The sequence below is a fragment of the Engystomops pustulosus genome, chromosome 10 (genome assembly GCF_040894005.1).
Source record: "Engystomops pustulosus chromosome 10, aEngPut4.maternal, whole genome shotgun sequence".
Classification (NCBI taxonomy): domain Eukaryota; kingdom Metazoa; phylum Chordata; class Amphibia; order Anura; family Leptodactylidae; genus Engystomops; species Engystomops pustulosus.
Genome location: NC_092420.1, coordinates 2387230 through 2459318, shown reverse-complemented (window position 1 = coordinate 2459318; position 72089 = coordinate 2387230). Strand labels below are relative to the sequence as shown.

The following is a 72089-nucleotide window of genomic DNA, read 5'->3' as shown; positions in this document are numbered from 1 at the left end:
GGAGTGTAGCTCTGCGGCGTTCCCCTGCTCCCTTATCAGCAGGTGGTGTCTCACCCTGCCCAGGACCACGGCCTTTGACCCCTGCAGTAATTGGATGCCCACGCCCTCGTCCTCTACCCCTTTTTGTGTTTTTATTTTTTTATAGAACAAAACGTGCAGAAGAAATCAGACAGCAACCACAGAAGATGATTGCTATGGCTAGTTTCTAACCTACACTGACAGCACACAAAAGGATTTGTGTGTCACTTTAACTTTTGAAAAACGCTAATGTAGCCCTAACAAGGGCTGTTGGGTTCACTCCTGCCTAACCGTAAGTTTCTTGGAGAATCACTCCTGCCTAACAGTAATCTACTAGAACACCCTAACGCTTTCCCTGAGCAGCAGCAGCTCTAACGGCATCCAGAGAGAGAATGATACGAGCAGCGCGGGCAGGGGCTAGTCTATTCCAGGGTCACCTGATCAGGCCAGCCAACCACTGCTATCGACGTGTAAGGGTACCACGTGATGCTGGGTGGAGTGCAGAGTCTCCTGGCTTGTGATTGGCTCTGTTTCTGGCCGCCAAAAATCACAACGGCGGGAGATGCTATTTTCTCGAGCGGGCGAAATACTCATCCGAGCACCGAGCAGTTGCGAGTACGCTATTGTTCGAAAGAGTATGTTTGGTCATCTCTAATAATAACATAATCCCAGCAGCATAAAGATAGAACAATGCAATCATTTTGTGTAAAATAATAACAAACATAGACCAGATTTAACGTGATAAATATGGCCCACGATCTCTGCAGGATGAGAATTTAGGGTTAAACCCATAGTAACAAAAGAATGTCAAAACCTTCATTGAGGAATTTACTATTTTGTTCAAAGATATTTCTGGAGTTGGGAGAAAGCATCTCCATTCCTCCTGATCATCAGAGACAAGGGGCTGTTATCGATCAGGGCTTCTGCACCATGTTAGTGCCGCTTGCAGTTATTTTCCCCAACCCGCCACCTTCTGGCTAGGGGGGCGTGAAGGGGCGTGGAGGGGGGCGTGGCTGGCAGGGAGTGGGTTGGCACGGGGCGCTCCTTTCCCCTTGCCTGCGCACCTGCTGCAGCTGGCAAATTTTCATACGCTGCGTCACGATCCCATGCACAGAAAGGGGCGTTCCGGTGAAGTGGATCTCAGTCTTCATGAATGTGTCGTCCGCCGTGCGATATTAAGGCAAACTGCGCATAGTGCTCACTGCATCACTAATAGTAAATGTGGGCCAGTATTTTCAGGTATACCATGAAGATGAAGGGGGTGGTGTATAAACAAGGAAGCTAATAGTTGAGCGCTAGGAAGTTTCTTTAAAGTTATCAAGTAACAGATTTTAGAAAATCTATATCACAACAACCAAACAACAGTTTCTCCCTTAATATTTGAGTCCAGGGCTTTGTTAGTAGAGAGGGGAGGAGCCCTCTGCTAATCTTCAGGGACCTATAAACCTGGCGCACACCTCACAAGTTGCCACAAAGTCTTGGACAGAATGGGGCACATTTACTTACCCAGTCCAGTCGCGATCCAGCTGCGGGTTCTCCGACGCTGATTCGGGTTCTGCTGGGATTCACTAAGGTCCGTGCGCCGATATTCACCAGGTGTCGCTGCTGCGCCGAGGTCCGCTGGAGTTCACCTGCTTTTTTCTGGTGTATGTGAGTGCTTGATCTTGCGACACAAATGGCTTTTTAAATTCTGCGTTTTTTCCGAATCCTTCGGGTTGTCCGGTGGCCACGCCCCCCCATTTCTGTCGCGCGAAAGTCGGCGCGATTGCGCCAAAAATCGATCGCGTGCGACACAATTCCGTGAACTACAGCGCAAAGAGGAAATATTCGGGAAAAACCCGATGGATTCGCGGCTGCGGACTAGAGATGAGCGAACACTAAAATGCTCGGGTACTCGTTATTCGAGACGAACTTTTCCCGATGCTCGAGTGCTCGTCTCGAATAACGAACCCCATTGAAGTCAATGGGAGACTCGAGCATTTTTCAAGGGGACCAAGGCTCTGCACAGGGAAGCTTGGCCAAACACCTGGGAACCTCAGAAAAGGATGGAAACACCACGGAAATGGACAGGAAACAGCAGGGGCAGCATGCATGGATGCCTCTGAGGCTGCATAATCGCACCATTATGCCAAAATTATGGGCAACAGCATGGCCATGACAGAGTGACAGAATGAAGCTAGATAGCATCTAAAACATCCAATAATTGACCCTGACACTATAGGGGACGGCATGCAGAGGCAGCGGCAGCAGGCTAGAGAGTGGCATGGCGACATACCCTAAATGGACTCAGGCTTCAAACCAATGGGTGGCAGAGAGGAACCAAAGGAGGTGAGCAAGAAGCGCTCAAATAATATCGGTACATGATAAAAGTTTGCCAGTATATTTTGTGGATTACACAGCAGGGTGGCGACAAAGTTAACATGGAAGCCATGAAAACAACCCAAAATTCTGCCTGACACAGCTCGTTTGATAAGGGGACCATGTATGGAGGCAGTGAACTAGTAGTAGATTAAAGGTGCTGCAGTTAAAACTATGTTAGTTGTATCTTGGCATGGAGCTGGCGCTCCGCTGCCAGGCGAGCTTTCGCCAATCCAAGCCCCTGTCTCTAGGCTACTCCCCAAACAGCACTTCTAAGAACCTTTTGTATAAGATCAAGTGTAGTAGCGTTCTTATAAGTTTAGGATATGGCGGGTGAGGGGAATGTAAACAGATGCGCAAGAAGCGCTGAAATAATATCCCTAAATGGTAAAAGTTTGCAAGTATATTTTGGGGATTACACAGCAGGGTGGCGACAAAGTTAACAACTTTGATGTGGAATGCCCTGTAATAGCTCTTGGGCGGTGTGCCTTTTATCGCCTAGGCTCAGCAGTTTCAGCACCGCCTGCTGTCGCTTAGCGACGGCACTGCTGCTGTGCCTAGAGCTACCGACTGATGGCGCCATGCCCACGGATGGTAATTCGGAGGAGGAGGAGGTGGAGGAGGGGTGGGAGGAGGTATAGTAGGCCTTTGAGACCTGGACCGAGGTAGGCCCCGCAATTCTCTGCGTCGGCAGTATATGACCAGCCCCAGGGTCAGACTCGGTCCCAGCCTGCACCAAGTTAAGTGTAGTAGCGTTCTTATAAGTTTGGGATATGGCGGGTGAGGGGAATGTAAACAGATGCGCAAGATGCGCATGGAGCTGGCGTTCCGCTGCCAGGCGAGCTTTCGCCAATCCAAGCCCCTGTCTCTAGGCTACTCCCCAAACAGCACTTCTAAGAACCTTTTGTATAAGATCAAGTGTAGTAGCGTTCTTATAAGTTTAGGATATGCCGGGTGAGGGGAATGTAAACAGATGCGCAAGAAGCGCTGAAATAATATCCCTAAATGGTAAAAGTTTGCCAGTATATTTTGGGGATTACACAGCAGGGTGGTGACAAAGTTAACAACTTTGATGTGGAATCCATGAAAACAACCCAAATTTCTGCCTGACACACCTCGTTTGATAAAGGGACGATGTATGGAGGCAGCTATATGGACGACTTTTGGAGGTAGCAATGGAGACAACGTGTGGAGGCTGCTATGGAGACAATTTAATTTGGATAGTGCCTGTATGTGGCAGTCCCAAACATTTTTCAAACCAGAGGAGCAGGTAGGTGGCCCTCCAGTAAAATGGGATAGATTGAGTGCCTGTATGTGGCAGTCCCAAAAATGCTTCAAACCAGAGGAGCAGGTAGGTGGCCCTCCAGTAAAATGGAATAGATTGAGTGCCTGTATGTGGCAGTCCCAAAAATTGTTCAAACCAGAGGAGCAGGTAGGTGGCCCTGCAGTAAAATGGAATAGATTGAGTGCCTGTATGTGGCAGTCCCAAAAATTGTTCAAACCAGAGGAGCAGGTAGGTGGCCCTGCAGTAAAATGGAATAGATTGAGTGCCTGTATGTGGCAGTCCCAAAAATTGTTCAAACCAGAGGAGCAGGTAGGTGGCCCTGCAGTAAAATGGAATAGATTGAGTGCCTGTATGTGGCAGTCCCAAAAATTGTTCAAACCAGAGGAGCAGGTAGGTGGCCCTGCAGTAAAATGGAATAGATTGAGTGCCTGTATGTGGCAGTCCCAAAAATTGTTCAAACCAGAGGAGCAGGTAGGTGGCCCTGCAGTAAAATGGAATAGATTGAGTGCCTGTATGTGGCAGTCCCAAAAATGTTTCAAACCAGAGGAGCAGGTAGGTGGCCCTCCAGTAAAATGGAATAGATTGAGTGCCTGTATGTGGCAGTCCCAAAAATTGTTCAAACCAGAGGAGCAGGTAGGTGGCCCTGCAGTAAAATGGAATAGATTGAGTGCCTGTATGTGGCAGTCCCAAAAATGTTTCAAACCAGAGGAGCAGGTAGGTGGCCCTCCAGTAAAATGGAATAGATTGAGTGCCTGTATGTGGCAGTCCCAAAAATTGTTCAAACCAGAGGAGCAGGTAGGTGGCCCTGCAGTAAAATGGAATAGATTGAGTGCCTGTATGTGGCAGTCCCAAAAATGTTTCAAACCAGAGGAGCAGGTAGGTGGCCCTCCAGTAAAATGGAATAGATTGAGTGCCTGTATGTGGCAGTCCCAAAAATTGTTCAAACCAGAGGAGCAGGTAGGTGGCCCTGCAGTAAAATGGAATAGATTGAGTGCCTGTATGTGGCAGTCCCAAAAATTTTTTAAAACAGAGGACCGGGTAGGTGGCCCTCCAGAAAAATGGAATAGATTGAGTGCCTGTATGTGGCACTCACAAAAATTGTTTCAAACAGAGGACCGGGTAGGTGGCCCTCCAGAAAAATTAAATGCATGAAGTACTATAGCAAGAGCCAGTGGGCCCTGTCAAAAAATAGCCATTTTCCTCTGCTTTACTGTACAAAGAGGAGGAGAAGGAGGAAAATGAGGAGGAGGAGGAGGAGTGGATCAATTATTCAGGTTGAGCTTCCTTCACCTGGTGGAGATTGGAAATTCTGAGAAATCCAGCCTTTATTCATTTTAATAAGCGTCAGCCTGTCAGCGCTGTCAGTCGACAGGCGTGTACGCTTATCGGTGATGATGCCACCAGCTGCACTGAAAACCCGCTCGGACAAGACGCTAGCGGCAGGGCAGGCAAGAACCTCCAAGGCGTACAGCGCCAGTTCGTGCCACATGTCCAGCTTTGAAACCCAGTAGTTGTAGGGAGCTGTGTGATCATTTAGGACGATGGTATGGTCAGCTACGTACTCCCTCACCATCTTTCTGTAAAGATCAGCCCTACTCTGCCGAGACTGGGGACAGGTGACATTGCTGGGGTGACATAAAGCTGGCAAAAGCCTTGTAAAGCGTACCCTTGCCAGTGCTGGACAAGCTGCCTGCTCGCCTACTCTCCCTCGCTACTTGTCCCGCAGAACTACGCACTCTGCCGCTAGCGCTGTCAGAAGGGAAATACTGTTTCAGCTTGTGCACCAGGGCCTGCTGGTATTCATGCATTCTCACACTCCTTTCCTCTCCAGGGATGAGAGTGGGAAGATTTTGCTTGTACCGTGGGTCCAGGAGAGTGAACACCCAGTAATCGGTGCTGGAATAAATTCTTTGAACGCGAGGGTCACGGGATAGGCAGCCTAGCATGAAATCTGCCATATGCGCCAGAGTACCAACGCGTAAGAATTCACTCCCCTCACTGGCCTGACTGTCCATTTCCTCCTCCTCCAACTCCTCCAACTCCTCTTCTTCTGCCCATACACGCTGAACAGTGAAGGACTCAACAATGGTCCCCTCTTGTGTCTCGCCAACATTCTCCTCCTCTTCCTCCTCATCCTCCTCCACCTCCACCTCCTCCGATATGCGCTGAGAAACAGACCTCAGGGTGCTTTGGCTATCAACAAGGGAATATTCTTCCCCCGTCTCTTGTGACGAGCGCAAAGCTTCCGACTTCATGCTGACCAGAGAGTTTTTCAACAGGCCAAGCAGCGGGATGGTGAGGCTGATGATGGCGGCATCGCCACTGACCATCTGTGTTGACTCCTCAAAGTTACTCAGCACCTGACAGATATCAGACATCCACGTCCACTCCTCATTGTAGACTTGAGGAAGCTGACTGACCTGACTACCAGTTCTGGTGGAAGTTGACATCTGGCAGTCTACAATCGCTCTGCGCTGCTGGTAAACTCTGGATAACATGGTCAGTGTTGAATTCCACCTCGTGGGCACGTCGCACAACAGTCGGTGAGTGGGCAGTTGGAGGCGGCGCTGCGCTGCCCTGAGAGTGGCAGCATCTGGGCTGGACTTCCTGAAATGCGCACAGATGCGGCGCACCTTCGTGAGCAAATCAGACAGATTGGGGTATGTCTTGAGGAAACGCTGCACTATCAGATTTAACACATGGGCCAGGCATGGCACATGTGTCAGTCTGCCGAGTTGCAGAGCCGCCACCAGGTTACGGCCGTTGTCACACACAACCATTCCCGGCTTGAGGTTCAGCGGTGCCAGCCACAGATCAGTCTGCGCCGTGATGCCCTGTAATAGCTCTTGGGCGGTGTGCCTTTTGTCGCCTAGGCTCAGCAGTTTGAGCACCGCCTGCTGTCGCTTAGCGACGGCACTGCTGCTGTGCCTAGAGCTACCGACTGATGGCGCCGTGCCCACGGATGGTAGTTCGGAGGAGGAGGTGGAGGAGGGGTGGGAGGAGGAGGAGGCATAGTAGGCCTGAAACACCTGGACCGAGGTAGGCCCCGCAATCCTCGGCGTCGGCAGTATATGAGCAGCCCCAGGGTCAGACTCGGTCCCAGCCTCCACCAAGTTAACCCAATGTGCCGTCAGCGATATATAGTGGCCCTGCCCGGCAGCACTCGTCCACGTGTCCGTGGTCAGGTGGACCTTGTCAGAAACGGCGTTGGTCAGGGCACGGATGATGTTGTCTGACACGTGCTGGTGCAGGGCTGGGACGGCACATCGGGAAAAGTAGTGGCGGCTGGGGACCGAATACCGAGGGGCGGCCGCCGCCATGAGGTTGCGAAAGGCCTCGGTCTCTACTAGCCTATAGGGCAGCATCTCCAGGCTAAGCAATCTGGAGATGTGCACATTAAGGGCTTGGGCGTGCGGGTGGGTTGCACTATATTTGCGTTTCCGCTCCAGCGTCTGGGGTATGGAGAGCTGAACGCTGGTGGATGCTGTGGAGGATCGTGGAGGCGACGATGGGGTTTTTGTGCCAGGGTCCTGGGCAGGGGGCTGACTAGCAGCTGACACAGGGGAAGGAGCAGTGGTGTGCACGGCCGGAGGTGAACGGGCTTGTTGCCACTGAGTGGGGTGCTTAGCATTCATATGCCTGCGCATACTGGTGGTAGTTAAGCTAGTAGTGGTGGAACCCCTGCTGAGCCTGGTTTGGCAAATGTTGCACACCACAGTCCGTCGGTCATCCGGTGTTTCCTTAAAGAACCTCCACACTTCTGAAGATCTAGCCCTCGCCGCAAGAGCCCTCACCACGGGAGCTTCACTAGTTGACAGTGGCGCTGATGCACCAGCTCTGGCCCTGCCTCTCCGTCTGGCCCCACCACTGCCTCTTCCAACCTGTTCAGGTCGAGGACTCTCCTCCGTCTCAGAAGCACTGTGTTCACCCGGCCTCTCAACCCAGCTTGGGTCTGTCACCTCATCATCCTCCGATCCCTCAGTCTGCTCCCCCCTCGGACTTCCTGCCCTGACAACAACTTCCCCACTGTCTGACAACCGTGTCTCCTCATCGTCGGACACCTCTTTACACACTTCCACTACGTCAAGAAGGTCATCATCACCCACAGACTGTGACTGGTGGAAAACCTGGGCATCGGAAAATTGCTCAGCAGCAACCGGACAAGTGGTTTGTGACTGTGGGAAGGGTCCAGAAAACAGTTCCTCAGAGTATGCCGGTTCAAATGCCAAATTTTCCTGGGAGGGGGCAGACTGGGGGGGAGGAGGCTGAGGTGCAGGAGCTGGAGGAGTGGCGATTTCGGTGACATGGGTGGACTGCGTGGAAGACTGACTGGTGGTGGACAAATTGCTCGAAGCATTGTCAGCAATCCACGACATCACCTGTTCGCACTGTTCTGGCCTCAACAGTGCTCTACCACGAGTCCCAGTAACTTCAGACATGAACCTAGGGAGTGTAGCTCTGCGGCGTTCCCCTGCTCCCTCATCAGCAGGTGGTGTCTCACCCCGCCCAGGACCACGGCCTCTGACCCCTGCAGTAGTTGGACGCCCACGTCCCCGCCCTCGTCCTCTACCCCTAGCCCTCGGGTTAAACATTTTTAAAATGAGAGTTATAACTTTATTTTTTTTTTACTTTTTTTTGTTTTTTTTTGTGTTTTTTTTTTTTTTTTTGTGTTTTTTGTTTTTTTTTGAGTTTTTAAAACCAAACAATGCTATCCTATTGCTATGGCTATTTTCTAGCCAAGTATCAAAGGAAGCACAGTACTATGCCAGATGAGATGACACTGAGTTATTGCCTAATAGAAATCCAACCCCTACTGAATTTTGCCACTTCAGCCTTTGCTATGGATATGTGCGCCACTAAGCGCAGAACACAGCGGTCGCAAGTCTCACTACAAATTGCTCAGAATTGGCAAGTACATGCACTGCAGAAACTACAGCCACCAGCAGATCAACCAGAAATCAAATATATAGAACGCTACTGTAGGCTTCAAGAAGCTGTTTGTATTCTCCTATGGCTATTTTCTAGCCAAGTATCAAAGGAAGCACAGTACTATGCCGGATGAGATGACACTGAGTTATTGCCTAATAGAAATCCAACCCCTACTGAATTTTGCCACTTCAGCCTTTGCTATGGATATGTGCGCCACTAAGCGCAGAACACAGCGGTCGCAAGTCTCACTACAAATTGCTCAGAATTGGCAAGTACATGCACTGCAGAAACTACAGCCACCAGCAGATCAACCAGAAATCAAATATATAGAACGCTACTGTAGGCTTCAAGAAGCTGTTTGTATTCTCCTATGGCTATTTTCTAGCCAAGTATCAAAGGAAGCACAGTACTATGCCAGATGAGATGACACTGAGTTATTGCCTAATAGAAATCCAACCCCTACTGAATTTTGCCACTTCAGCCTTTGCTATGGATATGTGCGCCACTAAGCGCAGAACACAGCGGTCGCAAGTCTCACTACAAATTGCTCAGAATTGGCAAGTACATGCACTGCAGAAACTACAGCCACCAGCAGATCAACCAGAAATCAAATATATAGAACGCTACTGTAGGCTTCAAGAAGCTGTTTGTATTCTCCTATGGCTATTTTCTAGCCAAGTATCAAAGGAAGCACAGTACTATGCCGGATGAGATGACACTGAGTTATTGCCTAATAGAAATCCAACCCCTACTGAATTTTGCCACTTCAGCCTTTGCTATGGATATGTGCGCCACTAAGCGCAGAACACAGCGGTCGCAAGTCTCACTACAAATTGCTCAGAATTGGCAAGTACATGCACTGCAGAAACTACAGCCACCAGCAGATCAACCAGAAATCAAATATATAGAACGCTACTGTAGGCTTCAAGAAGCTGTTTGTATTCTCCTATGGCTATTTTCTAGCCAAGTATCAAAGGAAGCACAGTACTATGCCAGATGAGATGACACTGAGTTATTGCCTAATAGAAATCCAACCCCTACTGAATTTTGCCACTTCAGCCTTTGCTATGGATATGTGCGCCACTAAGCGCAGAACACAGCGGTCGCAAGTCCCACTACAAATTGCTCAGAATTGGCAAGTACATGCACTGCAGAAACTACAGCCACCAGCAGATCAACCAGAAATCAAATATATAGAACGCTACTGTAGGCTTCAAGAAGCTGTTTGTATTCTCCTATGGCTATTTTCTAGCCAAGTATCAAAGGAAGCACAGTACTATGCCAGATGAGATGACACTGAGTTATTGCCTAATAGAAATCCAACCCCTACTGAATTTTGCCACTTCGGCCTTTGCTATGGATATGTGCGCCACTAAGCGCAGAACACAGCGGTCGCAAGTCTCACTACAAATTGCTCAGAATTGGCAAGTACATGCACTGCAGAAACTACAGCCACCAGCAGATCAACCAGAAATCAAATATATAGAACGCTACTGTAGGCTTCAAGAAGCTGTTTGTATTCTCCTATGGCTATTTTCTAGCCAAGTATCAAAGGAAGCACAGTACTATGCCAGATGAGATGACACTGAGTTATTGCCTAATAGAAATCCAACCCCTACTGAATTTTCCCACTTCGGTCTTTGCTATGGATATGTGTGCCACTAAGAGCTAAACACAACGGTAGCAAGTCCCCCTGCTAATTCCTCACAAAATGGTAAAATATGCAAATTAAAATAAAAAAAGTAGAACGTTATTGTAGCCCTAAGAAGGGCTGTTGGGTTCTTTGAGAATCACTCCTGCCTAACAGTAAGCTAATAGAACACCCTAACGCTTTCCCTGAGCAGCAGCAGCTCTCTCCCTAGCGGCATCCAGAGACAGAATGATCCGAGCAGCGCGGCCAGCGGCTAGTCTATCCCAGGGTCACCTGATCTGGCCAGCCAACCACTGCTATCGACGTGTAAGGGTACCACGTCATGCTGGGTGGAGTGCAGAGTCTCCTGGCTTGTGATTGGCTCTGTTTCTGGCCGCCAAAAAGCAAAACGGCGGGAGCTGCCATTTTCTCGAGCGGGCGAAGTATTCGTCCGAGTAACGAGCAGTTTCGAGTACCCTAATGCTCGACCGAGCATCAAGCTCGGACGAGCATGTTCGCTCATCTCTACTGCGGACCCTTAGTAAATGTGCCCCAATGAGACCACAATGGCGACCAGAGAGAGTCAACAGATATTTGGTCCCAGCCATCACGGGATGTTCCACTAGATTTGAATTTCCTCTAGCTCTCGTGGGAGTATAACTAGGTGCTAGATCTTAGGATTTATCAGTAGAAGTGTCATGAATAATGACAGTAACCACAACAAAATGGCGAGAGAGGGGATCAACTTTAATGTTTCTAGTTGCAGGATGGTAGTTATCAAAATTAAAACTCCAGTCCTAATGAATTCCCCCTGATAGGTTTTATGGTGGGTCATAACTGTCACTCATCATGATATCACCCACATCATAGCTGTGTTCAGAGGAGGACGACTTCCTTAAGAAGACGGCTGGAAAAGAGTAAGAGATTCTGGACCATAAGACAAAACCTACCGACCGCAGAATCGTCAACCTCCACTATAAATGGCGCATTTCTTAAGCCGTACAAACGCTAATATACTCGGTCACATCAGAACCTTTTTTTGTAAGATTCGTCAGTGGCTTTGGCTGCAACAACAAAAAATGTTGCAGCTACTTGCAGTCTGAAACCTGAAAAATGTCTTGGAAACTTGCATGTTGAAGGGCTTAGAAACTGGCCGGGCGTTACCAGTTCTGTGATTTTGTGGATTTATACAAAAAGATTCAAGGGATCTATGTGATCTGGGAAAGTGAATTTTTTTGGACTCCAAACAAACACAATTTAGCAAATTATAGATATTGATGTAGTTTTAATACTGCAGTCCTGGCATGTTCTATCCGGGTGGCCCAATCCAGGGAAAATAAAAGGATATCATCCAGATAAACCACAGTAGGAAGCAGCATTTCGGTGCACTATGGGTGTGGCCCCCTATTTCTTACCCAGGGCTTCTCACCCGGGGATGAAAGTTCCTTTCACCCCCTGAAAAAACTGTATATAAAAAAGTGCAATGGATCTCTTAGCCACACCCACAGTGCACCAAAAAGCATATAAATAACAAGAAGATCTACGGATTCAGGCTACGGATTAAAGAAGCAGGACGCCCCTCGCACAAGGATTTGGCTTCAGTTAACAATGTAACTGGGTTCCCTTAAAAAATAAGCATCACATTATAATGATGAGAGCTACAGCGCAGATGATGTTATCAAGGATATTCTGTTCTAGATATATAAACCATAACAATTGCTCAAAAAGCAAATTATTAATAATATGATAATAATATGATAATAAAAAGAATTGTTTTTGTTAAAATGTATATCAGCACAAACATCCGCACCTTTCAGATGAGGCTCCGGGGCTGAAGTCTGGAGGTGACTTTTTCTTCCTCTTCCTCCTCCAGAGTCTCCGGGAATCAGAGAGAATTCAGCGTCTTGTATATTCTCCTTATACAGAGGGAGGTGTATACAGGTAATTACTGACCCTCCATTACTAATACATTATATCCATCTCTGATACATTATATCCATCTCTGATACATTATATCCATTACTGATTGGACGCTCCCCGCTCAGGATGTGGACACAGATTTACTGAGAAACACTAAAAGTCCTAATTATCCCTCAGATTAATAATGTATATAACACAACAAATTGTTCTGGAAACTTAAAAGAGAAGAAGATTACACTCTCCAAGGTTACTAACTCCTACACCTACTAGTTTGGAACTAGAGGAAGCACAACAATAGGGTCGTAGTCGTGGCCTAGAACAATCAGACGGTGCTCACATGGTGCGTTTGCATTACAACCTGCAAACACATTGGGAAGAGCATATCACATGCATTGTGTAAGAAGCAACACATATTGCAAATGATTAACAATGGAAACCATATTTACAACTTAACCCTTTGCTGCAGCGCAGGTTTTGGCTGCATATGGCTACAGATGCAAATTTCACAAATGAATGATCAGCAGCTTCACCTTGAAAGAACAAACCATGAAGCATGGTCTATGATTAAGAGTCAGAAGACTTGACCCGCGTAACATCTCTCATGTTCCTGTTATCCTGTTGATGGTCATGTCATTTTAAAGAGAAGCCGAATAAAGAAGTTTTCGTTCTTTCACGGTGAAGTCTGCATGCCGGCTTTAAGATCATGCAATCCAAGGTGAGCTGGATGTTTTAATCTGGACTGTACACTCACCGGCCACTTTATTAGGTGCACCATGCTAGTAACGGGTTGGACCCCCTTGTGCCTTCAGAACTGCCTCAATTCTTCGTGGCATAGATACAACAAGGTGCTGGAAGCTCCTCAGAGATTTTGGTCCATAGTGACATGATGGCATCACACAGTTGCCGCAGATTTGTCGGCTGCACATCCATGATGCGAATCTCCCGTTCCACCACATCCCAAAGATGCTCTATTGGATTGAGATCTGGTGACTGTGGAGCCATTTGTGTCCAGTGACCTCATTGTCATGTTCAAGAAACCAGTCTGAGATGCTTCCAGCTTTATGACATGGCGCATTATCCTGCTGAAAGTAGCCATCAGATGTTACAGGGTACATTGTGCTCATAAAGGGATGGACATGGGCAGCAACAATACTCAGGTAGGCTGTGGCATTGTACCAAGGGGCCCAAAGACACCATGACACCACCACCACCAGCCTGACCCGCTGATACAAGGCAGGATGGATCCATGACACCACCACCACCAGCCTGAGCCGCTGATACAAGGCAGGATGGATCCATGACACCACCACTACCAGCCTGAGCCGCTGATACAAGGCAGGATGGATCCATGACACCACCACCACCAGCCTGAGCCGCTGATACAAGGCAGGATGGATCCATGACACCACCACCACCAGCCTGAGCCGCTGATACAAGGCAGGATGGATCCATGACACCACCACCACCAGCCTGACCCGCTGATACAAGGCAGGATGGATCCATGACACCACCACCACCAGCCTGAGCCGCTGATACAAGGCAGGATGGATCCATGACACCACCACCACCAGCCTGACCCGCTGATACAAGGCAGGATGGATCCATGACACCACCACCACCAGCCTGAGCCGCTGATACAAGGCAGGATGGATCCATGACACCACCACCACCAGCCTGAGCCGCTGATACAAGGCAGGATGGATCCATGACACCACCACCACCAGCCTGAGCCGCTGATACAAGGCAGGATGGATCCATGACACCAGCACCACCAGCCTGACCCGCTGATACAAGGCAGGATGGATCCATGACACCACCACCACCAGCCTGACCCGCTGATACAAGGCAGGATGGATCCATGACACCACCACCACCAGCCTGAACCGTTGATACAAGGCAGGATGGATCCATGCTTTCATGTTGTTGACGCAAAATTCTGACCCTACCATCCGAATGTCGCAGCAGAAATCGAGACTCATCAGACCAGGCAACGTTTTTCCAATCTTCTACTGTCCAATTTCGATGAGCTTGTGCAAATTGTAGCCTCAGTTTCCTGTTCTTAGCTGAAAGGAGTGGCACCCGGTGTGGTCTTCTGCTGCTGTAGCCCATCTGCCTCAAAGTTGGACGTACTGTGCGTTCAGAGATGCTCTTCTGCCTACCTTGGTTGTAACAGGTGGCGATTTGAGTCACTGTTGCCTTTCTATCAGCTCAAACCAGTCTGCCCATTCTCTTCTGACCTCTGGCATCAACAAGGCATTTCCGCCCACAGAACTGCCGCTCACTGGATGTTTTTTCTTTTTTGGACCATTCGCTGTAAACCCTAGAGATGGCTGTGCGTGAAAATCCCAGTAGATCTGCAGTTTCTGAAATACTCAGACCAGCCCTTCTGGCATCAACAACCATGCCACGTTCAAAGGCACCAAATCACCTTTCTTCCCCATACTGATGCTCGGGAGAACTGCAGGAGATTGTCTTGACCATGTCTACATGCCTAAATGCACTGAGTTGCTGCCATGTGATTGGCTGATTAGAAATTAAGTGTTAACGAGCAGTTGGACAGGTGTACCTAATAAAGTGGCCGGTGAGTGTATATTTCAATGAACGCCTATGTAAGTGATGATGGAAGGTGTTAACCTTTTAAATGTCACTACCAAAGCATGTGCTGTGCCATCTTGGAAAGGTTAATTGCCCTCCGCGATCCGACACTGATCACTAGCAAACTGCCCATATACTGCAATACAGAACAGTTGCAGTACATTGTATAAGTAACAACAGAAACAAAATAGCGTCCAGCTCACCCAAAGCTCTTGGTTTCCCAGTGCACGGAGATGTAATCAGAAGTCCCTCGGTTCAACAGCATACAAATGGAAAAAACTCCAGCACATCCATGGAATATATAATGTATGATTGATCAGACTCCTTAGGGTGAAATTAACATAGGGGGCCTGAAAAAATAAAAAATTTTTTTTAAAAAACCACCAAATTTCAAATCGCCCTCTATATTGGAAAAAATAATTCTAATCATAAACATGTTATATATTGCCCCATATTGTAAGTAACGATCTATCGAAATATCAAAACAATTTTTCAAGCAAGAAAACCCTGTAATGGGTAAAAAGCACCCAAATGTCTGAATCAACACTTTTTTGCCACTATGCAACGCATAAGAATTTGGTTAAAATACCATAGATGGTACCATAGAAATAGTGAAAAAATTTTTTACATTTTTTTAAAAAAATTAATACAATATTAAAAATTCAAATCACCCCCCCTTATCCTAGAACTGATATAAAACATAATAAACAGTAAAAATGACAGTAAACAGTAAAAACACATTAGGTATCACCGTGTCCCAAAATGCCAGATATATCAAAATATAAAAACGTTTTTTGTCAGCGATGGCCTCCATAACGAAAAATAGCGCCCAAATGTCCGAAATTCGACTTTTACACCATTTTACATGTCATAAAAAATGTAATAAAAAGTGATCAAAATGTTGCACAGTCTTTAAAATGGTAACAATGAAAATGACACCTAACACAGCTCCGTGCACCAAAGTATGAAAAAGTTATTAGCGTCAGAAGATTAGCGTCTTTTTCGTACATATTTGTTTAATTTTTGAAAATGTATTAAAATGCAATAAAACCTGTAGAAATTTGGTCTCGCCGCGATCGTACCAAACTATAGAATAAAGCGGAGGTGTTATTTGGAGCGCACGATGAACGTTGTAAAAACTGAGGCCACAAGAACGTCATGCACATGTGGGTTTTTTTAAATTTTTCCACATTTAAGAATTTTTTCCAACTAACCAGTACACGCCGTGGACTAATAAATAATGTCACGGAAAATTTCAATTTGTTACGCACAAAATAAGCCCTCACACCACTATATTCATGGGAAAAATGAAAAACGTATGGATTTTTGAAGGTGGAGAGCGAGAAATGAGCGAAAAAACCCTCTACCTTAAGGGGTTAATATCTTCCTAAATAATACATAATATTCATTTATTATACAGTCTGGGCCGGGAGATTTGGCTTTTTTCAATGCTTTTATCATGTCTTCTACTTCCTCTATGCTAATAGGTCCATTTAATTCTTGATTCATCTGTTTGTCCAGCGCTGAGGAGAGGAATTTCCTTATCTTTTCCACTGGCGGGTCCCTATATCCCACTGCTTCCTTCAAATTATATAATGACAAATAGTCATTTTTAAAGACCTCCAGTATCACTTGTGGATCAGGAAGCAGTTCCCCTCTTTCATTCAATATTTTCTCTATAACATTTACCTCTTTTCGTTGGTTTACTACATTGCTAAGAAGTTTGGAGCTTTATTACCCGGAGCGTATGTGCGAGCCTGAGTTTGCTTAAGTTGCTTTGCTTAGTCATTTATTAATATTGTATTTATTTCATATCTTGTATCTTCTATTTTATCATATAGGACATTGTCCAAATCTTTTTTGTGTCGATCTTCTAAACTTTTCAGTTGATGTCATAAAACTTGTAACTTCTTTACTTCTTTTCTTCGCGTTGCAATAATCTCCCAACATATTGCCATCTTGGTGGTGCATGATCCGACCATGTGATTGATAATATTTCTATATCCACCACATGGTCAACTAGCAACAAAATAATCGATTCTTTAATATGAACCATGTGGCCTGGAGAAAAAAAAATATATCCTCCTTTCGGAGCCGTGTTTATATCTCCAAACATCATGCAGATGAAATTTAAACATAATTTTTCTCACGGATCTCCGTTCTCTTTTATTTTCCCCAGATACATCTAATTCAGAAATAATAACCTCATTAATCCCCCCCCCACCCCCAATTATCAAGTTTTTCACAGATCGATCTAATAAATTTACACTGACCTACGTTTGGGGCATAGATGTTAGCAAAGGTACATTGACGCCCTTGCACCCTATCATTCACAACCAGGGCCGGATTATAGGCGGGGCTCCCGGGGCTCGAGCCCAGGGGCCCCCACCATCTTGCCCCCCCAGGGGGCCCCCACCATCTGACAAAGTTTGCCAACTCATACGTGCCGGAGATTCAAGTACGCGAGCGGAGCTGTGTCCGCTGGTGCTCTGTGCCCCTGGCAGCTCAGTTGTGCCACGCCCACTGTCAGTGCCCTGCCTGCGAGATGACTGTGGGAGTGATGAGCAGCGGCGCTTCTCTGCAGTGCATCGCTCCCACAGTCATCTCGGCAGTCCAACTCATGCTTAAGTTATGGCTGTCCGGGGGGAGGGGGTCGGAAGGGGTTGGGCCGCCTGCCGCGGCGTTCTGTATCGGAGAAGCTCCGACGCTGCTTAGAGCTGTGACAGAGTAGAAAGTGACACGCGCTGACACTTCCTGCTCTGTCACACTAATGACTGAAGCAGCGCACGGGACGGTAAGCGTCCCAGCGCTGGAAGCGTATTGACGTCTTTACGCTGGCAGCGCTGGGCGCGTTACACTGTGCGCAGAAGATAGAAGCCAGGAGGAACCCTCCCTCCCTCCCTGTGTGTGTGTGCGTGTGTATGTGCTGTGTGTGTGATTGTGTGTGCTGTGTGTATGTGCTTGCTGTGTGTGCGATTGTATGTGCTGTGTGTATGTGCGTGCTGTGTGTGTGATTGTGTGTGCTGTATGTGCTGTGTTTGTGTGCTGTATATGCTGTGTGTGTGTGCTGTATGTACTGCGTGTATGTGCTGTGTATGTGCTGTGTGTGTGCGATTGTATGTGTTGTGTGATTGTATGTGCCGTGTGAGTGTATGGTGTGTGCGGGTGCGCTGAATGTATGAATATGGTATGTGTGTATATGCTGTATATATTGTACATATGCATATATGTTTTATGTGTATGTATATGCAGCGTGTCTTTTATATACTGTATGTACGTGTGTACATAAATGTGTAGGTATAAGTGTATACATGCATGTATGTGTGTACAAGTATAGAATGTGTGTATATGAAAGTGTATAAATGTGTGTAAATGTATAAACGTCTCAAATATGTATGAATATATATTTTTAAGGCTACATTCACTGGGCCACTGGGGGACGTATATATACGCTCAGTGTTAGGTTGCTTCACAGATCACTTGGCCCGCCTTCTCCCCACACCGAGTGATCTGTGAGCTCACTAAAAGAGGAGAAGTGTCAGTGTGAAGTCCTTCTTTTAGTAACTGTACAAAAAAGAACTTTGAGTAAAAAGACACCCTACACATGGCCCTCCCCATGCCACCTATAACTGAAGGTCTCACCTCACCAAAATAAAGAAGGTGCTCAGTTATGGGTGGCCTTCGATAATAAGCCCCTTTTACACAAACATTATGGGGACGTATATTTGGCCGCACAATTTGCAGCAGGATATGTGTCCCCATAGACGCCTATGGCAATAATACAGTGAACACAAGGTGTGTCTCTGTCCCATAATGTTCACAGAAAAAGAGCTTACTCTGTCTTTTCCTGTAAGGGTGATGGCACACGTGGCGTTTTTGGCCTGTTTTTAAGAAGTCCTTTAAAAAAAACGCATGTGTTTTTGACAGGTTTGACCATTTAATTTAATTCAAACTGGTCAAAAACACATGCGTTTTTTGACGGACTACTTAAAACACGCATTCAAAACGCCACGTGTGCCATCACCCTAAGTATGGTCAGGTGTCCCTATGGAAAGGGGTGAGCACTGCTAATCCGTCCGCCTCTAAAGCCGAATGTGTGCTACACTTGGGCATGAACACATTGTATACAGTGATTGCTGGGAGAGCTGTATATAGTGATTGCTGGGGGAGCTGTATATAGTGATTGCTGGGGGAGCTGTATACAGTGATTGCTGGGGAGCTGTATACAGTGATTGCTGGGGGAGCTGTATATAGTGATTGCTGGGGGAGCTGTATATAGTGATAGCTGGGGGAGCTGTATATAGTGATTGCTGGGGGAGCTGTATATAGTGATTGCTGGGGGAGCTGTATATAGTGATTGCTGGGGGAGCTGTATATAGTGATTGCTGGGGGAGCTGTAAACAGTGATTGCTGGGGAGCTGTATATAGTGATTGCTGGGGGAGCTGTATACAGTGATTACTGGGGGAGCTGTATATAGTGATTGCTGGGGGAGCTGTATACAGTGATTGCTGGGGGAGCTGTATATAGTGATTGCTGGGGGAGCTGTATATAGTGATTGCTGGGGGAGCTGTATATAGTGATTGCTGGGGGAGCTGTAAACAGTGATTGCTGGGGGAGCTGTATATAGTGATTGCTGGGGGAGCTGTATACAGTGATTACTGGGGGAGCTGTATATAGTGATTGCTGGGGGAGCTGTATACAGTGATTGCTGGGGGAGCTGTATACAGTGATTACTGGGGGAGCTGTATATAGTGATTACTGGGGGAGCTGTATATAGTGATTGCTGGGGGAGCTGTATATAGTGATTGCTGGGGAGCTGTATATAGTGATTGCTGGGGAGCTGAATATAGTGATTGCTGGGGGCTGTATATAGTGATTGCTGGGGGGGCTGTATATAGTGATTGCTGGGGGAGCTGTATATAGTGATTGCTGGGGGTGCTGTATATAGTGATTACTGGGGGAGCTGTATACAGTGATTGCTGGGGGAGCTGTATATAGTGATTACTAGGGGAGCTGTATACAGTGATTGCAGGGGGCTGTATATAGTGATTGCTGGGGGAGCTGTATATAGTGATTACTGGGGGAGCTGTATACAGTGAATGCTGGGGGAGCTGTATATAGTGATTGCTGGGGGAGCTGTATACAGTGATTGCTGGGGGAGCTGTATACAGTGATTACTGGGGGAGCTGTATACAGTGATTGCTGGGGGAGCTGTATATAGTGATTGCTGGGGGAGCTGTATATAGTAATTGCTGGGGGAGCTGTATATAGTGATTGCTGGGGGAGCTGTAAACAGTGATTGCTGGGGAGCTGTATATAGTGATTGCTGGGGGAGCTGTATATAGTGATTGCTGGGGGAGCTGTATATAGTGATTGCTGGGGGAGCTGTATATAGTGATTGCTGGGGGAGCTGTATACAGTGATTACTGGGGGAGCTGTATATAGTGATTGCTGGGGGAGCTGTATATAGTGATTGCTGGGGGAGCTGTATACAGTGATTGCTGGGGGAGCTGTATATAGTGATTGCTGGGGGAGCTGTATATAGTGATTGCTGGGGAGCTGTATATAGTGATTGCTGGGGAGCTGAATATAGTGATTGCTGGGGGCTGTATATAGTGATTGCTGGGGGGGCTGTATATAGTGATTGCTGGGGGAGCTGTATATAGTGATTGCTGGGGGAGCTGTATATAGTGATTGCTGGGGAGCTGTATATAGTGATTGCTGGGGAGCTGAATATAGTGATTGCTGGGGGCTGTATATAGTGATTGCTGGGGGGGGGCTGTATATAGTGATTGCTGGGGGAGCTGTATATAGTGATTGCTGGGGGAGCTGTATATAGTGATTACTGGGGGAGCTGTATACAGTGATTGCTGGGGGAGCTGTATATAGTGATTGCTGGGGGAGCTGTATACAGTGATTGCTGGGGGAGCTGTATATAGTGATTGCTGGGGAGCTGCATATAGTGATTGCTGGGGGAGCTGTATATAGTGATTGCTGGGGGAGCTGTATATAGTGGTTGCTGGGGGAGCTGTATATAGTGGTTGCTGGGGGAGCTGTATATAGTGATTGCTGGGGAGCTGTATATAGTGATTGCTGGGGGAGCTGTATATAGTGATTGCTGGGGGAGCTGTATATAGTGATTGCTGGGGGAGCTGTATACAGTGTTTGCTGGGGGAGCTGTATATAGTGATTACTGGGGGCTGTATATAGTGTTTGCTGGGGGAGCTGTATATAGTGATAGCTGGGGGAGCTGTATACAGTGATTGCTGGGGGAGCTGTATACAGTGATTGCTGGGGGAGCTGTATACAGTGATTGCTGGGGGGCTGTATATAGTGATTGCTGTTGGAGCTGTATATAGTGTTTGCTGGGGGAGCTGTATATAGTGATTGCTGGGGGAGCTGTATATAGTGTTTGCTGGGGGAGCTGTATATAGTGTTTGCTGGGGGAGCTGTATATAGTGATAGCTGGGGGAGCTGTATATAGTGATTGCTGGGGGAGCTGTATATAGTGATAGCTGGGGGAGCTGTATATAGTGATTGCTGGGGGAGCTGTATATAGCGATTGCTGGGGGAGCTGTATATAGTGATTGCTAGCGGAGCTGTATATAGTGTTTGCTGGGGGAGCTGTATATAGTGATTGCTGGGGGAGCTGTATATAGTGTTTGCTGGGGGAGCTGTATATAGTGATAGCTGGGGGAGCTGTATATAGTGATAGCTGGGGGAGCTGTATATAGTGATTGCTGGGGGAGCTGTATATAGCGATTGCTGGGGGAGCTGTATATAGTGATTGCAAGCGGAGCTGTATATAGTGATTGCTGGGGGAGCTGTATACAGTGATTGCTGGGGGAGCTGTATATAGTGATAGCTGGGGAGCTGTATATAGTGATTGCTAGCGGAGCTGCATATAGTGGTTGCTGGGGGAGCTGTATATAGTGATTGCTGGGGGAGCTGTATATAGCGATTGCAGGGGGAGCTGTATATAGTGATTGCTAGCGGAGCTGCATATAGTGGTTGCTGGGGGAGCTGTATACAGTGATTGCTGGGGAGTCTGTATATAGTGATTGCTGGGGCAGCTGTATATAGTAGTTGCTGGGGGAGCTGTATATAGTGATTATTGGGGACGCTGTATATAGTTATTGCTGAGGAGCAGTATATAGTGATTGCTGGGGGGGCTGTATATAGTGATTATTGGGGACGCTGTATATAGTTATTGCTGAGGAGCAGTATATAGTGATTGCTGTTCCAAGGACTACATTCATTGGGGGGCCCCCACCATATTTTGCGCCCAGGGGCCCCCACCAACCTTAATCCGGCCCTGTTCACAACTATGTATCTTTTATAGCTATATATCTCAATAAGGAAATTTTGGATGGCTCATACGCCATGTGTCCCTTGCTAATAAATGAGTCTCCTGAAAAAACTACTTACTAAGGGCCCGAATCGCGTTTATCCGGCGGATTACTTGAATTTTTCTGATTTGCGCCAATTTTCCCTGAATTGCTCCAGGATTTTGGTGCACGCGATCGGATTGTGGCGCATCAGTGCCGGCATGCACGCAACGGAAATCGGGGGCGTGGCCGTAAGAAAACCCGACGGATTCGGAAAAACCGCCACATTTAAAAAAAAAATAAAAAGTGTCGCTTGACACACACTTACCTGCACCCAGGGTAGGACGGTGAACTTCAGTGAACTCCGACGGAATTCAGCGCAGTAGCGACACCTAGTGGACATCGGGCGCACTACCTTAGTGAATCGCCAGATGCCACTTTACCGGTGAGTTCAATCCTTTTACAGTAATAGATATATATATTTAAAGAGGACGTGTCACCCTCAAAAACTGCACTAGATGTTACTAAAGTAAGCAGCTCCTAGTGCTAAAACAAACGCAGCAGTGTTACAATGATAGCGTCATGCGAAACTTCCGATAAAACTAACTAACACTGCAGTCTCCAAAGTATTCCGGCGTATTCATGAGGGGGCGGGTTTAAGGGCAGCGATTTTAGCACTTTTCTTCAATTGGGGACACCAGCCCCACTCATGTAGCATTTTCCCCATTTCTTTTTTAAAAATTGCGAATTATTGTTTTGTTGTCTTTTTCAAAAATAATCTTAAAAGGGAAACCGCATTTATACCGAATGTTTTTATCACTTAAAATATCTGTATATTCTTTCAAATCTCTTCTCATAGATAGGCTGGGTGTAGACAGATCTTGCAATATCACTAGATCCTTACATTTTAGCTCTTTTGTTTGTTTTTTTTTATAGCTCTGATGAAAGCTTCCTTCTGTGTATATGCACGAGCACATCTCTTGGACTTTCTGAGCCTGTGAGCTCTATCAATCATCAGATCCATCTCTGATGATTCGGGTAGAAGAACTGAGAAATAATCCCATAAGAAATGTAGCAGGTCTGACACCGTTTCCGGGATTCCTCTTATGTGCAGATTATTGCGCCTCGATCTATCTTCCAGGTCCATTATTTTTACTGCCTTGTCTAGAAGTCCTTTGTTGACCTCTATCAGGGAGTCACATGTTTTAACAATGTCCGTAGTAACGTTCTCTACTTGACAAGTGCGAGCGGCAAACTGACACAATTCCGTTTGTATTTCATTTACCATTCATTTAATTTCACTCTGAATATTTCCTTGGAATTTATCAAACATCGCTTGAATACGTTTTTCGTCCAGTGACAGTGGTGCTTTATCTTCCATCCCGCTCATCCTCACTTTCACAGCAGGATTTATGCCTTTATCTTATTGATCTGGTGACTCTAGTGATGAAGGGGTTAGATTTGAATCCTTACCTATTACCTTTTAATTTTTTTCGCCTTTTTTTCCTGTGTTACTTCTTGTGGCAAAATAGTGGGGCAGATTTACTTACCCGATCCATTGCGCGTTCTCCGTCGAGGATTCGGGTCTTCCGGCGATTCACTAAGGTCGTGCGCCGATGTCCACTAGGTGTCGCTGCTGTGCTGAAGTCCGCCAGAGTTCGCTGGAGTTCACCGTCCTATCGTGGGTGCAGGTAAGCGCGTGTCAAGCGACACATTTTTAAAAGAAAAATCCATGGGTTATCCGAGGGCCACGCCCCCCAATTTCCGTCGCATGCATGCCGGCGCCGAAGCGCCACAATCCGATCGTGCGCGCCACAAACCTGGAGCAATTCAGCGCAAATCGGTAATTTTCGGGAAACCCGACGAAACATAGCGATTCGGGCCCTTAGTAAATGAGTGTGTTAGATAAGCTGGGTTTTGAACCTTTTTTTTGATTGTTCCATTTAGAGCCCTCCTCTCCTTTAGAAAAACTTTATAAATATAAATTATCAATATCCTTATGCTTGATTTTTAGGAGATTATGCAGCTACGGATTATCTGAAACAGGTGTCCCTCCTCCAACACAATTCACTAGCTTAGTGCATGAAATATATTTTACACCGCTGCTATCAGGGAGAGTTTGTTTTACTTAGCAGATTATATCAGTGATATTTGCTTTCAAATTCCCCCATTAGTGATTAGTAGCGATATTAACTGCTCAAAGCAGTGGGGCACATTTACTTACCCGGTCCTGTAGCCCTCCAGCAGCACGTTCTCTGTCGCGGATTCAGGTCTTCCAATGAAAAATAGCGATTCAGGCCCTTAGTAAATGACCCCCAGTATCTTACTTCTTCACTTGTTAATTAGTAGCAGTGTTGACAGTTTAATATATTGTCCGGAATTTTATTTGGAGACAGTTAGTAATTGGCAAATATCATTTGCTAATAATTAGTAGTTAGTAACAATGATATGAGTTTGATACAGTGTCCTATTCAGTTAGTAATTAGTATCAGTCTTAATAATATAATTAAAGATGGGTGAATGGATTCTAACAAAGTGGAATTTGTTTAGAATTTCAGGAAAACTTCGGGTTCTGCGCAAATTTAAAGTTTCCAGTGATTTATGGGAACAAATAATTTCCCCCCCATTATTAGCAAAATGGCCGCGAGTACAACGTGTTACATGGAGCACAGAACTCTGGGAAGAAGAAAGGAACACCCTCGATGACATGTGCAGAGCAGCAGGGGTAACTCTGTGAGGCCAGAACTGCCGGCAGTGTGTTGATCAACAACCCAAAGGTTCTCGATTGGTTGACTAGGTCATCCAATTCCTCCCAAATGACATCTGACAACCCCAGCCAAGACTCCATGGGTTCGTGAGATACAACCCTTAGTTGGCATGGCCCAGGAACAGGTCAGCGGCCCTCACCTGTCCTCAACCAGCCTCCGTCCTGTTCATTTCCCTCAGCCATAAATCTACTAAGTGGTCTGGGCTCAGCGTCACTATAGAGTTCCAAGCTGAAATTTCTTTTCCAAAAAGGCAGTGGCAGCCCTTCACAAATATGTAGAACAGAAGTTGGGCCAGTCCATATCAGTTTCTTCCAAGGTGCACGACGTGTGGATCTGTAACTATGGTCAGGGCCAGTACATGTCCTTTACGGCACACTGGGTGAATTTGCTTCACGCCCAGCCACACCAACAACTTGAACAGGAGACGCCGCTTTCTCCTCCACGTTGTCAAACTGCTGCTCCTGCGCCTATGTCCACCTCCTCTTTCTCCACCAGTACTTCAGCATCCGCAAATCTAAGTGCTGCTCCATCATACCACATGTGCAGGGCACAGCGGTGTCAGACAGTTCTATACCTGGTTTGCTTAGGTGAACCAAGTCACACAGGGGAGGAACTGCTTCACATCATGCAAGAAGAAATCAGGAGGAGGACATTAGAGCACAAGTAGAGTCTGGTGAAATTAGTGGTTTTTCTTCTCAGGTGACAGGAGAGGAGGAGCAGGAGCATCCTGAGGAGGTAGAAGACGAGGCAGATGACCCAGAAGCAACGTGGCAGGAGGGCAGTGGAGATGGAGGGCGGGAGTCCCTCAGAGTCACTTGCGCAGATGGCCCGCAGCATGCTGCTTTGCCAAACTAGTGACAGCCAAATAGTGAACATCCAGCAAAGGGATGACTTTTGGCTCTCCACCCTCTTGGACCCTCGCTACTGGTCCAAAAGGGGTGCCTTTTTTCCAGCTGCCAAGATGGAGGAACAACTGGCGTAGAGAAATACTGAAAAGACAGTTGGCCACTGCGCCATTGTCCATCCTCTGTCAGTTCTGACCAGGGGATTCCTGGCATCATAGCTCACGTACTACTGCGACGGCTGCTGTGGGGAGATGGGTGAGGGGGGGGGTAGGAGCAATAGCAGCTCCATCAGCATCAGCTTAAGTCTGAGTCCTTAATGAGCAGTTTCCTTCACCCGCCTAGTGAGGAGGGTAGCCACCACCTGCAGCAGAAGGACATGGAGCTGACCCTGCACCAGGTGGTGGCCTACTTGGACAGCACTCTACCACTCCAGGTAGAGGATCCCCTGGACTACTGGGCAGCCAAACTTGATGTATGGCTGAACTTGTGGAGTTTGCAGTAGTGCTGCCCAGCCAGTGCGGCAGGGGCCATTGTTACCCCAAGGAGAACCCACTTGTCCACCCGTAATGTGGAAAGAGTGAGCTTTGTCAAGATGAATCAGGCGTGGATCGGCCAGGATTTCAATACACCAATGCATTATGCATCAGATTAGATCAGCTACACACACTGTGATTGTGCCACTCTCTGACTTCCTACTGCTACTGCCACCTCCGTAATCTGTCATTGTGTCACACTGTGGCCTACCATGTTGCTGCCACCTCCAGAATTTGTCATTGTGCCACTCCCTGACCTCATGATGCTGCTGCCACCACCTCCACACTCTGTCAATCTGACACTCTGTGGCCTATGATGTTGCTGCCACCTCCATAATTTGTCATTGTGTCACTCTGCAGCCTACTCATGCTGCTGCCAACTGACCGCTGTCTCCCTGGAACACCCTGTGATTTCCATAATGCTGTTTTCACCCTCCACCACTCCACGACATTGCCACTATGTTTGGTTTTCCCCTTCATTTCCTGTTTGTTTATGGCTTTAGCAATACTGATGGATTATTAACCGAAAGCATACACTGATGGACGAAATGAAGGGTAAAATGATCAGTGACATCAATGCAGAATTACTGCCCACACCCTCTCCAGTCTTTAGAGGGGTTTCTACATGTATCCGCGTGTAACAGAACAGGTCCTGTAGTAATCTATGGAATCATGTGATGTCAGTGTAAAAAGAGTGCACTCTGTGATGTTATAGTGGGATCTTGGCCCTCAGCTCGGTCCTTTCAAGCTGGCACAGACGTTACCTTGTCAGGCTGCGTTCGCGCTTCGCTTATTTGGTGAAGTTGGCCTCTGTAAGTGCACATGGAAGTGAAGAGTGAAGCGATTCTAAGAGCGGCGGCTGTCATACTAAAACACAGCATTGTATGAAGACCAAACCGCGCTCCCTATGCATATGTAAGCATGGCACAACATTCTACAGCACACTACAGGCTCTCTGCAGCCAGGAAATACCTGGTTTTAATGTGATTCATCATGTTTCGATTCGGGTCGAATAAAATTTTTTTCGAAAAATTTGGCTAACCTGGTCGAATCGAATTTTGACAAATTCACGCATCTCTACTATTTACAGACCTATACAGACCTAACATGGCTGCTTAAGGGGGAAACTGATTTATAGTACAGGGCAGACTAGATACATAAAGGTTATCAGCCCACATTATGACCGGCCCATCGATAATCTAGAATCTTCTGCTTTTATTTACGTGAAGACCTTTCTGACTATTACGAGTCTATCTTTTGCATGTCACATATACTCCCCACTGACAACACTGTCCACTGATTGGTACAAGTAGTAAGACTTTGCTCTGCACCAATGTTAATGGCCATGTGTGTACAGGTACATTATCCATTGAGATATATCAGAGACCAAGGTAAATGGACAAGTCTAAGCATTCAGAGACCTTGACAATGGCAGAACTGTGATGATGAGGACTAGACTAGATCATCTCCATAAGGGAAGGGGTTGTGGGGGTTAACTAGTTTGTACCTATCAAATGTGATCCAAGGGAAATGCAGTAAGGATTTGATGGTTCTGATCATGGCTGATGTCTGCTCTGATCATGCAGATGCATTACTGTAGGGAAAATGGCCAAACGCTGAGAAATTCAAGAACAACGCAGACATTGAAGCCTCGAAACATCAGGGTGCACCGTGCCCTGGCTATGACTTATAGCACCGGCAGTGGATAGCTTATCATGACAAAGGACGATAGGAGGAAGGTGGTAACTGGACTCCCAATAACCAGATCTTCATCAAATACGTAGAACATCTGCTGCGGAGAGAAGTCTGATCCAAGGTGACCCAGCGCGGAAGTCCAACACACCCCATCTCACAGAGAAGAAAAGCAGGTGAAGGTTTATTCAGAAACAAGGTCACAGAAAATGGAGGTTTTAACAAGGGAAATAAATTATGAGCATGGAGATGCATGGAGGCAGGAGACAGGAAATCTCCGAATATAAGAGTAGAAGTGAAATATCTCAGTATCTGCAAATTAACGCAACGACTTTAAGTTGCATATTTTATAATGGAAAACTGTGTAACGGTTCTTAAATTTTCTGAAGATGCAACCAACTTTTAACTTATGTCCCCAGGACGTCTCCTGAGCTGCACCAATTCTCTGGAATACCTTTCCCCAATCTATCAGACTAATACTCACCCTTCAAAGTTTCAAACCTGCTCTTATATCCCATCTCCTTAGGCAGATCGATCACTCCCTAACTGCATGACATGTCACCTCTCCCTTTACTAATCCATCCTATGTCCTCCTCTCGTCTGTTATCGGTAAAAACTAGCTATAGACCAAGCTCCAGGCTTCTCCGCAGTCACTTTCACCTTGGACCCTGTAAATAAGATGCGGCTGATGGTTCAAGCAGCAGAATTTTTATTTATTAAATTATTTTATTCTTTTCCCTTATAAAGAATGGCCGGACCATTATACAAGATCTTATACCTCTTGTGTCACCCCCTCATCCTCATAGACTGTAAGCTCTTGTGTCACTCCCTCATCCCATACACTGTAAGCTCTTGTGTCCCCCCCTCATCCTCATAGACTGTAAGCTCTTGTGTCCTCCCTCATCCTCATAGACTGTAAGCTCTTGTGTCACCCCCTCATCCTCATAGACTGTAAGCTCTTGTGTCCTCCCTCATCCTCATAGACTGTAAGCTCTTGTGTCACCTCCTCATCCTCATAGACTGTAAGCTCTTGTGTCACCCCCTCATCCTCATAGACTGTAAGCTCTTGTGTCAGCGCCTCATCCTCATAGACTGTAAGCTCTTGTGTCACCCCCTCATCCGCATATACTGTAAGCTCTTGTGTCCTCCCTCATCCTCATAGACTGTAAGCTCTTGTGTCACCTCCTCATCCTCATAGACTGTAAGCTCTTGTGTCACCCCCTCATCCTCATAGACTGTAAGCTCTTGTGTCACCCCCTCATCCTCATAGACTGTAAGCTCTTGTGTCACCCCCTCATCCTCATAGACTGTAAGCTCTTGTGTGATCCCCTCATCCTCATAGACTGTAAGCTCTTATGTCACCCCCTCATCCTCATAGACTGTAAGCTCTTGTGTCAGCGCCTCATCCTCATAGACTGTAAGCTCTTGTGTCACCCCCTCATCCTCATAGACTGTAAGCTCTTGTGTCACCCCCTCATCCGCATAGACTGTAAGCTCGTGTCCCCCCTCATCCTCATAGACTGTAAGCTCTTGTGTCACCCCCTCATCTTCATAGAATGTAAGCTCTTGTGCCCTCCCCTCATCCTCATAGACTGTAAGCTCTTGTGTAACCCCCTCATCCTCATAGACTGTAAGCTCTTGTGTCACCCCCTCATCCTCATAGACTGTAAGCTCTTGTGTCACCCCCTCATCCGCATAGACTGTAAGCTCGTGTCCCCCCTCATCCTCATAGACTGTAAGCTCTTGTGTCACCCCCTCATCCTCATAGACTGTAAGCTCTTGTGTCACCCTCTCATCCTCATAGACTGTAAGCTCTTTTGTCACCCCCTCATTCGCATAGACTGTAAGCTCTTGTGTCACCCCTCATCCTCATAGTCTGTAAGCTCTTGTGTCACCCCTCATCCTCATAGTCTGTAAGCTCTTGTGTCCCCCCTCATCCTCATAGACTGTAAGCTCTTGTGTCACCCTCTCATCCTCATAGACTGTAAGCTCTTTTGTCACCCCCTCATTCGCATAGACTGTAAGCTCTTGTATCACTCCCTCATCCTCATAGACTGTAAGCTCTTGTGTCACCCCCTCATCCTCATAGACTGTAAGATCTTGTGTCCCCCCACATCTTCATAGACTGTAAGCTCTTGTGTCCCCCCTCATCCTCATAGACTGTAAGCTCTTGTGTCACCCCCTCATCCTCATAGACTGTAAGCTCTTGTGTCCCCCTCATCCTCATAGACTGTAAGCTCTTGTGTCCCCCTCATCCTCATAGACTGTAAGCTCTTGTGTCACCTCCTCATCCTCATAGACTGTAAGCTCTTGTGTCAGCGCCTCATCCTCATAGACTGTAAGCTCTTGTGTCACCCCTCATCCTCATAGACTGTAAGCTCTTGTGTCACCCCTCATCCTCATAGACTGTAAGCTCTTGTGTCACCCCCTCATCCTCATAGACTGTAATCTCTTGTGTCACCCCCCTCATCCTCATAGACTGTAAGCTCTTGTGTCACCCCCTCATCCTCATAGACTGTAAGCTCTTATGTCAGCCCCTCATCCTCATAGACTGTAAGCTCTTGTGTCACCCCTCATCCTCATAGACTGTAAGCTCTTGTGTCACCCCCTCATCCTCATAGACTGTAAGCTCTTGTGCCCCCCTCATCCTCATAGACCAGTGATGGCGAACCTTTTGGAGACCCAGTGCCCAAGCTACAACCAAAATCTACTTGTATGTCGCAAAGTGCCAACATGACAATTTAAGCAGTAACTTATTAATCCTTGCTGGATCACAGGTTTCAATCGTATTGGTGTTCTGAGTTCACCAATACAATAGAAAGATGATGGAGAAATTTGGATTGTAACTTCCCTCCAGGGTCCCCTGAAGAGGAAGAATCAGGGGACACAGAGCACGAGCTCAAACGACAATCCATCTCTATCCACACCTTCCCGTTCCTTCTGTAGTCCTGGCAGCCAAGGATGTTGCTTTAAAATAGCGCGGATCATGGTGCGTCCTGGGCTGCATTGGATCACAGGAGAAATCCTTGTGTCCTAGCTGGGAAACTCTGTATTGGGGTGAAGGCCTGGGTGCCCACTGAAAGGGCTCCGAGTGCCACCTCTGGCACCCGTGCCATAGGTTCGCCACCACTGTCATAGACTGTAAGCTCTTGTGTCATCCCCTCATCCTCATAGACTGTAAGCTCTTGTGTCTCCCCCTCATCCTCATAGACTGTAAGCTCTTGTGTCATCCCCTCATCCTCATAGACTGTAAGTTCTTGTGTCTTCCCCTCATCCTCATAGACTGTAAGCTCTTGTGTCCCCCCCTCATCCTCATAGACTGTAAGCTCTTGTGTTCCCCTCATCCTCATAGACTCATATGTGTATATGTCCTCTATGATGTGTAAAGCTATGGAATATGATGGTGATATAGAAATACAGATAATTATTATAAGGTAACGTCCTTGTTCACGACCCATCCTCCCCGTATACTGGTGGATTCGGTTCTGGGGATGGAAAGGGACGTGATATGTAGAGTGGAAATTACTGGAAGATGAAGAACACAACGGAAACAACACGGCAGAAGACACGGACATGAGCGGAGTTACACATTTATTAGGATCCTACATAAGTCCTCGCCCTAATACAGGGGAGCGAGATACATCTCCCATCATATACCAGAGTATGTATAGATTACTATGTGTCATAATGACCCAGTGATGTCACTGCGGGGTCATGTGACTGGGGTCAGGCTTCAGGTCATGCAGGGATGATATTGGGGTCATGCTTATAGGATGATGCAGGATATAATATGGCAGATGCTTCTTGCTAATGATTGGTCTCCACCTCTTAACCTATTGATAGGACATTTCTTCTTTCAGTGAGATAATAAAACTTCTCCAGTCGCACCTATAAAAACAAAAACATCCATGAGTCCTGGTCCTGCAAAAATAAGCTCAGCCTATGGAGGTTACACAGAGGTAAGAAACGTGTTTTCACTCTTTGTTTCATTGCAGTCAATTAGTAAGATCAAAAATGTTCTTCTATTTCCTCATTAATGTGTCCTCTGCCCCCCCAGTAATGTTCCCTCTGCCCCCCTCAGTAATGTTCCCTCTGCCCCCCCCAGTAATGTGCCCTCTGCCCCCCAGTAATGTGCCCTCTGCCCCTCCCAGTAATGTGCCATCTGCCCCCCAGTAATGTGCCCTCTGCCCCCCCCAGTAATGTGCCCTCTGCCCCCCCAGTAATGTGCCCTCTGCCCCCCCAGTAATGTGCCCTCTGCCCCCCAGTAATTTGCCCTCTGCCCCCCAGTAATGTGCCCTCTGCCCCCCCAGTAATGTGCGCTCTGCCCCCCCAGTAATGTGCCCTCTGCCCCCCCAGTAATGTGCGCTCTGCCCCACCAGTAATGTGCGCTCTGCCCCACCAGTAATGTGCGCTCTGCCCCCCTCAGTAATGTTCCCTCTGCCCCCCCCGGTAATGTGCCCTCTGCCCCCCAGTAATGTGCCCTCTGCCCCTCCCAGTAATGTGCCCTCTGCCTCCTCCCCAGTAATGTGCCATCTGCCCCCCAGTAATGTGCCCTCTGCCCCCCCCAGTAATGTGCCCTCTGCCCCCCCCAGTAATGTGCCCTCTGCCCCCCAGTAATGTGCCCTCTGCCCCTCCCAGTAATGTGCCCTCTGCCTCCTCCCCAGTAATGTGCCATCTGCCCCCCAGTAATGTGCCCTCTGCCTCCTCCCCAGTAATGTGCCATCTGCCCCCCAGTAATGTGCCATCTGCCCCCCAGTAATGTGCCCTCTGCCCCCCCAGTAATGTTCCCTCTGCCCCCCCCGGTAATGTGCCCTCTGCCCCTCCCAGTAATGTGCCCTCTGCCTCCTCCCCAGTAATGTGCCCTCTGCCCCCCAGTAATGTGCCCTCTGCCCCCCCCAGTAATGTGCCCTCTGCCCCGCCCAGTAATGTGCCCTCTGCCCCCCAGTAATGTGCCCTCTGCCCCCCAGTAATGTGCCCTCGGCCCCTCCCAGTAATGTGTCCTCTGCCTCCTCCCCAGTAATGTGCCATCTGCCCCCCAGTAATGTGCCCTCTGCCTCCTCCCCAGTAATGTGCCATCTGCCCCCCAGTAATGTGCCATCTGCCCCCCAGTAATGTGCCCTCTGCCCCCCCAGTAATGTGCCTTCTGCCCCCCCCAGTAATGTGCCCTCTGCCCCCCAGTAATTTGCCCTCTGCCCCCCAGTAATGTGCCCTCTGCCCCCCCAGTAATGTGCGCTCTGCCCCCCCAGTAATGTGCCCTCTGCCCCCCCAGTAATGTGCGCTCTGCCCCACCAGTAATGTGCGCTCTGCCCCACCAGTAATGTGCGCTCTGCCCCCCCAGTAATGTGCACTCTGCCCCCCAGTAATGTGCGCTCTGCCCCTAGCTTGACAAAATACTGAAATGATATTTTATGCGAATTTATTAAACAAGAAAAACTGAAATCTCCCCTAGTGATAAGTATTGCAGCCCTTATGCTGTGACTCTCATATGTAACTCACATGCTGTCCATCCCTACTGATCCTCCTTGAGATGGTTCTACTCCTTCATTAGAGTCCAGTTGTGTTTAATTAAACTGAATGGATTTGATTAGGAAAGGCACACACCTGTCTATATAACACCCCACAGATCACACTGCATGTTAGAGCACATGAGAATGATGAAATAAAAGGAACTGCCCAATGAGCTCAGAGACAGCATTGTGGCAAGACACAGATCTGGCCAATGTCACAAAATAATTTCTGCAGCGTTCAAGGTTCCTTAGAGCACAGTGGCCTCCATAATCCATAAAAGGAAGAATTTTAGGACGACCACAACTTTTCCTCGGCCTGGTCGTCCAGCGAAACTGAGCAATTGTGGGAGAAGAGCCTTGGTGAGAGGTGAATAAGAACCTTGGATGCCTGTGGCTGAGTTACAGAGATGCAGGAGGGGGATGGGAGTCACCTTTCACTGAAGCCTCCAGCAGTCGGGGCTTTATGGCAAAGTCTGGAAGTCTCTCCTCAGTTCAAGACATATGAAAGCCTCAGAGGATCCTCAAATCCAGGGGTAAGAAACTTGTAGCATCTTCCCAAGAAGATTCCTGGCGGCACCAGCTCTAATGCTGCTTCTTCTCATCACTGAGCAAAGTGGCCGAATGCTTATCATCAGGGACACATTACTGGGGGCCAGAGAGCAAATTACTGGGGGCAGAGTGAATATTACCGGGGGGCAGAGTACACATTCCTGGGAGGCAGAGTGTCCATTACTGGGGGAGGCAGGGGGTACATTACTGGATGGGGCAAAGTTCACATTACTGTGTGTGTGGGGGGGTAGAGGGCACATTACTTGGGGGGATAGAGTGCTCATTACTGGGGGCGGGGGGGGGGGCAGAGTGTCCATTGCTGGGGGGGGGGTAGAGTGCCCATTAGGGAGGGGACAGAGTACACATTAATGAGGAAAAAATGACCCTTTGATCTTATAATTTGGCTACAATTAAAAAAAGAGCAAAAAATTTTAGGGGGTCTGAATAATTTCTGTACCCTCTGTACTGTCACTGGAATCACCACAAGCCGGGCAAGGCAAATATTGGACTTGGCAGCATGTGATGTATTTGCTTCAAAACACTTGGAACAACATGTCCATCTAGATTTCGTCCACTTGCTCCTTGACAAACTACAATCTGTCAGCCAAGGGAAACATCACTACTCTGTCCTCCTCCTCCTTGACCTGTCCTCTGCCTCTGACACTGTAGACCATTCTCTGCTGCAGACGTTATGTTCTCTTGGTATCACTGACCGGACTTTCTCCTGGATCTCCTCATACCTCTCCAACTGGGCGTTCAGTGTCTATCAGTCTCACACCACCTCTTCACCTCAACCCCTCTCTGCTGGTGTCCACCAAGGTTCTGTCCTGGGACCCCTGCTCTTCACCCTCTACATCTCTGTCCCGGGACCCCTGCTCATCACCCTCTACACCTCTGTCCTGGGACCCCTGCTCCTCTCCCTCTACACCTCTGTCCTGGGACCCCTGCTCTTCACCCTCTACACCTCTGTCCTGGGACCCCTGCTCTTCTCCCTCTACACCTCTGGCCTGGGACCCCTGCTCTTCACCCTCTACACCTCTGTCCCGGGACCCCTGCTCTTCACCCTCTACACCTCTGTCCTGGGACCCCTGCTCTTCACCCTCTACACCTCTTTCCTGGGACCTCTGCTCTTCACCCTCTACACCCCTGTCCTGGGACCCCTGCTCTTCACTCTCTACACCTCTGTCCTGGATACCTGCTCTTCACCCTCTACACCTCTTTCCTGGGACCCCTGCTCTTCACCCTCTACACCTCTGGCCTGGGACCCCTGCTCTTCACCCTCTACACCTCTGTCCCGGGACCCCTGCTCTTCACCCTCTACACCTCTTTCCTGGGACCCCTGCTCTTCACCCTCTACACCTCTTTCCTGGGACCCCTGCTCTTCACCCTCTACACCTCTGTCCCGGGACCCCTGCTCTTCCCCCTCTACACCTCTGTCCCGGGACCCCTGCTCTTCACCCTCTACACCTCTTTCCTGGGACCCCTGCTCTTCACCCTCTACACCTCTGGCCTGGGACCCCTGCTCTTCACCCTCTACACCTCTGGCCTGGGACCCCTGCTCTTCACCCTCTACACCTCTGTCCTGGGACCCCTGCTCTTCACCCTCTACACCTCTGTCCCGGGACCCCTGCTCTTCACCCTCTACACCTCTTTCCTGGGACCCCTGCTCTTCACCCTCTACACCTCTGGCCTGGGACCCCTGCTCTTCACCCTCTACACCTCTGTCCCGGGACCCCTGCTCTTCCCCCTCTACAACTCTGTCCTGGGACCCCTGCTCTTCTCCATCTACACCTCTGTCCCGGGACCCCTGCTCTTCACCCTCTACACCTCTTTCCTGGGACCCCTGCTCTTCACCCTCTACACCTCTGGCCTGGGACCCCTGCTCTTCACCCTCTACACCTCTGTCCTGGGACCCCTGCTCTTCACCCTCTATACCTCTGGCCTGGGACCCCTGCTCTTCACCCTCTACACCTCTTTCCTGGGACCCCTGCTCTTCACCCTCTACACCTCTTTCCTGGGACCCCTGCTCTTCACCCTCTACACCTCTGTCCTGGGACCCCTGCTCTTCACCCTCTACACCTCTTTCCTGGGACCCCTGCTCTTCACCCTCTACACCTCTGGCCCGGGACCCCTGCTCTTCACCCTCTACACCTCTTTCCTGGGACCCCTGCTCTTCACCCTCTACACCTCTTTCCTGGGACCCCTGCTCTTCACCCTCTACACCTCTGGCCTGGGACCCCTGCTCTTCACCCTCTACACCTCTGTCCTGGGACCCCTGCTCTTCACCCTCTACACCTCTTTCCTGGGACCCCTGCTCTTCACCCTCTACACCTCTGGCCTGGGACCCCTTCTCTTCACCCTCTACACCTCTTTCCTGGGACCCCTGCTCTTCACCCTCTACATCTCTGTCCCGGGACCCCTGCTCTTCTCCATCTACACCTCTGTCCCGGGACCCCTGCTCTTCACCCTCTACACCTCTTTCCTGGGACCCCTGCTCTTCACCCTCTACACCTCTGGCCTGGGACCCCTGCTCTTCACCCTCTACACCTCTGTCCTGGGACCCCTGCTCTCCCTGCTCTACACCTCTGTCCCGGGACCCCTGCTCTTCACCCTCTACACCTCTGTCCTGGGACCCCTGCTCTTCTCCACCTACACCTCTGGCCTGGGACCCCTGCTCTTCACCCTCTACACCTCTGTCCCGGGACCCCTGCTCTTCACCCTCTACACCTCTTTCCTGGGACCCCTGCTCTTCACCCTCTACACCTCTGTCCTGGGACCCCTGCTCCTCACCCTCTACACCTCTGGCCTGGGACCCCTGCTCTTCACCCTCTACACCTCTGTCCTGGGACCCCTGCTCTTCACCCTCTACACCTCTGGCCTGGGACCCCTGCTCTTCAGCCTCAACATCTCTGTCCCGGGACCCCTGCTCTTCACCCTCTACACCTCTGTCCTGGGACCCCTGCTCTTCACCCTCTACATCTCTGTCCTGGGACCCCTGCTCTTCACCCTCTACACCTCTGGCCTGGGACCCCTGCTCTTCACCCTCTATACCTCTGGCCCGGGACCCCTGCTCTTCACCCTCTACACCTCTGGCCTGGGACCCCTGCTCTTCACCCTCTACACCTCTGGCCTGGGACCCCTGCTCTTCACCCTCTACACCTCTGGCCTGGGACCCCTGCTCTTCACCCTCTACACCTCTGGCCTGGGACCCCTGCTCTTCACCCTCAACATCTCTGTCCCGGGACCCCTGCTCTTCACCCTCTACACCTCTGTCCTGGGACCCCTGCTCTTCACCCTCTACACCTCTGGCCTGGGACCCCTGCTCTTCACCCTCTACACCTCTGGCCCGGGACCCCTGCTCTTCACCCTCTACATCTCTGTCCTGGGACCCCTGCTTTTCACCCTCTACATCTCTGTCCCGGGACCCCTGCTCTTCACCCTCTACACCTCTGTCCTGGGACCCCTGCTCTTCACCCTCTACATCTCTGTCCTGGGACCCCTGCTCTTCACCCTCTACACCTCTGGCCTGGGACCCCTGCTCTTCACCCTCTATACCTCTGGCCCGGGACCCCTGCTCTTCACCCTCTACACCTCTGGCCTGGGACCCCTGCTCTTCACCCTCTACACCTCTGGCCTGGGACCCCTGCTCTTCACCCTCTACACCTCTGTCCTGGGACCCCTGCTCTTCACCCTCTACACCTCTGGCCTGGGACCCCTGCTCTTCACCCTCAACATCTCTGTCCCGGGACCCCTGCTCTTCACCCTCTACACCTCTGTCCTGGGACCCCTGCTCTTCACCCTCTACACCTCTGGCCTGGGACCCCTGCTTTTCACCCTCTACATCTCTGTCCCGGGACCCCTGCTCTTCACCCTTTACATCTCTGGCTATCTAATTAGGTCCCATGGCTTCCAATACTTCTCCTATGCAGATGACACTGATCTATATTTCTGGTCCTGATATCTCCTCACATCGAGCCAAAATTCCAGCCATATCCTCCTTCGACTCTTCCCGTTTTTGGACAAAACACAACTCACAATCTTTCCTCCACCTAACACATCCCTCCCTCCAGACCTCACCGTCACAATTCATGGCTCCACACTCTCCACGATCCCTAAAGTCCACTTGCCTTGGAGTCATCTTTGACTCTGCCTTATCCTCTAAGCCTCACATCCAGACCCTTACTACAACCTGCCGCCTCCATCTCAAGAACATCTCTCACATCTGACCCTTCATCAGTCCGGAGTCTACAAATTTACTAGTCCCCGTCTTCATCATCTTGGACTCCTCCAATATTCTTCTCTATGGTCTCTCAGATAACTCTCTTTTTTTTTCTTTTCTTTTAAACTTTATTTATTAAATATTACATACAACCTTAACAAAGCCATCAAAAGCAAGCAGAATTAAAGACATATAAGACTAAGACCATGCATTATACTTCAATATGAAGGCATACAATGCGTAATTCTGAGTTCCATTTCAATATATATATCTAGATTTACAACAATCATATGGGCTCTTACTTTTTCCAACTGTCTTTATTATACATATTTCTGCTAATAAACTAAGCAATGCCTATCCCCCCCCGACCCCCCCCCCCTCACCCAATCCCGGTAAGAGGGGATTTGGGTCGATTCCCAGCCATATATCAACATACATCTTGCTATTTGTAGAGGCAACACCAACCATTGCACTTGGTCTCTAGAACCCTTTATATCTGAGGTGTTTCCAAGAACCATCACATCCGGTGACTTAGGGACGCTCAGCCCAGAAATCTCTGTATGAGTTTCCTCCCAGAATTGTGAAACCCACCTACAATTCCATAACATATGCAAAAAATCTGCGTTCACTTCCTGGCATCTTTGACATTTTTCTGTCTGTATCCTCTTAAAGCTATTGATGTTTTTGGGGGTATAATCTATATATAATTTTCATCTGCATTAACTCAACGGCTTCTGACATTGCCAAACTCCCAGCATTCTGATATATACTTGCCCATTGTATTTCTGATAAAGTCCCCATGTTTTCTTCCCACGTTTTTTTACTACCAGGATACAAACAATCATATAAGTTTGTCGAGATAAATCTATAAATTTTAGATTGTGTTTTCCACCCCCCCCCTTTATTTTCCCAAGAAATTCCACAATGTGACTACTATCTACTTTTAAATAGTGTCTTCTACTTATAATTTAACTCTATGGTATAACTGGATATATTGAAAATAATATTTCTCCTCTATATTGTGCAAATCCTTAATCATATTGAACGACATTAATCTCCCATCCACGAAGATTTGTGCAATACCCCTACTTTCCCAGAATTTCCGACCCTTAAATTGCTGCATCTCTTTTAAGTAATAATTATTCCATAATGGTGAATATATTATGCTAAAGTTCAACTCATATTGCTTCTTAACCCAGTCCCATACTTTACTAAAACATCTACAAATTGGTATGCGTGCTAGTTCTGTGAACTTCAAAACCCCAGACTCCAAAAAAAAAACCCATTATTAAAATCCAAATTTGCCCTTTGTGCACTAACTTTGATTTTTCTATCATCCTTCCCTCCTAGCAAATATTGGAATATAGAAGCCACAGAATACAGAAAAAAATTTGGCAATGCCCAGCCTCCCTTTCCTTTTGGCATATAAAGGTGTTCCAATATGAGTCTAACCCTTTTCCTTCCCCAGATTAACTCGTTCAGAAGTCTCTCTATAATTTTAAAAAATTTACCACTGATCCATATGGGTGTAACTGTAATAACATGTAGCAATTGGGGTAGCCAGATCATTTTAACCAATGCTAACGTATCTGACTGAGACAGAGGCAATTTCATCCATACGTGTATTTTTTTCTGGATCTTCTGTATTAGTGGCATTAAATTATTTTCAGTGTATTCCTTCGGATTAACAGAAACTTTAATACCCAGGTATTCTATGGCGTCTCCTTTGGTCAATACTGTCAGATTTCCCCTATTTTTAATAGTGAATTCCTCCAATGGAAGAAGACAAGATTTATTCCAATTTACTTCTAATCCGGAGCATTTACTGAATTCTGCTATTGTATCCATAATAATCGGGACAGATTTCTCTGTTTGTTCTACTGTACACAGTATGTCATCTGTATACAATAACATTTTATCCTCTGACCCATTACAACTCCACCCTAAAATACCTGTATCATTCCTACACTTAATTGCTAATGGTTCCAAGAACAACACAAACAGAATTGGAGAGACTGGACATCCATGTCTCGTACCTCTTGAAATGTTAAATTCTTGACCTATTCTAATTTTGGCCTTTGGGTCCGAATATAATAACTGAATATACTTCACAAACTGAATACCAAACTCGGATCCCCTCAACGCTTCCCAGAGGAAGATCCACTCCACCCTGTCGAAAGCCTTAGCTGCGTCAATCGACAGGATGGAGCGGGTCTTCCCCCAGCCCAACTGTATACCTGCGAAGACCCTCCTAATATTATTAGACATATATCTACCCGGGAGAAACCCAGACTGGTCCGGGTGGATCAACCCCCCGCCACGACCAATTTCAATCTTATAGAAAGGGCTTTAGAATATATTTTAATGTCTGTGTTAATTAAAGATATTGGGTGATATGATTCTATCTCTGTATTAACTTTATTTTTCTTAAGAATAAGTGTAATTATTGCCTCTTTCATCGAGGCCGGTAACCCCTCTTTCTCCAGTGAATACTCAATACTTCATCTAAAATCGGAATTAGCACCTTCCCACATCTACGATACAACTCGAATGGTATTCCATCTGACCCGGGAGTGGTGTTTCCCACTATGGTACCGAGGGCTTCTTTTAAGTCTTTCTCCGTAATCTGTTCATCCAGTTGTCCCTTTTGGTCGAGGGTTAACTGAGGGAACTCAATCCCCTCAAGGTATTCTTTCACCTTATCTACTCCTTGTGTTGTATTTGAAGTGTATAACTCCGAAAAAAAATTCTACGAACTCCTTCTGAATTATGCTTTTATCATTTGTCAGATATCCCTTCCTAGTCCTGGTTACATTTATACCGGGATTGTTATCTTGATTTTGTACCACCTTAGCTAATATCCTACCTGATTTGCCCCCTTCATAATGTTTCCTATATCCTGCAAAGAAGCCAACGTGTTCCACCTTCTCCATTAATTCATCTGACAGTTTCTTATGAGCTATATTCAGTTTCTCAAAATTCTCAACGTTTGGTGTAGCTCTGAAATTTTCCTTGCATTTCTGAATATTCTCTTTTAGCTTTCCTTCCTGAATAAGCTTAGTTTTCCTAGCCCAATGTATCTTATTATATAGAAACCCCCGAATATGGGATTTTAATGCGTCCCAAACAATCCTTATGTCCATATTTCTCTTATTTTCTTTCCAAAATACCTCTATCTCCTCCATCAAAACTTGATCCATGTCCAATATTGTCAACCAATGGGCATTAATTCTGAAAGGTAACACAGTTCCCCCACTCACTCGCTTATTTCTTAGATCCAGTACTATAAGATAATGATCCGATATAGTGTTAGGCTCATATGTCATTTTTTCTATGTGTTCCATACAGACACCATTACCTAAAGCAAGATCTATCCTAGACATTCCTTTGTGTGACTTACTAAAACATGAATATGCAATTTTTTTTGGATATTTTTGTCTCCATATATCTAGAAACCCTACCTTATCACAGATCTTTTTCAGAGGTGTCTCTCCTTCTATTTTCCTACAGGGGGTCGCATGATATTCTATCTATCTCAGGATCCATTGTACAGTTGTATTCTTCACAGGATAATACTGGACAGTTCGGGCAGTTCTCCATGAAAATAAATAGATGTCTAATAACATCCGGAGAATAAGGTGGAGGAATGTATACAAAGGCCAACACACATCTCAGGCCTTCCAGTATTGTGTCAATAAAAACATACCGACCACAGTCATCAGTTTTAGATTTCAACACCTTCAAAAACGCCGACTCAGGGACCAACCCGGCTCTCTGCCATTACTCGGCTTCTCCATCAGCCCGGACAGGCTGAGGTACGTCGATATAGAGTTTGTAAAAAACCCGGGTTGGTACAAGACGCGCTGCCCGAATAGGTCCGACACAGGTAGTGAGGTTCAAGGTTAGATTTTATTCGTATGGTAAAAAGGACTACACGTTTCGGGGGTGGTCTACCCCCTTCATCAGGTCCGTGGTGAATACTTATGCGCCAAGATGAACAAAGTTGGGCTATATGTGAGAGCCCAAAAGCAGGTGGAGGACGGTTTGTCCGGGGCTGGAGATGAAATGCTTGCTTCTGGCTTCTTTTCGCGCCAGAAGCAAGCATTTCATCTCCAGCCCCGGACAAACCGTCCTCCACCTGCTTTTGGGCTCTCACATATAGCCCAACTTTGTTCATCTTGGCGCATAAGTATTCACCACGGACCTGATGAAGGGGGTAGACCACCCCCGAAACGCGTAGTCCTTTTTACCATACGAATAAAATCTAACCTTGAACCTAACTACCTGTGTCGGAACTATTCGGGCAGCGCGTCTTGTACCAACCCAGGTTTTTTACAAACTCTATATCCACGTGATTCCCTATCCGGTACAATTCTGTACCGGACTCTGGGAAGACGCTGCATACCCTACCAACCACTATCCAAGAAAAAACGGAACACCGAATATCTGCTCTAAACTCTTTAGACACAAGGTGTCTCCAGGTGAGCAGATATCTTTACCATCTCATCACTATCATAAGTTACCTATTGCACTAGGGGCGCCGCCTGTGTCTCTTTCTATTTTTCAGGCTGAGGTACGTGTCCTCCAGACCCAGCGCCACAACGCCTCTTCACACAGTCAGCGGCGGGGCAGCCCAATCTCGTGCCGGGACTCCGACTCCCAATTACGTGTAGCTGGCTGGTCTCGTAGCCAGGAGTAGTGGTGAGTGGCACGCTCACGTCATACCGCTTCTGTTGGTCATCTATCTCTCAGATAACTCTCTAACATCTTTCCAATCCTAAACTCTGCTGCCTGGCTCATCCATTTGTCTCCTCCATTCTCCTCGCTTTTCCTCTCTGCCAGTCTCTCGGCTGGTTACACCTCGCACAGCGAATTTAGTATAAAATACTAACCATGACTTACAAAGCCGCCCACACCCTGCTCCCCATATATCTCTGACCTCAATACTGTCCCACGCGTAATCCCTGCTCCTCACAGGACCTTCAGCTTCACTCTATTACCATCCGCTCTTCTCTGTCCCCCACTTTCCAAATATAACCTGAAAGGATCTACAAGACACGATAACTGCTCTGCTCCCTCACCTCATGTCTCTATCCCCCCATATAGATTGTGAGCCCTCATGGGCAGGTCCTCCTTCTGCTTGTCTCCTCATCACTGTAGTTTTGTATTTCTACTTGTTATTTTGTAATGTATGTGACCCCCCTTACTGATTGTACAGCAGCATGGCAATAATGCCGCTCTAAAATAATAATAATAACCATGAAATGGATCACCATGAAACTCACCAAGTGACATCTCTTTGTGACTGCCGCCTTTTAGAGAATTGCACTTTACATTCTTCTCCGGGTGACAGAAGATGATGTAAAGTTTGGGCACAAATAGACCTCCGAGTATAACAAGACCGCATAGACTGATGGAGGTGCAGAGAGCGGTGACCTGAACCTGCAGGAGATACAAGAGACACAATGTCATCATAGAGGGTCCTCACTACAGCCCCTTACAGTATGGAGACCACAGAGGATGACAAGACTGCAGGGACTGATGGAGGCGCAGAGAGCGGTGACCTGAACCTGCAGGAGATACAAGAGATACAATGTCATCATAGAGGGTCCTCACTACAGCCCCTTACAGTATGGAGACCACAGAGGATGAGTGTACAACTTGGTTCTTGGTTCTCCTTTATTTTAAAACTATGACAGTAAAAATCTACTCACATCTAGTGCTACTCAATTGGCTTACTAAAGCGGAATGGAGGAACAGAGGGATACGAAGAGAAGTTGTGTGGGACTCCAAGCTAAAACTTTCCATAATAGTTCCAAGTAATGTTTTTTATTTTTTAATTTTACCTCGGGGTCATCAGAGGTGACATAGAAGACGGGCAGGGAGGCCAACCAGATTATGCAGGTGGTGTACATGGTGAATCCAATACATTTGGCTTCATTGAAGTTTTCCGGATACTTGCGGGTCTTGAAGGCGTAGACTGTGCAGAGGAGAATGAGGAGAACATTGTACACCAGGGAGAGCAGTATCCTCATGTCTCCTGATTTACACTTCAGTATCACTAGTGGTTTATCTGAAGATACAGACTCAATGTCACCCGGGTCTACAATCAGCCATATCATCAGCCCCAGGATCTGGCAGGTGATGAGGGCCAGGCAGATAGACAGCTGGGACGCCAGGCTGATGTAACGCGGCGGTGCAATCCCCTTCTGGGCGCTGTTGAAGATGCGGGTGATACGATTGGTCTTGGTCAATAAGGCAGAATAACAAATAGCGAATGATGTGGCAAGTCCCAGGCGTCGGAGACCACAGATGACAACAGAAGGACGAGCAATGAAGATAAAAGTCATGATATAGAGGAGCAGGACTCCACTCAGCAGGATGTAACAGAACTCTCGTCCCGAGGCCTTCACTATTGGGGTGTTGTTATTCCATAACAGGACTCCGCCCACAAAGATGGTGGAAAGTATTCCCAGGCCGGAGAAACAGAGCGATCCGATAGCCAGTCCATCCCCCCACCGGATGTAATCTACAGGAAGCTTGGAGCAGTTATTGTGGTCTGTGTTGGGCCGGTACCCGGGGTCACAGGCTTTACATGTGGTCTCATTTATTACAACCTCATTTTCTTCACACTCAATACAAACCCAGCAGCAAGGATTCCCCAGGACAATTTCCCTCTTTTGATGTACTTGACAAGGTTCACTACACCGGGATTCAGGCACTGTTTCATTTTCCCAGATGCTGTGACTGGTATTGAGTGTCAGCTTCTCTGCCCAGGATCCAATCTGCTGGTACTGGTTACGCCCATGGATCTCCTGGATGGTGAAGATGTTGTATCTCGCAGGTCCTTTACCATCCTCATCAAATCTCACAGTGTATTCTACATCCAGAGGACTGAACGGAGCTGAGGAGGAAACACAATGTGCAGTTATAGAAGATATTATAGATACTGTAGAGTCTAATACATCACATTATCCGCTGTAAAGTCTCATCTGCTTCCTATCATCCCCCCAACAATGTCCAGTCTAGTTATAGAGGCAATGTATGGCTGGAGAAGCCCGAGCTCGTTAAAAACACAGCAATTAAGCATCTACAGTAATCAGTGTTTAACCTACATTGATATATTTAACACTTTATGTAGATTCATTCTCAGGGAGACGCCCCCCCCCGCCCATATATGTAATATATCAGGGAGAGTCAGGACCAGAGCCATCATATTGGTTTGGTGTGAAAATAAAGCAATGCAAAATGCATACAGAGTACCACCATGTAGTATAAAATGCATACAGAGTACCACCATGTAGCATTAAATGCATGCAGCATGCCGCCATGTAGTATTAAAGGAATACAGCGTACCGTTATGTAGTATAAAATGCATACAGCGTCCCACATGTGGTATAAAATGCATATGGAATATCGCTATGTAGTATAAAATGCATACAGCATACCGCCATGTAGTATAAAATGCATACAGCGTACCACCATGTAGTATAAAATGCACACAGAGTACCGCCATGTCGTATAAAATGCATACAGAATATCGCCATGTAGTATAAAATGCATACAGCATACCGCCATGTAGTATAAAATGCATACAGCGTACCACCATGTAGTATAAAATGCACACAGCATACCGCCATGTAGTATAAAATGCATACAGAATATCGCCATGTAGTATAAAATGCATACAGCATATTGCCATTTAGTATAAAATGCATACAGAACATCACCATGTAGTATAAAATGCATACAGCGTACCACCATGTAGTATAAAATGCATACAGTGTACCGCCATATAGTATAAAATACATACAGCGTGCCGCCATGTAGTATAAAATGCATACAGCGTACCGCCATGTAGTATAAAATGCACACAGAATATCGCCATGTAGTATAAAATGCATACAGCATACCGCCATGTAGTATAAAATGCATACAGCGTACCACCATGTAGTATAAAATGCATACATATACATATACACATTACATACACACATCACATACATGTACGCATGCATATACACATCACATACAAATGCACATACATATACACAGATAAACTTACTTTACTTTCTTTTATTCTCCAGGAATGCATACAGCACCGGTGGCGGAGGGTGGGGAGGGAGGAGCGGAGTGGAGGAGAGGGGGGGGGGCGGAGGGAGGGAGTGGAACGGAGACGAACGGCACAGAGGGAGTGGAGGTGAGGGGGGGGGGAGTGGAGTTGAAAGGGACAGAGGGAGCGGACCGAACCGGGAGGGGGGCCCCACCAGACAGGTGCTCAGGTGGATGTGGCGGCCAGCCAGCATGCAGGGGTGTGTGTCAGCCTGGGCGGCGGCATGGGTGGGCGGTCAGGTGGACGGCAGCACGTGTGGGGGTTCCAGCAGCAGCATAGGCGGACTGGCGGGCGGTAGCATGGATAGGCGGGCGCACAACGCCTTCCCCTCGTCCAGCAGGGGGCGCGCCACCTGAGGTGAGATTCTCAACTCGCCTCACAGTAGATGTGCCCTTTTCATTCTTCTATTATTCAACCACAAAAGTGATTGGAGAGAGTTAACTTCTATTTTGAGAAACATTTAAATATTGAACTTGACTCACTGAATTTTTCTTAGAGTTTCTTCATCTGCAAACCAAATATTTTACATATGGCTCCTCTACCACCAACAACCCGGAACCGTGATGGGAACCAGAATGGCGCCATTGTATGTGAGTCCAACTGCAGGAGTCATATTTATGGTCAAGCTCTGCACATTTCCAGAAATGGATCAGCAATTTATCTTACAGTAAGTAAAAGCTAAGGAAAAATTGAACTTTAGAGGCCACTTTCAAAAAACAAGCAGCTATACTAAAAAGTGGCTTTCAGGATAAAAGTGCAAAGTTCTAAAAGCAAAATCACTGACACTAAATACCCAAAAGACAATCAGGCCCAGGATTTCAATTGTAATTTTATAACAGCTTAAGACAAACTTAAAGATTTATCCTTTTCTGTTGAGAAATGACTAGAGATGAGCGAGCACTAAAATGCTCGGGTACTCTCGGGTACTCGTTATTCGAGACGAACTTTTCCCGATGCTCAAGTGCTCGTCTCGAATAACGAGCCCCATTGAAGTCAATGGGAGACTCGAGCATTTTTCAAGGGGACCAAGGCTCTGCACAGGGAAGCTTGGCCAAACACCTGGGAACCTCAGAAAAGGATGGAAACACCACGGAAATGGACAGGAAACAGCAGGGGCAGCATGCATGGATGCCTCTGAGGCTGCTTAATCGCACCATTATGCCAAAACTATGGGCAACAGCATGGCCATGACAGAGTGACAGAATGAAGCTAGATAGCATGTAAAACATCCAATAATTGACCCTGACACTATAGGGGATGGAATGCAGAGGCAGCGGCAGCAGGCTAGAGAGTGGCATGGCGACATACCCTAAATGGACTCAGGCTTCAAACCAATGGGTGGCAGAGAGGAACCAAAGGAGGTGAGCAAGAAGCGCTCAAATAATATCGGTACATGATAAAAGTTTGCCAGTATATTTTGTGGATTACACAGCAGGGTGGCGACAAAGTTAACATGGAAGCCATGAAAACAACCCAAAATTCTGCCTGACACAGCTCGTTTGCTAAGGGGACGATGTATGGAGGCAGTGAACTAGTAGTAGATTAAAGGTGCTGCAGTTAAAACTATGTTAGTTGGATCTTGGCATGGAGCTGGCGCTCCGCTGCCAGGCGAGCTTTCGCCAATCCAAGCCCCTGTCTCTAGGCTACTCCCCAAACAGCACTTCTAAGAACCTTTTGTATAAGATCAAGTGTAGTAGCGTTCTTATAAGTTTAGGATATGGCGGGTGAGGGGAATGTAAACAGATGCGCAAGAAGCGCTGAAATAATATCGGTAAATGATAAAAGATTGCCAGTATATTTTGTGGATTACACAGCAGGGTGGCGACAAAGTTAACAAGTTTGTTGTGGAAGCCATGAAAACAACCCAAAATTCTGCCTGACACAGCTCGTTTGATAAGGGGACCATGTATGCCTACAGTTCATGCCAGTCGCTGCACTGGCTGCCAGTCTCCTTTCGAATACAGTTTAAAATAACAACCCTCATCCATAAAGCTCTGTATAATGCTGCACCCCCCTACCTCTCCTCTCTTATCTCAGTCTATCGCCCAACCCGTGCTCTCAGATCCGCCAGTGATCTTAGATTAACCTCTACCCTAGTGCGGACCTCCCACTCGCGTCTCCAAGACTTCTCTAGAGCTGCACCAATTCTATGGAATGCTCTGCCCCGGACTATCAGACTAATACCTAACCTCCAAAGTTTCAAACGTGCTCTTAAAACCCATTTCTTTAGGCAAGCCTATAACACTCATTAACTGCATGAAGTTTTAACTCTTCTACTAACCCGTCCTGTGTCGTCCTCCCATCTGTTATCCAGCAACCAACAGGCACCAGACTTCTCTACAGTCCCATTCACCCTGGACCTGGTATATAAGATGACGGCTGAGTGGTTCAAGCGACAGCAATTCCATTTATTATATTTTGTTCTATTCCCTAAGAAGAATGGCTTGACCATTAAATATTCTTTTACCTCGTGTTACCCCATCATCTTCATAAACCGTAAGCTCTGGCGAGCAGGGACCTCACTCCTGTTGTTCCATACAAATGTTGTGCTCTGTTACATTACATTTGTATTTGTTTCCTATGATTTGTAAAGCGCTACGGAATAAAATGGCGCTATATAAATAAAGATAATTATTATTATTATTATGGAGGCAGTGAACTAGTAGTAGATTAAAGGTGCTGCAGTTAAAACTATGTTAGTTGGATCTTGGGATGGAGCTGGCGCTCCGCTTCCAGGCAAGCTTTCGCCAATCCAAGCCCCTGTCTCTAGGCTACTCCCCAAACAGCACTTCTAAGAACCTTTTGTATAAGATCAAGTGTAGTAGCGTTCTTATAAGTTTGGGATATGGCGGGTGAGGGGAATGTAAACAGATGCGCAAGAAGCGCATGATGCGCATGGAGCTGGCGCTCCGCTGCCAGGCGAGCTTTCGCCAATCCAAGCCCCTGTCTCTAGGCTACTCCCCAAACAGCACTTCTAAGAAATTTTTGTATAAGATCAAGTGTAGTAGCGTTCTTATAAGTTTGGGATATGGCGGGTGAGGGGAATGTAAACAGATGCGCAAGAAGCGCTGAAATAATATCGGTAAATGATAAAAGTTTGCCAGTATATTTTGTGGATTACACAGCAGGGTGGCGACAAAGTTAACAAGTTTGATGTGGAATGCCCTGTAATAGCTCTTGGGCGGTGTGCCTTTTATCGCCTCGGCTCAGCAGTTTGAGCACCGCCTGCTGTCGCTTAGCGACGGCACTGCTGCTGTGCCTAGAGCTACCGACTGATGGCGCCATGCCCACGGATGGTAATTCGGAGGAGGAGGAGGAGGTGGAGGAGGGGTGGGAGGAGGAGGATGTATAGTAGGCCTTTGAGACCTGGACCGAGGTAGGCCCCGCAATCCTCTGCGTCGGCAGTATATGACCAGCACCAGGGTCAGACTCGGTCCCAGCCTGCACCAAGTTAAGTGTAGTAGCGTTCTTATAAGTTTGGGATATGGCGGGTGAAGGGAATGTAAACAGATGCGCAAGAAGCGCATGATGCGCATGGAGCTGGCGCTCCGCTGCCAGGCGAGCTTTCGCCAATCCAAGCCCCTGTCTCTAGGCTACTCCCCAAACAGCACTTCTAAGAGAACCTTTTGTATAAGATCAAGTGTAGTAGCGTTCTTATAAGTTTAGGATATGGCGGGTGAGGGGAATGTAAACAGATGCGCAAGAAGCGCATGATGCGCATGGAGCTGGCGCTCCGCTGCCAGGCGAGCTTTCGCCAATCCAAGCCCCTGTCTCTAGGCTACTCCCCAAACAGCACTTCTAAGAGAACCTTTTGTATAAGATCAAGTGTAGTAGCGTTCTTATAAGTTTAGGATATGGCGGGTGAGGGGAATGTAAACAGATGCGCAAGAAGCGCTGAAATAATATTGGTAAATAATAAAAGTTTGCCAGTATATTTTGTGGATAACACAGCAGGGTGGCGACAAAGTTAACAACTTTGATGTGGAATCCATGAAAACAACCCAAATTTCTGCCTGACACACCTCGTTTGATAAGGGGACGATGTATGGAGGCAGCTATATGGACGACTTTTGGAGGTAGCAATGGAGACAACGTGTGGAGGCTGCTATGGAGACAATTTAATTTGGATAGTGCCTGTATGTGGCAGTCCAAAAAAGTTTTCAAACCAGAGGAGCAGGTAGGTGGCCCTCCAGAAAAATGAAATAGATTGAGTGCCTGTATGTGGCACTCCCAAAAATTGTTTAAAACAGAGGACCGGGTAGGTGGCCCTCCAGAAAAATTAAATGCATAAAGTACTATAGCTAGAGCCAGTGGGCCCTGTCAAAAAATAGCCAGTTTCCTCTGCTTTAGTGTACAAAGAGGAGGAGAAGGAGGAAAATGAGGAGGAGGAGGAGTGCATAAATTATTCAGGTTGAGCTTCCTTCACCTGGTGGAGATTGGAAATTATGAGAAATCCAGGCTTTATTCATCTTAATAAGCGTCAGCCTGTCAGCGCTGTCAGTCGACAGGCGTGTACGCTTATCGGTGATGATGCCACCAGCTGCACTGAAAACCCGCTCGGACAAGACGCTAGCGGCATGGCAGGCAAGAACCTCCAAGGCGTACAGCGCCAGTTCGTGCCACATGTCCAGCTTTGAAACCCAGTAGTTGTAGGGAGCTGTGTGATCATTTAGGACGATGGTATGGTCAGCTACGTACTCCCTCACCATCTTTCTGTAAAGATCAGCCCTACTCTGCCGAGACTGGGGACAGGTGACAGTGTCTTGCTGGGGTGACATAAAGCTGGCAAAAGCCTTGTAAAGCGTACCCTTGCCAGTGCTGGACAAGCTGCCAGCTCGCCTACTCTCCCTCGCTACTTGTCCCGCAGAACTACGCACTCTGGGAAATACTGTTTCAGCTTGTGCACCAGGGCCTGCTGGTATTCATGCATTCTCACACTCCTTTCCTCTCCAGGGATAAGAGTGGAAAGATTTTGCTTGTACCGTGGGTCCAGGAGAGTGAATACCCAGTAATCGGTGCTGGAATAAATTCTTTGAACTCGAGGGTCACGGGATAGGCAGCCTAGCATGAAATCTGCCATATGCGCCAGAGTCCCAACTCTCAAGAATTCACTCCCCTCACTGGCCTGACTGTCCATCTCCTCCTCCTCCAACTCCTCCAACTCCTCTTCTTCTGCCCATACACGCTGAACAGTGAAGGTCTGAGCAATGCTCCCCTCTTGTGTCTCGCCAACATTCTCCTCCTCTTCCTCCTCATCCTCCTCCACCTCCTCCGATATGCGCTGAGAAACAGACCTGAGGGTGCTTTGGCTATCAACAAGGGAATCTTCTTCCCCCGTCTCTTGTGACGAGCGCAAAGCTTCCGACTTCATGCTGACCAGAGAGTTTTTCAACAGGCCAAGCAGCGGGATGGTGAGACTGATGATGGCGGCATCGCCACTGACCATCTGTGTTGATTCCTCAAAGTTACTCAGCACCTGACAGATATCAGACATCCACGTCCACTCCTCATTGTAGACTTGAGGAAGCTGACTGACCTGACTACCAGTTCTGGTGGAAGTTGACATCTGGCAGTCTACAATCGCTCTGCGCTGCTGGTAAACTCTGGATAACATGGATAATGTTGAATTCCACCTCGTGGGCACGTCGCACAACAGTCGGTGAGTGGGCAGTTGGAGGCGGCGCTGCGCTGCCCTGAGAGTGGCAGCATCTGTGCTGGACTTCCTGAAATGCGCACAGATGCGGCGCACCTTCGTGAGCAAATCAGACAGATTGGGGTATGTCTTGAGGAAACGCTGAACTATCAGATTTAACACATGGGCCAGGCATGGCACATGTGTCAGTCTGCCGAGTTGCAGAGCCGCCACCAGGTTACGGCCGTTGTCACACACAACCATGCCTGGCTTCAGGTTCAGCGGTGCCAGCCACAGATCAGTCTGCGCCGTGATGCCCTGTAATAGTTCTTGGGCGGTGTGCCTTTTATCGCCTCGGCTCAGCAGTTTGAGCACCGCCTGCTGTCGCTTAGCGACGGCACTGCTGCTGTGCCTAGAGCTACCGACTGATGGCGCCGTGCCCACGGATGGTAATTCGGAGGAGGAGGTGGAGGAGGGGTGGGAGGAGGAGGAGGCATAGTAGGCCTGAAAGACCTGGACCGAGGTAGGCCCTGCAATCCTCGGCGTCGGCAGTATATGACCAGCCGCAGGGTCAGACTCGGTCCCAGCCTCCACCAAGTTAACCCAATGTGCCGTCAGCGATATATAGTGGCCCTGCCCGGCAGCACTCGTCCACGTGTCCGTGGTCAGGTGGACCTTGTCAGAAACGGCGTTGGTCAGGGCACGGATGATGTTGTCTGACACGTGCTGGTGCAGGGCTGGGACGGCACATCGGGAAAAGTAGTGGCGGCTGGGGACCGAATACCGAGGGGCGGCCGCCGCCATGAGGTTGCGAAAGGCCTCGGTCTCTACTAGCCTATAGGGCAGCATCTCCAGGCTAAGCAATCTGGAGATGTGGACATTAAGGGCTTGGGCGTGCGGGTGGGTTGCACTATATTTGCGTTTCCGCTCCAGCGTCTGGGGTATGGAGAGCTGAACGCTGGTGGATGCTGTGGAGGATCGTGGAGGCGACGATGGGGTTTTTGTGCCAGGGTCCTGGGCAGGGGGCTGACTAGCAGATGACACAGGGGAAGGAGCAGTGATGTGCACGGCCGGAGGTGAACGGGCTTGGTGCCACTGAGTGGGGTGTTTAGCATTCATATGCCTGCGCATACTGGTGGTAGTTAAGCTAGTAGTGGTGGAACCCCTGCTGATCCTGGTTTGGCAAAGGTTGCACACCACAGTCCGTCGGTCATCCGGTGTTTCCTTAAAGAACCTCCAGACTTCTGAAAATCTAGCCCTCGCCGCAGGAGCCCTCGCCACGGGAGCTTCACTACGTGACACATTTGGCTCTGATGCACCTGCTCTGGCCCTGCCTCTCCGTCTGGCCCCACCACTGCCTCTTCCAACCTGTTCTGCTATAGGACTCTCCTCCGTCTCAGAAGCACTGTGTTCACCCGGCCTCTCAACCCAGCTTGGGTCTGTCACCTCATCATCCTCCGATCCCTCAGTCTGCTCCCCCCTCGGACTTCCTGCCCTGACAACAACTTCACCACTGTCTGACAACCGTGTCTCCTCATCGTCGGACACCTCTTTACACACTTCTTCCACTACATCAAGAAGGTCATCATCACCCACAGACTGCGACTGGTGGAAAACCTGGGCATCGGAAAATTGCTCAGCAGCAACCGGACAAGTGGTTTGTGACTGTGGGAAGGGTCCAGAAAACAGTTCCTCAGAGTATGCCGGTTCAAATGCCAAATTTTCCTGGGAGGGGGCAGACTGGGGGGGAGGAGGCTGAGGTGCAGGAGCTGGAGGAGTGCCAATTTCGGTGACATGGGTGGACTGCGTGGAAGACTGACTGGTGGACAAATTGCTCGAAGCATTGTCGGCAATCCACGACATCACCTGCTCGCACTGTTCTGGCCTCAACAGTGCTCTACCACGAGTCCCAGTAACTTCAGACATGAACCTAGGGAGTGTAGCTCTGCGGCGTTCCCCTGCTCCCTCATCAGCAGGTTGTGTCTCACCCCGCCCAGGACCACGGCCTCTGACCCCTGCAGTAGTTGGACGCCCACGTCCCCGCCCTCGTCCTCTACCCCTAGCCCTCGGTTAAACATTTTGAAAATGAAAGTTATAACTTTAATTTTTTTTAACTTTTTTTTGTGTTTTTTAGTTTTTTTGGGGTTTTTTTTGTGTTTTTTAGTTTTTAAAGCCAAACAATGCTATCCTATTGCTATGGCTATTTTCTAGCCAAGTATGAAAGCACACTGCTATGCCAGATGAGATGACGCTGAGTTATGAAAAAATAAACGTAAAATAAAAAGAAACTGGCAGACTGTGCCTAATTGAAATCAAACCCCTAATAAATTTTCCCACTTCGGTCTTTGCGATGGATATGTGCGTCACTAAGCGCTAAACCCAGCGGTCGCAAGTCTTACTCCAAATTCCTGACAATTGGCTAGTATATGCACTGCAGCAAGTACAGCCACCAGCAGATCAACCAGAAATCAAATATATATAACGCTACTGTAGGCGTAAGTAAGCCGTTTGCATTCTCCTTTGGCTATTTTCTAGCCAAGTATTAAAGCACACTACTATGCCAGATGAGATGACACTGAGTTATGAAAAAATAAACGTAAAATAAAAAGAAACTGGCAGACTGTGCCTAATTGAAATCAAACCCCTAATAAATTTTCCCACTTTGGTGTTTGAGGTGGATATCTGTGTCACTAAGAGCTAAACACAACGGTAGCAAGTCTCCCAGCAAATTCCTCACAATATGGTACTAGCTGCAAATAAAAAAAAAAAAAGTAGAACGTTATTGTAGCCCTAAGAAGGGCTGTTGGGTTGTTGTAGAATCACTCCTGCCTAACAGTAAGCTAATAGAACAGCCTAACGCTTTCCCTGACCAGCAGCAGCTCTCTCCCTAGCGGCATCCAGACACAGAATGATCTGAGCAGCGCGGGCAGCGGCTAGTCTATCCCAGGGTCACCTGATCTGGCCAGCCAACCACTGCTATCGACGTGTAAGGGTACCACGTCATGCTGGGTGGAGTGCAGAGTCTCCTGGCTTGTGATTGGCTTTGTTTCTGGCCGCCAAAAAGCAAAACGGCGGGAGCTGCCATTTTCTCGAGCGGGCGAAGTATTCGTCCGAGCAACGAGCAGTTTCGAGTACGCTAATGCTCGAACGAGCATCAAGCTCGGACGAGTATGTTCGCTCATCTCTAGAAATGACCCATATTTTGGCCAAAATATCTTGTTACTGTACTGTAAGTCCTTAACTAGACTTTTTCTGCAGAAAGGACACTTGCCCTTTGCCAGGGAAAACATTTATCTTGCTGATGAAGCTTTTTCAACCCTCATAGGCTTCCATAGTTGGAGAGATACATACAGTCCATGTTCCATTAATCTTTCCAAAAATGGCGGTGAATACCAACACAGTTCCCACAACTCTGTGCTATGTCATGCATTCCAGTAACAGTCAATTAAGAATTAGACTTTTATAAGAGAACAAGTTTATTATTTCATTCTCTTTTGGGAAAATAAAACTTGCCTATGAGAATTCTTATGACTACCATGCAGAGACTTTGCCAATTAAGGCTTCCTTGCAGGCGTGTAGTGACTTATAGGCATTGATGCTCCAATAGAGGATTCTGGAAAATATGCAAATAAGTTTAGTGACATGGAAAACCATACCTGTTTGGGACCGTTTAAGGCGGCGCCCTTAACATCAAGCACGACTTTTAGGAAGCCTAATGACATGATGTGGAATTAAAGTCAAACTAGGATATGTATTCCAGAAGGAACAGATTCCCATCTGTAGACAGCGCTGTTTTGAACTCGTTGCATCTCTTCAGTACAGTGTAGGGAACTGGTTTATGTGAGTTAGAGGCTTTTGACTAGGGTCAGGAAGTAAGAGTCTTTCTTACAGAGACTTTACCACATGCCTGGTAGACAGCATTAATTGACAAAATCTCCGTAAGGAAGCCTCTCACTCAGCTAGACCAGTTCCCTACACTGTAATGACAAGATACAAAGACATGGAAACATCGCTGTCTACAGCTGGGAATCTGTTCCTTCTGGAATAAATAAACTGGTTTGGCTTCAATCCCACATCATGTCATTAGGCTTCCTAAAAGTCATGCTTGGTGTTCAGGGAGCTGCCTTGCAAGGGTCTAGGATGCAATGTTCTCCTTGTCTCATCCTGGAAAACTTGTTTGCATTTGACTTCCATAACAACCATTAAGAATTCAACAAACTATATTGTTTGCTAACAGAACACGACCGGCGTCTAACTCGTTATTCTTTTTTTTTTCCAGTGTAACCCGGTATTTGTATATACCTCATGTCACTTGATTCTAGTTCCGCCAACATTGAAGGTTGTTGTGTGACAGACCCAAGGCTCAGTTATCTACTGCAGAATAGTAACTTCAGAATTTCATGCTCTACACAAATTTCTATATTACAATGACGTCCTTCTTGCTTCGGTGAGGGTCAAGATGATAATGATTACAGGCGGTCCCCTTCTTAAGAACACTCGACTTACATACGACCCATAGTTACAAACGGACCTCTGGATATTGGTAATTTCCTGTGCTTTAGTCCTAGGCTACAATGATCAGCTGTAACAGTTATCACAGGTGTCTGTAATGAAGCTTTAGTGTTAATATTGATTCTTATGACAACCCAACATTTTTAAAATCCAATTGTCACAGAGACCAAAAAAGTTCTGGCTGGGGTTACAATGATAAAATATACAGTTCCGACTTACATACAAACTCAACTTAAGAACAAACCTACAGAACCTATCTTGTATGTAACTCGGGGACGGCCTGTATATGTCTATAATAATCACATGCTTTATTATTGTATACATGTGCTCTTTGCACTATATATTTTTGTACTCTGTTTGTTATGAAATACAGAGCTTTTCCCTTAAACCAGTTTTAACCAGATATATAGCTTTGTCAGCGAAACTCAAGTCTTATGATCAAAAAGCAGAAGTTTCTTAAGAATAGCACCGGCATCCTGTTATAAGGCTCCAAATATAATGGAGGCAGCAGAGGAAATGCTGATAAGTGAAATGGATGCGGCTTCAAAGCATGGTGAAGTACTTATCATGGGGGACTTCAATTACCCAGATATTGACTGGGGGGGGGCAGAAACCTGCAGGTCCTTCAAAGGCAGCAGGTTCTTGTCAACAACAAAAGACAATTACCTGTCGCAGCTAGTCCTGGAGCCAACAAGAGGGGGGGCACTGCTGGACCTTATCCTTACCAACAGACCTGATAGGGTATCAAAACTACAGGTTGGGGGGAACCTGGGGAATAGTGATCATAATATCATTGATTTTGTATTACGCTTTACTAAGAGCGTTAGGGAAGGGGCAACCAACACTCTAAACTTCAGGAGGGCAAATTTTCAGCAACTAAGGGAAGACCTTAAAGGCATAGACTGGGATAATGTTCTCTAAAGCCCCCCCCCCAAAAAAAAATGGGACTTTTTCTCATATATTCTGAAAAAGTCCTGTGAGAAACACATACCTTATAGGAAAAAGCATAAGAGGAACAAGAAAAAGCCTATGTGGCTAACTAGTCTTGTAAGGAAAGCAATAAGCGAGAAAGATAAAGCATTTAAGGTGCTAAAACGTGAGGAATTACAGGATTATAGAGAGAAAAATAAATCCTGTAAAAAGCAGATAAAGGCTGAGAGAAATATTGCCAGGGAGAGCAAAAATAATCCAAAATTATTTTTCAAGTATATAAATGATAAGAAACTAAAAACAGAGAGTGTGGTTCCCCTTAGAAATAACATGGGGGTCATGGTGGAAGGAGATGAGAAAAGGGCCAATTTACTGAATGTCGCCTTCTCAACTGTCTTTACCCAGATTACAAAATTTGGGATTATTCAGTTTAGAAAAAAGACGACTGAGGGGAGACCTCATTACAATGTACAAATACCTGAACGGACAGTACAAGGATCTCTCCAAAGATCTTTTTATACCTAGGCCTGTGACCAGGACAAGGGGACATCCTCTACGCCTAGAGGAGAGGCGATTGTACCATCAACATAGACAAAGGTTCTTTACTGTAAGAGCAGTGAGACTGTGGAACTCTCTGCCGCAGGAGGTTGTTAAAGCGGACTCTATGTACATGTTCAAGAGAGGCCTGGATGCCTTCCTGGAGAGAAAAAATATCACGGGTTATGGGGATAAAACATTTATTTAATTCTTAAAGGTTGGACTTGATGGACATGTGTCTTTTTCCAGCCTTATATACTATGATACTATGATCCTGACCAACGGTCGATTTACTGTAGACAACGATGACTGGAAATTCCCCTGGCATAGCAACCAAGGTCTAGCTTTGAGGGCCAATCAGCAGGGGTCGGGGGCCAGACATACATGCTTAGCTATCACCAATTGTAATGATTCTAATGTATGTAACCACGCCTCTTTGTATAAATATAAAAAGTTGTGTATCAGGAAATAAAAGTGAGTTCAGTTCTCTTTCCTGCATGGCGAGTTAAGAGCATGAGCTAAGACTAAAACAGAACTTGAGTCTGTCTTTTCTTACTATGTGCACACATGCTCCCCTAATTTGGATTGCCTGAGAGAAGAGGGTATTTTCAATTTACGGCCCTCACAATTGGCGCCCAACATGGGGCGTGGCTAGCTGATACCGTTCACCCAAGGACCCGAGCCAGAGGACGGGGGACGAACGCTTGTCCACACCAATAGAGGACCGCGGCTTCATAGAGTCAGGGCAAGTTAATGCATATTATATATGTGTTGGACTTGTGACCATTGCTGTGGAATACGTTAGTAGGCTCCGATGCTCTTCGGGTCTAAGGGCTAATTGTCTGAGTGGTGAGACTGACTTAACGGTGATCACTGAGCCACGCTTAGAACTGATCTCTATAGTGACATATCCTTATTGTGTGTCAATGGAAATCACCACGCCTCACCACGAGTCGGACATCTCGGGAGAAAGTAAAAGTTGAAATTTCACAGTGACGTATAGATTCTCTGCCCCCTCCTATAGAAGATCGGGAGAAAGTTTGCAGACTTAGAATAATACAGATTGGCATCCTCTGTTCCTGGAACACTGGGTATTAGTCACAGAATACATGTCCGGGAGTTTTACTGTTTTATGTAGGAGAAGGGGAGAGAATTAAGGTGGTCTGGTTTAGAGACCGGGTAATAGCATTGGCTCACTAGGAGACCGTGCTGGCCGAGATACCGAGGGAAGTACGGCTTGTGGGAGGCGCCCTAACGTGTGTGTGGTCAGGGTTTAAGGTTCTGTTAGTGTAGGGATTTTGTTATTTTACTGACACACGACGGTGAGCCGGGACCCCTGCGTCGAGTGAGTAGCTACACCGACGTGTATCTCAAATGGAACATGATGTTGGGTGTATTTAAGAAAGCTCACCCACACCCGGAGGGGGCAGAGACTGCAGTTAAACTTGTTGAGAAGAGGGAAGGAAAGAAGCATGTTAGTAATTGTGGAAGGTTATACAAGTATGTTGATTTGCCCTCAAAGGGAAGGCTGCAGCCTTCAGTGTGGAAACAGATCCTAACAGCAAAGCCAGGGCATTGCAGGATGAAGGATGGTCAGAAGTGCGAGGAACAGGTGGTTCAGAAAAAGCGGAAGTATTATACGGGTATATGAAATGTTCTGATGGAAAAGTGCAAGTTGATATAATGGGACAGAAGGGCTGGTAGCATGTGCTGAAAAGAAAAGTAGTAGTGAAGGTTTGAAAATTTTGGGATGTGTTAGAGGATCTGATGATTGTAAAAAAAAAAAAAAACTTGATCAGATTTGGACAGACACTTAGAGCCTCTGACTTTGACGCACCGACCAGGACAGAGTGACAGGAATCCTTTAGAGTGCCCATTGAGAAAGTGACAGACGATAAGTGACATTTCAAAGATTTTGATGTGGAGAGAATTGAGAAAAAGAGATTTTATTCCTTGACGGCTAAATTTCTCCATAGCTGCTTGTAATCTGTGTCTGAGAACTGGCCTTGAAGCGTTCCGTGTTGTGCTTAGGAGAGAACAGACAGTGACTTTGCAAGTGCAAGTTTACAAAGAGGGGGGCGGCAGAGGGAACTTGCTTGTGATGACTTTTATGACTAAAAAAAAAAAAAATAAAATAAAATAACAGCATAAGTGTACCTGGATTTTGTTGAGACATTGGAGTCTGGCCAGAAGTTTATAGATGGTTAAGAGAATCCTAAATGACTGGATGAGATAAAGCGGACTCTACCAGACTTGCGTACACAGGGACTGATAAGACTGTGACTGAAAGCCAGAGGGAAACAGAGATCAGGGTTGGTAGTTTCACAGACCACGCGAAAGTAAGACTGACAAAAGTTTCGATCCCGGACGAGCCCAGCTCAAGGGGGCGTGCTTCCACTTGCTTGGAGGAGACATTACTGAGGTGACTAAAGTGGGTGGCCATATTCTAATAGGGGAGCGGTAACTAATGAGGACGTCAGCAAGTACATCCCCCCAGAGAGATTCTTTCATTGTCAAACTCTTCCCCCTCCAAACTCTCCCCTGCTAGCCCAGTGTTGATTTTAACCCATTAGCAGTCAAGAAAAAGACCCAGAAAGAACAGCCGGATACATGTAGGATGGTCCATGATCTCCAAGCTGCCAATGAGTGTCCCACACTGGCAGCAGTCCCCGGGAGTGACATATTATTCACTGTTATTGATTTGGCAAATGTTTTCCTCTCTGTGCCCCTGCATGAAGATTAACAGTATCTATTTGCCTGTACCAGTTCAGTATTCCAGTATAACTGATGCAGATTCCCACAAGGGGGGGGGGGGTAAAACTCCCCCAGCCAGTACTCCATACTACACGGGCCTATAGGGAGTAGACTGGCAGACTAGCCCCTTACTGGATGTTCTCCTTTTACAGTATGTGGATGACCTACTGTTTCTATGCCTGCATGTTACAGATTTGCCAGGATGCATTTATTCACCTTATGTGTTTTCTGTTCCAGAAGGGTTGCAAAGTTCCCAGAGACAAACTCCAGTACTGCCAGGAGAAGGTGGTCTTCCTAGGCTACTGCTTCTCAGCCACAGGCAGACACCTGACAGAGGGAAGAAAGCTGGCAGTCCAGAATATGCCCCTGTCCTGAGGACCTAAGCCTCTTCACATGTTTCTAGGACTGGCCAGCTCCTGCAGCCTGGGATAAGGTCTGCTGCCTCCAGCCTGATGTTGCCCCTTTCTGACTGAATTGCCTCTTCCCCATTTGCCCTTAGTCAGGAGGCAGTTGATGCATTCCATAGCCCTAAGCTGGCAAATCCTGTCTACCCCGGCCCTAGGCACATCCCACTGAACCAGACCTTTTGTTTTATTTTGCACTGAGTATCTAGGCCACAGGTGTCTTAGCCCAGGAACGTGGTGGCCTCCCCAGTGGCCCACTATTAGGCCCGGTTAGACTCTGTTGTGAGGGGAGCCCCTCATGTGTTAGTAGCTGCAGCCATCAATCTGCTCAGCAGGGCCAGTGAGTTGATCCTAGACCCTAGATCACTCAGTTACTGTGCAAACCCCACATACCTTGCACAGTGTCCTCACCCAAGTACAGCCCAAGCATTTGAGCAAAGGCCAGACAGCTCAGACTCCAGTGTGCACTCCTGATGCCCCTGGACACACTGACAAGGTGCATCGCTCTGAATCCTTCGTTCTATCGCCAGTCTTCCAGGATTCAGAGAGGGGGGGAGAGAAGGGTGATTGAGTTTTTTTCTCACAGATGGCTCCAGGTCTGCAGGAGAAGACAGACGGTTCTATGCTGGATATACTGGTCAGTGGCGCACATGAGGTAGTACAAGCAGAACCACTCCCTCCACACAGGTCACCATGGCATGCTGGTTAAAGGGGTATTCCGGGAATATGAACATCTGATACAAAAACCCATAATGCTATAAATAAATGAATGTAGCAAAACTTAATGTCATTAGTCACAAAATGGAGCTTTAATAGTTTGATTTTATGATTCACAAAATTTTATTGCCTCTCTAAAGTTATCACCAAGATGGCTGGCACTGGAAACTACAAGTTCCATGATCCTTTAGTTCTCAGTAACTCCTCCTCCCTCTTATGCTCTGCCCCCAGTGATGATGTAACAGGTTTTCTTGCTCTGTTACCATAGTAATGATGTGTAACTGCCATCACCACAACACTGGCCATACTGGATGCACTGCAACCGACCGACTACAGCCAAACGTAGTGGTGATCACATGACCTGCCCAGACAGGTGCGGGACATGTGACGTGGACATGTGACCAACAGCCATCTTCTGTCCTGTGTATGCTCTGCAACGGACCGCGCGGAGGAAATTAATGGACTGATTAAAGGGCCAGTAGCATTTTAATTTTTTATTACAGTCTATGACATCAAAATTTTCTGCTAACGGGAGCAAAATTTTAAATAACATCTAATTACACATAAGCTTATATTTTAAGGAACTATTTGTATATGAATTATGCTGATTCCTGGAATACCCCTTTAAAGAGCTCATGGATGCTCTCTTATTTCCACAAGAGGTGGGGATAGTAAAAGTAAAAGCACACACAATTTGGTAACTCCACAAGCCAAGGGCAAGTATGTGAATAACGGGATGGCGAAGGCAGCTGCGCAGATGGAGCCCAGAGACTGTCCTGAAGTCTCAGCGCTGAGTTCTGAGCTAAAAGTTTGATCCACAGGTGTTCCAGTCCCTGGTCACCCGAGAGTCATCAGAAGTGAAGGAAGTGTGGAGGAAAGCTGGAGCCCAGATGCTGATGGGACCTGGATGCTGTGAGAGAGGGTGTGCCTGCCCAGAGCCCTGCACCCGACAGTAAGTCAAGTAGCCCACGGACACACACACATATCCAAAATGGCCATGCTAGCGCTCATAAACCGCAAGTGGTTTGCTCCGGGTATTACTACCCCTGTCACTAGACTAGTGAAAGCCTGTATAGTCTGTGCCCGCCACAACCCGGGTAAGGTGGAAAAGACCCCACAGAAGGTGACAACCAAGCTGCTGTATCCCTTCCAGAGACTGCAGATGGATTTTATCCAGCTACCAAAAAGTGGTACGTAGGAGTACGTGCTTGTGTGCATTGATCTCTTTCCAAGGTGGCCAGAAGCTTCTCCCATGACCAAGGCTACTGCCAGAGCTGCAGCCAAGAAGGTGGTGAGTGAGATTTTTCTGCAGGTTTGGACTTTCAGAGACCATAGAGTCCGGTCACAGAACCCACTTCACTGGACAGGTAAAGACCTGAAACCTTGTCCCTCCTGGGTGTAGAACAGGCGAGTGCTTTCCTGCTGCCCACCATTCAGTTAGGACCACCCTTAACAGAAAGACAGGATTTGTCCCCTTTCGAGGTACTTTTTGGCTGTGCACCCCGACTAGGCCTCTACTTCCCACAGACCCTATAGCTGATGGCAGGAAACCAGGTGGAACATGCCATACAGTTAAGCCAGGCCTTGGAAAAGGTCCGCAAAAGTGTTTCTGATTCCTTTTTCAGATCCAGACAGAGACCTCAGGACACATGACCTGAAGCCTGGAGACTACGTGGTGGTAAAGAGACACCAGAGAGAGAGTCTGGAGACTCGCTACGATGGTCCTTTCCAAGTCCTGCTGACCAGTGCCACGTCTGTGCAGCTAGAGGGAAGTCAGCACGCTTCCACGCTTTCTATTGTAAACTTACTTATTCTTCCTGCTAGCTGGTCTCTTCTGAGTGACTGTATGCTCAGGGACACCCCTACCATGACTATCACTGTATCTATAGGGCTGACCAGGATACCCCCAGGGTAGGAGACTTTACCTACGATTGGTGTAATAAGACAATGACCTTCTTTAACATTGACAGCACAGGTAACCCTGTATTAGCAGTGTCTGATGTGCACTGGATTTGTGGGGATAGGAGAGTCAGGTCAGGCCTAGACGCTGGGAAGGTGAGTGTACTGTAATAAAATTTGTGAATTCCTTCCTCGTGCTCCCCAGGGATAAGTTTGATCAGGCACATAAAGAAAAGGTAGAGAATCCCAAAGGATTCTGAAGGTCTGAGAGAGAAGCACCTAGATGACAATGTTTATACAGATACAGTGGGAGCTCCAAGGGGGGGGGGGGGGTTCCAGATGAGTACACGGCCCACAATCAGATATGGGCAGATCTAGAGTCCATTATTCCATAGAGAGCTATGAGCAAAATGTTGATTGTTAACTGTTTTTATTGTAACAGAGATTTATGAATTATATCGGATATTTTTCTTATTTAAACTGTTGTTTGCCTTTCACATTATCCTTGGCATTTTTACTGTCCTTCGGCCTCTGTTTTCTTATTATTTGTTTTGGTTATGAAGAAGTTTCTGGAGACATTTTGTAGATAAACATGTCTGTGAACAAGGTCTATTAGCCTTTTCTGAGAAATGTGCTGGTAAATTCATTATGGCCAATAGCATTGCAGTATTCTATTCACGCCTCTTTGATGACCCTACAAAATAAAATGGCTCTGGATATGATACTTGCAGAAAAGGGCGGAGTGTGTGGGATGATAGGAGATGACTGTTGCACTTACATCCCTCAGAATTCAGGTGCAAGCGGCAAAACAATGATAGCAATAAAGAAGATCACTGCTTTAGCAGCAGAGATGAAGGAAAATTCAGGGGTAGATACCTCCTGGGCGGGATGTTTTACTAACTGGGCAGGAAGATGGAAGGCCCTCTTTCAACAAATAGGACTGGTGCTACTTGGGATGTTTATTTTGGCCTTATTTCTCCTGTGTTGCTGTATACCACTGTGTAAAAGGTTATCCAAGAAACCTGCTGATGGCAAACCCAATGGAGTTTTTCCGAATGTGGAAAAACAGTCCCTATGCTATATGTCAATGAGGAATAGAAATTTGCCAATTTGCCTGATGTTCCAGTTCTGGAGCATCCATACTCCTCCCCTACAGATGACTTACCCATTATCATGGTCTCAGAATATTCAGACCCTCCTCCAATAATGGAAAGGAAAGTGGTGGGAAATTAACCTGAGTGCCGCAAGGGCCCATTGGGTTGACGACTCAGTGAAGCAATCCTCTCCCCTCTCCTATCACATGGACAGCCTACAGGAAGAATGAATCTCAGCGAAGTGTAGGGAAAAGCTCAGTATTTAGGGGGGATTGTGAGGGTCAAGATGATAATGATTATGGGGGATATTTATCATACGCTGGCGCTCGTGCGCCAGCGTATGATAGCCCCGCCGCTGCAAATTCGCAGCCCGATTCATGATGAGGCTTCTGCCTCTTCATGTATCGGGCTGCCAGCTGCGCAGCGTTTTTCCTACGCCAGGCAGTATGAAAGTATGAAAAGTCGCCGGCAGCACCAAGTGCGCAGGCGCAGGGACAGTAACGCCCCGCGCCGGCCCACTCCAGTCCGGCCGCGCCCCCCGCTCGGCTGGCCGCGCCCCCCCTTTACGCCCCTTCACGCCCCTTCACGCCCCACTAGCTTTGTCAGCGATACTCAAGTCTTATGAACAAAAAGCAGAAGTTACTTAAGAATAGCACCGGGATTCGGATCAACGGCTGATTTCCTGCAGACAACGATGACTGGAAATTCCCCTGGCATAGCAACCAAGGCCTATTTTTGAGGACCAATCAGCAGGGGTTGGGGGCCAGACATATATGCTTAGCTATCACCAATTGTAATGATTCTAATGTGTGTAACCACGCCTCTTTGTATGACTATAAAAAGTTGTGTATCAGGAAATAAAAGTTAGTTCAATTCTCTTTCCTGCATGGCGAGCATGAGCATGAGCTTGAGCTAAGACTAAAACAGAACTTGAGTCTGTCTTTTCTTACTATGTGCACACATGCTCCCCTAATTTGGATTGCCTGAGAGAAGAGGGTATTGTCGATTTACGGCCCTCACACTTCTTTGTGGGTTTTTCTACATATAAGTCAAGATGATGTTAGCTACAAGCACCAGGCCTCTTTCCTGTCCTCTACACTGATACATCCCAGACATGACACTAGATATCCCCCCTGCCCTCCCAGTGTAATAACCTCTGGACGCCCCATTCTCACCGGTAAATCTTGTCTTTCTTAGAAACGTCATGAAGGTGTCATTGTGCTCCCTCACACAGTCCGCGCTCATATTGGGGCAGGTGGAGGAGGACATGTTCTGCAGGGCGTGAGCGATGGCGTACACTGCGTTCACTACAGACTGGATCTTTGGAGAAGAGCGAAATTCTTCTTTGGCTTCCGGTTTCATAATTTCTCCTTTTTGATGAACTAAATGAAAACAAAATTCACCAGAGAACAAAGGGATTTGTACAATTTTTTCTTTTCTTAGTGTTTACAGAGTTGAAAGAAACAACACTGGTCCATCAAGTGTCACCAACAGCTCTATAGCGCAATTCTCCGCTATCGGAGGTGGAAAATCTAATCTCAGCCTGAAATTTTACATGCGGAATAATAAATTGATCCATGTCTTATATCTATTTACATTAACTTTTACCAAAAACATAAAAAGAGCTCAGTCACTTACTCTAACCCAACGACTTGAGTAGAGATGAGCGAGTGCTCGTCTCGAATAACGAGCCCCATTGAAGTCAATGGGAGACTCAAGCATTTTTCAAGGGGACCAAGGCTCTGCACAGGGAAGCTTGGCCAAACACCTGGAAACCTCAGAAAAGGATGGAAACACCACGGAAATGGACAGGAAACAGCAGGGGCAGCATGCATGGATGCCTCTGAGGCTGCTTAAACGCACCATTATGCCAAAATTATGGGCAACAGCATGGCCATGACAGAGTGACAGAATGAAGCTAGATAGCATGTAAAACATCCAATAATTGACCCTGACACTATAGGGGATGGCATGCAGAGGCAGCGGCAGCAGTGGCAGGCTAGAGAGTGTCATGGCGACATACCCTAAATGGACTCAGGTTTCAAACCAATGGGTGGCAGAGAGGAACCAAAGGAGGTGAGCAAGAAGCGCTGAAATTATTTCCTCTTTGAACAAAAGGTTGACAGTATATTTAGTCGATAACACAGCATGGTGGCGACATAGTGACCAAGTTCCATAACGTATCTGGTGAAACACCCGAAAAATGAGCCTGACACAGCTCGTTTGATAAGGGGACGACATTCGGAGGCAGCCATGGAGAGGACTTCCATGATTAAGAGCGACAGTATGGGGCATCCATATTGCGCTTCTATGATTGCAACTGCAGGTCTCCAGCATGGCGGCGACAGACGCGCCGAGTTCCACTATGTATGTGGTGAAACACCTGAAAATTCTGCCTGACACAGCTCGTTTGATAAGGGGACCATGTATGGAGGCAGTGAACTAGTAGTAGATTAAAGGTGCTGCAGTTAAAACTATGTTAGTTGGATCTTGAGATGGAGCTGGCGCTCCGCAGCCAGGCGAGCTTTCGCCAATCCAAGCCCCTGTCTCTAGGCTACTCCCCAAACAGCACTTCTAAGAACCTTTTGTATAAGATCAAGTGTAGTAGCGTTCTTAGAAGTTTAGGATATGGCGGGTGAGGGGAATGTAAACAGATGCGCAAGAAGCGCTGAAATAATATCGGTAAATGATAAAAGTTTGCCAGTATATTTTGTGGATTACACAGCAGGGTGGCGACAAAGTTAACAAGTTTGATGTGGAAGCCATGAAAACAACCCAAAATTCTGCCCGACACAGCTCGTTTGATAAGGGGACGATGTATGGAGGCAGGGAACTAGTAGTAGATTAAAGGTGCTGCAGTTAAAACTATGTTAGTTGGATCTTGAGATGGAGCTGGCGCTCCGCAGCCAGCCGAGCTTTCGCCAATCCAAGCCCCTGTCTCTAGGCTACTCCCCAAACAGCACTTCTATGAACCTTTTGTATAAGATCAAGTGTAGTAGCGTTCTTATAAGTTTAGGATATGGCGGGTGAGGGGAATGTAAACAGATGCGCAAGAAGCGCTGAAATAATATTGGTAAATGATAAAAGTTTGCCAGTATATTTTGTGGATTACACAGCAGGGTGGCGACAAAGTTAACAAGTTTGATGTGGAATGCCCTGTAATAGCTCTTGGGCGGTGTGCCTTTTATCGCCTAGGCTCAGCAGTTTGAGCACCGCCTGCTGTCGCTTAACGACGGCACTGCTGCTGTGCCTAGAGCTACCGACTGATGGCGCCATGCCTACGGATGGTAATTCGGAGTAGGAGGAGGTGGAGGAGGGGTGGGAGGAGGAGGAGGTATAATAGGCCTTTGAGACCTGGGCCGAGGTAGGCCCCGCAATCCTCGGCGTCGGCAGTATATGACCAGCCCCAGGGTTAGACTCGGTCCCAGCCTCCACCAAGTTAAGTGTAGTAGCGTTCTTATAAGTTTGGGATATGGCGGGTGAGGGGAATGTAAACAGATGCGCAAGAAGTGCTGAAATAATATCCGTAAATGGTAAAAGTTTGGCAGTATATTTTGTGGATTACACAGCAGTGTAATCAACAGATGAGCAAGAAGCGCTGAAATAATATCGGTTAATCATAAAAGTTTGCCAGTATATTTTGTGGATAACACAGCAGGGTGGCGACAAAGTTAACAACTTTGATGTGGAATCCATGAAAACAACCCAAATTTCTGCCTGACACACCTCGTTTGATAAGGGGACGATGTATGGAGGCAACTATATGGACGACTTTTGGAGGTAGAAATGGAGACAACGTGTAAAGGCTGCTATGGAGACAATTTAATTTGGATAGTGCCTGTATGTGGCAGTCCAAATAAATTTTCAAACCAGAGGAGCAGGTAGGTGGCCCTCCAGAAATATTGAATAGATTGAGTGCCTGTATGTGGCACTCCCAAAAATTGTTTAAAACAGAGGACCGGGTAGGTGGCCCTCCAGAAAAATTAAATGCATAAAGTACTATAGCTAGAGCCAGTGGGCCATGTCAAAAAATAGCCAGTTTCCTCTGCTTTAGTGTACAAAGAGGAGGAGAAGGAGGAAAATGAGGAGGAGGAGTGCATAAATTATTCAGGGTGAGCTTCCTTCACCTGGTGGAGATTGGAAATTATGAGAAATCCAGGCTTTATTCATCTTAATAAGCGTCAGCTTGTCAGCGCTGTCAGTCGACAGGCGTGTACGCTTATCGGTGATGATGCCACCAGCTGCACTGAAAACCCGCTCGGACAACACGCTAGCGGCAGGGCAGGCAAGAACCTCCAAGGTGTACAGCGCCAGTTCGTGCCACATGTCCAGTTTTGAAACCCAGTAGTTGTAGGGAGCTGTGTGATCATTTAGGACGATGGTATGGTCAGCTACGTACTCCCTCACCATCTTTCTGTAAAGATCAGCCCTACTCTGCCGAGACTGGGGACAGGTGACAGTGTCTTGCTGGGGTGACATAAAACTGGCAAAAGCCTTGTAAAGCGTACCCTTGCCAGTGCTGGACAAGCTGCCTGCTCGCCTACTCTCCCTCGCTACTTGTCCCGCAGAACTACGCACTCTGCCGCTAGCGCTGTCAGAAGGGAAATACTGTTTCAGCTTGTGCACCAGGGCCTGCTGGTATTCATGCATTCTCACACTCCTTTCCTCTCCAGGGATGAGAGTGGAAAGATTTTGCTTGTACCGTGGTTCCAGGAGAGTGAATACCCAGTAATCGGTGCAGGAATGAATTCTTTGAACGCGAGGGTCACGGGATAGGCAGCCTAGCATGAAATCTGCCATATGCGCCAGAGTACCAACGCGCAAGAATTCACTCCCCTCACTGGCCTGACTGTCCATTTCCTCCTCCTCCAACTCCTCCAACTCCTCTTCTTCTGCCCATACACGCTCAACAGTGAAGGACTGAACAATGGTCCCCTCTTGTGTCTCGCCAACATTCTCCTCCTCTTCCTCCTCCACCTCCTCCGATATGCGCTGAGAAACAGACCTGAGGGTGCTTTGGCTATCAACAAGGGAATCTTCTTCCCCCGTCTCTTGTGACGAGCGCAAAGCTTCCGACTTCATGCTGATCAGAGAGTTTTTCAACAGGCCAAGCAGCGGGATGGTGAGGCTGATGATGGCGGCATCGCCACTGACCATCTGTGTTGACTCCTCAAAGTTACTCAGCACCTGACAGATATCAGACATCCACGTCCACTCCTCATTGTAGACTTGAGGAAGCTGACTGACCTGACTACCAGTTCTGGTGGAAGTTGACATCTGGCAGTCTACAATCGCTCTGCGCTGCTGGTAAACTCTGGATAACATGGTTAATGTTGAATTCCACCTCGTGGGCACGTCGCACAACAGTCGGTGAGCGGGCAGTTGGAGGCGGCGCTGCGCTGCCCTGAGAGTGGCAGCATCTGTGCTGGACTTCCTGAAATGCGCACAGATGCGGCGCACCTTCGTGAGCAAATCAGACAGATTGGGGTATGTCTTGAGGAAACGCTGAACTATCAGATTTAACACATGGGCCAGGCATGGCACATGTGTCAGTCTGCCGAGTTGCAGAGCCGCCACCAGGTTACGGCCATTGTCACACACAACCATGCCTGGCTTCAGGTTCAGCGGTGCCAGCCACAGATCAGTCTGTGCCGTGATGCCCTGTAATAGTTCTTGGGCGGTGTGCCTTTTATCGCCTAGGCTCAGCAGTTTGAGCACCGCCTGCTGTCGCTTAGCGATGGCACTGCTGCTGTGCCTAGAGCTAGCGACTGATGGCGCCATGCCCACGGATGGTAGTTCGGAGGAGGAGGTGGAGGAGGGGTGGGAGGAAGAGGAGGCATAGTAAGCCTGAAAGACCTGGACCGAGGTAGGCCCCGCAATCCTCGGCGTCGGCAGTGTATGACCAGCCGCAGAGTCAGACTCGGTCCCAGCCTCCACCATGTTAACCCAATGTGCCGTCAGCGATACATAGTGGCCCTGCCCGGCAGCACTCGTCCACGTGTCTGTGGTCAGGTGGACCTTGTCAGAAACGGCGTTGGTCAGGGCACGGATGATGTTGTCTGACACGTGCTGGTGCAGGGCTGGGACGGCACATCGGGAAAAGTAGTGGCGGCTGGGGACCGAATACCGAGGGGCGGCCGCTGCCATGAGGTTGCGAAAGGCCTCTGTCTCTACTAGCCTATAGGGCAGCATCTCCAGGCTAAGCAATCTGGAGATGTGGACATTAAGGGCTTGGGCGTGCGGGTGGGTTGCACTATATTTCCTTTTCCGCTCCAGCGTCTGGGGTATGGAGAGATGAACGCTGGTGGATGCTGTGGAGGATCGTGGAGGCGACGATGGGGTTTTTGTGCCAGGGTCGTGGGCAGGGGGCTGACTATCAGCTGACACAGGGGAAGGAGCAGTGGTGTGCACGGCCGGAGGTGAACGGGCTTGGTGCCACTGAGTGGGGTGTTTAGCATTCATATGCCTGCGCATACTGGTGGTAGTTAAGCTAGTAGTGGTGGAACCCCTGCTGATCCTGGTTTGGCAAAGGTTGCATACCACAGTCCGTCAGTCATCTGGTGTTTCCTTAAAGAACCTCCAGACTTCTGAAAATCTAGCCCTCGCCGCGGGAGCCCTCGCCACGGGAGCTTCACTACGTGACACATTTGGCGCTGATGCACCAGCTCTGGCCCTGCCTCTCCGTCTAGCCCCACCACTGCCTCTTCCAACCTGTTCTGGTCGAGGACTCTCCTCCGTCTCAGAAGCACTGTGTTCACCCGGCCTCTCAACCCAGCTTGGGTCTGTCACCTCATCATCCTCCGATCCCTCAGTCTGCTCCCCCCTCGGACTTCCTGCCCTGACAACAACTTCACCACTGTCTGACAACCGTGTCTCCTCATCGTCGGACACCTCTTTACACACTTCTTCCACTACGTCAAGAAGGTCATCATCACCCACAGACTGCGACTGGTGGAAAACCTGGGCATCGGAAAATTGCTCAGCAGCAACTGGACAAGTGGTTTGTGACTGTGGGAAGAGTCCAGAAAACAGTTCCTCAGAGTATGCCGGTTCAAATGCCAAATTTTCCTGGGAGGGGGCAGACTGGGGGGGAGGAGGCTGAGGTGCAGGAGCTGGAGGAGTGCCGATTTCGGTGACATGGGTGGACTGCGTGGAAGACTGACTGGTGGACAAATTGCTCGAAGCATTGTCGGCAATCCACGACATCACCTGTTCGCACTGTTCTGGCCTCAACAGTGCTCTACCACGAGTCCCAGTAACTTCAGACATGAACCTAGGGAGTGTAGCTCTGCGGCGTTCCCCTGCTCCCTCATCAGCAGG

General features: G+C 47.6%; 1 protein-coding gene across 2 annotated transcripts; it reads right to left on the bottom strand.

The window, feature by feature from the left end:
• Positions 1-31485: 31485 nt before the first annotated feature.
• On the bottom strand, positions 31486-61710 carry LOC140104438 (metabotropic glutamate receptor 2-like). Of its 2 annotated transcripts, none has more exons than XM_072127980.1 (4): positions 61453-61710; positions 44024-45081; positions 43463-43619; positions 31486-31790 (listed from the first exon to the last, which is right to left on the bottom strand). In XM_072127980.1, exons 1-4 carry the CDS (start codon positions 61559-61561, stop codon positions 31759-31761), a joined length of 1356 nt encoding a protein of 451 aa, XP_071984081.1. In that variant the 5' UTR covers positions 61562-61710; the 3' UTR covers positions 31486-31758. The 2 variants fall into 2 exon arrangements, with proteins under 2 accessions (XP_071984081.1, XP_071984082.1); XM_072127981.1 differs by having other exon boundaries at positions 61471-61710.
• Between the last annotated feature and the right edge of the window lie 10379 nt (positions 61711-72089).

Bases quoted from the DNA above. Each gene is read 5' to 3' on its own strand.
- LOC140104438 (XM_072127980.1), bottom strand. From the start codon at position 61,561: ATGCACCTTGTCAGTGTGTCCAGGGGCATCAGGAGTGCACACTGGAGT. The intron at 43,620-44,023 runs GTAAAATTAAAA...TATCTCCTGCAG, and splicing joins TCACCTCTGATGACCCCGAG to GTTCAGGTCACCGCTCTCTG. The intron at 31,791-43,462 runs GTGAGTTTCATG...TTGTTTTTATAG, and splicing joins TCACAAAGAGATGTCACTTG to GTGCGACTGGAGAAGTTTTA.